A 72089-nucleotide genomic window follows, 5' to 3' on the forward strand; every position below is an offset into this window, starting at 1 on the left:
ACACTAGTTTATGCGTTGCTTCGTAAGGGGCTGATTTGGATCCATATGTTTCATGCTATGGTTAGGTTTACCTTAATACTTCTGTTGTAGTTGTGGATGCTTGTAATGGAGGTTAATCATAAGTGGGATGCTTGTCCAAGTAAGGGCAGTACCCAAGCACCGGTCCACCCACATATCAAATTATCAAAGTACCGAACGTGAATCATATGAACGTGATGAAACCTAGATTGACGATAATTCCCATGCGTCCTCGGGAGCGCTTTCCTTCATATAAGAGTTTGTCCAGGCTTGTCCTTTGCTACAAAAAGGATTGGGACATCTTGTTGCACCTTATTTACTTTTATTACTTGCTACTCGTTACCAATTACTTTATCACAAAACTATCTGTTACCGATAATTTTAGTGCTTGCAGAGAATACCTTGCTCAAAACCGCTTATCATTTCCTTCTACTCCTCGTTGGGTTCTACACTCTTACTTACCGAAAGGATTACGATAGATCCCCTATACTTGTGGGTCATCATGACTCTTTTCTGGCACCGTTTCCGGGGATTGAAGCGCCTTTGGTAGGTGGAATTTGGTAAGGAAAAATTTATATAGTGTGCTGAAATTTACTGTCACTTGTTACTATGGAACATAATCCTTTGAGGGGTTTGTTCAGGGTATCTTCACCTCGTCGGAACCACAATTAGTTACCCCTCAACCTACTGAACCTACTGAAAATGTTTACTTTGAAATTCCTGCGGGTATGATAGAGAAATTGCTAGCTAATCCTTTTGCAGGAGATGGAACATTGCATCCTAATTTGCACTTAATCTATGTGGATGAAGTTTGTGGATTATTTAAGCTTGCGGGTATGCTCGATGATGTTATCAAGAAGAAGGTCTTCCCGTTATCTTTGAAGGGAGATGCATTGACATGGTATAGGCTATGTGATGATATGGGATCATGGGACTATAAGCGATTGAAATTGGAATTTCACCAGAAGTTTTATCCTATGCATCTTATTCATCGTGATCGTAATTATATATATAATTTTTGGCCTCGCGAAGGAGAAAGCATCGCTCAAGCTTAGGGGAGGCTTAAGTCAATATTATATTCATGCCCCAATCATGAGCTCTCAAGAGAAATGATTGTTCAAAAAAATTATGCTCGGCTTTCTGACAACGATCGCTCCTTGCTCGATACTTCTTGTGTTGGTTCTTTTATGATGAAGACTATTGAATTCAGATGGGATTTATTGGAGAGGATTAAACACAACTCTGAAGATTGGGATCTCGGCGAAGGTAAGGAGTCAGGTATGATACCTAAGTTTGATTGTGTTAAATCTTTTATGGATACTGATGTTTTCCGTAAGTTTAGCACTAAATATGGACTTGACTCTGAGATAGTAGCTTCTTTCTATGAATCTTTTGCTACTCATGTTGATCTCCCTAAGGAGAAATGGTTTAAATATAATCCTCCCGTTGAAACAAAAGTAATTGCACCTATTAAAGTTGAAGAAAAAACTATCACTTATGATGATCCCGTTGTTCCCACTGCTTATGTTGAGAAACCACCTTTCCCTGTTAGAATTAAGGATCATGCTAAAGCTTCAACTGTAGTCAACAAGATTAATATTAGGACACACAAACCTAAGGATGGCAATTTTATCCATGGACATAGATATCCATGGATATCCAACCCGAATGGATAGGGTTTGGATATGCTTTTGTGTCCATGGGCGGCGCCCAAACCCGACCCGATTGTTCGTGGATAGGGCATGGATATAATCTTGTACCCATGGATATACCCAAACCTGACCCGATAGTATGACTTAATGGGGAAAATATGCTATCCCTGCCCCACGGTCATATGTCCCACAAAAATTTTACACTTTTTTTATCTAAAACATGCATAAGAAATTACACAACCCCCATCGTAACTTTTTTAGTTGACATTCAATCCCCTCTGTAACATAATCCAACACTCCTTCCCTTATTTTTACCTCCTCCTTAAATGACTCGTCATTCTCATCTGTTAGAAAAATACTAAATGATCTTAGGTTGTTAGTGGATGTTGATTTACCATAAGTGAAGCCTAGCCTACCACGAGGTGAAGAATGGAAGAGTTTATGTTAATATTGTGTTATGTCTTATTTATATGTCTCGAGAGGACCCAATGGATATCCAATGGGTATGGATATCCATCGGATTTGGACATGGACACAATTTTTCACCCATGGATTTTTTTCATGGACGGGCAAAGACTGTCTTCATGGACATGGATATGGATTTGAGATTGTTCAACCCGATCCAAACCCGACCCATTGCCATCCTTACACAAACCCCCTGAGTAAATTAAAGTTGAACCTAATATTGCTATGGTTAGAGATCTCTTGGCCGATAATATTGATGGGCATGTTATTTATTTATGTGAAGAAACTGCTAGAATTGCTAAGCCTGGTGCTAAGGATAAACATAGACCTGTTATAGGCATGCTGTTATTTCTGTTAAAATAGGAGATCATTGTTGTCATGTCTTATGTGATATGGGTGCTAGTGCTAGTGCAATACCTCATACCTTATACAAAGAAATTATGCACGATATTGCACCCGCTGAGATAAAAGATATCAATGTTACAATTAAGATTGCCAATAGAGATACTATTTCACCGATTGGGATTGTTAGAGATGTTGAAGTCTTGTGTGGGAAGGTTAAATATCCTACTGATTTTCTTGTTCTTGGTTCCCCACAAGATAGCTTTTGTCCCATTATATTTGGTAGACCCTTCTTAAATATTGTTAATGCTAGGATAGACTGCGAAAAGGATGTTGTTACTATTGGTTTGGGTGATATGTCTCATGAGTTTAACTTCTCTAAATTTCATAGACAACCCCGTGATGAGGAATTACCTAGTAAGGATCAAATTATTGGTCTTGCTTCTATTGATGTGCCTCCTAATGATCCTTTAGAACAATATTTGCTCGACCATGAAAACGATATGTTCATGAATGAAAGAAGGGAAATAGATGAAGTATTCTTTAAACAAGGACCTATTCTGAAACACAACTTGCCTGTTGAAATCCTATGGGATCCTCCTCCACCCAAGGGTGATCCTATGTTTGAGCTTAAACCGTTACCTGATACTCTTAAATATGCTTATCTGGATGAAAAGAAGATATATCATGTTATTATTAGTGCTAGCCTTTCAGAGAATGAAGAAAATAAATTATTGAAAACTCTGAAAAAGCACCGTGCTGCTATTGGATATACTCATGATGATCTTAAGGGCATTAGTCCCACTCTATGTCAACACAAAATAAATTTGGAGAAGGATGCCAAACTAGTTATTGATCACCAACGGCGGCTAAATCCTAAGATGAAGGAAGTGGTAAGAAAGGAAATATTAAAGATCCTTGAGGTAGGTATAATTTATCCCGTTGCTGATAGTCAGTGGGTAAGTCCTATCCATTGTGTCCCTAAGAAGGGAGGTATTACCATTGTTCCTAATGATAAAGATGAATTGATCCCACAAAGAATTATTACAGGTTATAGGATGGTAATTGATTTCCGCAAATTAAATAAAGCTACTAAAAAAGATCATTACCCTTTGCCTTTTATTGATCAAATGCTAGAAAGATTATCCAGACATACACATTTTTGCTTTCTAGACGGTTACTCTGGTTTCTCTCAAATACTTGTGTCAGCTGATGATCAAGCTAAGACCACTTTTACTTGCCCTTTCGGTGCCTTTGCTTATAGACGTATGCCTTTTGGTTTATGTAATGCACCTGCTACCTTTCAAAGATGCATGATGTCTATATTCTCTGACTTTTGTGAAAAGATTTGTGAGGTTTTCATGGACGATTTCTCCGTTTATGGATCCTCTTTTGATGATTGCTTGAGCAACCTTGATCGAGTTTTGTAGAGATGTGAAGAAACTAATCTTGTCTTTAATTGGGAGAAGTGTCACTTTATGGTTAATGAAGGTATTGTCTTGGGGAATAAAATTTCTGAAAGAGGTATTGAAGTTGATAAAGCTAAAGTTGATGTTGTTGAAAAGATGCCATGTCCCAAGGACATCAAAGGTACAAGAAGTTTTCTGGGTCATGCCGGTTTTTATAGAAGGTTCATTAAGGACTTCTCAAAAATTTCTCGGCCTCTGACTAACCTATTACAAAAATATATTCTTTTGTCTTTGATGATGATTGTGTAGAAGCATTTGAAATACTTTAGAAAGCTTTGATTTCTGCACCTATTGTTCAGCCACCTGATTGGAATTTACCCTTTGAAATTATGTGTGATGCTAGTGATTGTAATGTAGGGGCTGTTCTAGGACAAAGGGTTGATAAGAAATTAAATGTTATTCAATATGCTAGTAAAACTCTAGACAATGCCCAGAGAAATTATGCTACTACCGAAAAGGAATTCTTAGCAGTTGTATTTGCTTGTGATAAGTTCAGATCTTATATTGTTGATTCTAAAATAACTATTCACACTGATCATGCTGCTATTAAATATCTTATGGAAAAGAAAGATGCTAAACCTAGACTTATTAGATGGGTTCTCCTGCTACAAGAATTTGATTTGCATATCATTGATAGAAAGGGAGCTGAGAACCCCGTTGCAGACAACTTGTCTAGGATAGAGAATGTTCTTGATGACCCACTACCTATTGATGATAGCTTTCCTGATGAACAATTAAATGTCATAAATGCTTCTCGTACTGCTCCATGGTATGCTGATTATGCTAATTACATTGTTGCTAAATTTATACCACCTAGTTTCACATACCAGCAAAAGAAAAAGTTCTTCTATGATTTAAGGCATTACTTTTGGGATGACCCACATCTTTATAAAGAAGGAGTAGATGGTGTTATTAGACGTTGTGTACCTGAGTATGAACAGGAACAGATCCTACGCAAGTGTCACTCCGAAGCCTATGGAGGGCACCATGCTGGAGATAGAACTGCACACAAGGTATTGCAATCCGATTTTTATTGGCCTACTCTCTTCAAGGATTCCCGTAAGTTTGTCTTGTCTTGTGATGAATGTCAAAGAATTGGTAATATTAGTAGATGTCAAGAAATGCCTATGAATTATTCACTTGTTAATGAACCATTTGATGTTTGGGGCTTTGATTATATGGGACCTTTTCCTTCCTCTAATGGGTATACACATATTTTAGCTGCTGTTGATTACGTTACTAAGTGGGTAGAGGCTATTCCAACTAGTAGTGTTGATCATAACATCTCTATTAAGATGCTTAAAGAAGTTATTTTCCCGAGGTTTGGAGTCCCTGGATATTTAATGACTGATGGTGGTTCACATTTTATTCATGGTGCCTTTCATAAAATGCTTGCTAAGTATGATGTTAATCATAGAATTGCATCTCCATATCACCCACAGTCTAATGGTCAAGTAGATTTAAGTAATAGAGAGCTCATATTAATTTTGCAAAAGACTGTTAATAGATCTAGAAAGAATTGGTCCAAGAAACTTGATGATGCATTATGGGCTTATAGAACTGCATATAAAAATCCTATGGGTATGTCTCCGTATAAAATGGTTTATGGCAAAGCTTGTCACTTACCTCTTGAACTAGAACATAAGGCATATTGGGCTATTAAAGAGCTCAACTATGACTTCAAACTTGCCGGTGAGAAGAGGTTATTTGACATTAAATCACTTAATGAATGGAGAACCCAGGCCTATGAGAATGCCAAACTGTTCAAAGAAAAAGTTAAAAGATGGCATAACAAAAGGATACAAAAGCGTGAGTTTAATGTAGGTGATTATGTATTGCTATACAACTCTCGTTTAAGATTTTTTTTGCAGGCAAACTTCTCTCTAAATGGGAAGGTCCTTACGTTATTGAGGAGGTCTATCGTTTCGGTGCCATAAAAACCAACAACTTCGAAGGCACAAATTCGAGGGTGGTAAATGGTCAAAGAATCAAACATTATATCTCAGGTAATCCCATAAATGTTGAAACTAATGTTACTGAAACTGTAACCCCGGAGGGATACATAAGGGACACTTTCCGAAACGTTTCAGACTCCGAAAGGGAATAGGTACGTGGTACGATAAGTAAACCGACTCCAAAATAGTTCTAATGGCAATATTTCTCCGTTTTGGAATATATAAAAAATAGGAAAATAAAAAGCAGACCGGAAACGACACGGGGCTTCCACGAGGGTGGAGGGCACGCCCCCTGCCTAGTGGGCACCTCGTGCACTTTCCGGACTCCGTTTTCTTGCACGATACTTCTTTTGGTCGGTAAAAATTCATTATATAACCTCCCAAAGGTTTTGACCACTGTATCATGCAAATATCTCCTGTCTTTGTTTCGAGCTATTTTCCTGACAGATCTAGGTCGTCATGTCATCTTCGAGTGCCTCCAAGGACAAGTTCTTCGAGAAGTGATACGTCTCCAACGTATCTATAATTTTTGATTGCTCCATGCCATATTATCTACTATTTTGGAAATTATTGGGCTTTATTATCTACTTTTATATTATTTTTGGGACTAACCTATTAACCGGAGGCCCAACCCAGAATTGTTGTTTTTGCCTATTTTAGAGTTTCGAAGAAAAGGAATATCAAACGGAGTCCAAACGGAATGAAACCTTCGGGAACGTGATTTTCTCAATGAACAAGACCAAGGAGACTTGGACCCTACGTCAAGACACAAAAGAGGAGGCCACGAGGTAGGGGCGCGCCTACCCCCCCCCCCCAGGCACGCCCTCCACCCTCGTGGGCCTCCTATTGCTCCACCGACGTACTCCTTCCTCCTATATATACCTACGTACCCCCAAACGATCAGATACGGAGCCAAAACCCTAATTCCACCGCCGCAACTTTCTGTATCCACGAGATCCCATCTTGGGGCCTGTTCCGGAGCTCCACCGGAGGGGGCATCGATCACGGAGGGCTTCTACATCAACACCATAGCCCCTCCGATGAAGTGTGAGTAGTTTACCTCAAACCTATGGGTCCATAGTTAGTAGCTAGATAGCTTCTTCTCTCTTTTTGGATCTCAATACAATGTTCTCCCCCTCTCTTGTGGAGATCTATTCGATGTAATCTTCTTTTTGTGGTGTGTTTGTTGAGACCGATGAATTGTGGGTTTATGATCAAGTCTATCTATGAACAATATTTGAATCTTCTCTGAATTATTTTATGTATGATTGGTTATCTTTGCAAGTCTCTTCAAATTATCAGTTTGGTTTGGCCTACTAGATTGATCTTTCTTGCAGTGGAGAAGTGCTTAGTGTCGGTGTCAAAACCGGCGGATCTCGGGTAGGGGGTCCCGAACTGTGCGTCTAGGTCGGATGGTAACAGGAGGCAGGGGACACGATATTTTACCCAGGTTCGGGCCCTCTTGATGGAGGTAAAACCCTACGTCCTGCTTGATTAATATTGATGATATGGGTAGTACAAGAGTAGATCTACCACGAGATCAGAGAGGCTAAACCCTAGAAGCTAGCCTATGGTATGATTGTTGTTCATCCTACGGACTAAAACTCTTCGGTTTATATAGACACCGGAGAGGGCTAGGGTTACACAGAGTCGGTTACAATGGTAGGAGATCTACATATCCGTATCGCCAAGCTTGACTTCCACGCCAAGGAAAGTCCCTTCTGGACACGGGACGAAGTCTTCAATCTTGTATCTTCATAGTCCAGGAGTCCGGCCGAAGGTATAGTCCGGCCATCCGGACACCCCCTAATCCAGGACTCCCTCAGTAGCCCCTGAACCAGGCTTCAATGACGACGAGTCCGGCGCGCAGATTGTCTTCGGCATTGCAAGGCGGGTTCCTCCTCCAAGTACTTCATAGAAGATTTTGAACACAAAGGTAGTGTCCGGCTCTGCAAAATAAGTTTCCACATATTGCCATAGAGAGAATAATATTTACACAAATCTAATCTGCTGACGTATTCCGTAGCGTGACATCACACCACGGCCAAGTCTTTATTCGAATCGTTTTATTGTCCCACCTCAGCGCGTTTAGCGAGGCGGTTTCCTTGGCACGTCTTGTTAAAGCAGAGATCGTGTCCCCTTATTCCGGGATTCTCATCAATACGGGTGTGGGTAACCCAACCGCGCCATTGACTACGGCGCTTGGGAGATAAGCGAGTTTTACCAGGCTGGTGGGGGCGCATAGTCGCGTCCGCCCATATAAGGGGATAAGGATCCACCTTTTCATCCACGCCTTCTTCCTCCTTTGCCTATCCATTTCCGCGCACTCGAGCTCCAGCGCCCAAGTCCGCACACCCCACCTCAACCTTCTCCAGCCATGTCCGGAGCGGGAGGCAAGTGGATGGTCTCCTCCGTCACGGAGGGACACATCAAAAAACTGAGGAAGGCCGGATACTTGTCTAACGACATTGCGCACCGGCTTCCCGAAGAGGGGCAGCTCATCCCCACCCCTAGGCCCCATGAGAGGGTGGTGTTCCTCCCCCATTTCCTCCGCGGACTGGGCTTCCCTCTCCACCCATTTGTCCGGGGGCTCATGTTCTACTATGGCCTGGATTTCCACGATCTGGCCCCGAACTTTGTCCTCAATATCTCGGCGTTTATCGTCGTGTGCGAGGCTTTCTTCTGCATCCGCCCCCATTTCGGCCTATGGCTCAAGACTTTCAATGTCAAGCCGAAGGTGGTGCGCGGCACTCAGGCGGAGTGCGGAGGCGCCATGGTGGGCAAGATGCCCAACGTCCTATGGCCCGAGGGCTCCTTCGTGGAGTCCCTAAAGGGGTGGCAATCGGGGTGGTTTTACATCACCGAGCCGCGCGACCCTGAATGGGTCGCAGCCCCCGAGTTCCGATCCGGACCCCCTACGCGGCTCACCTCCTGGAAAGAGACGGGCCTGTCGTGGGGTAAAGAAGGAGAGCTGACCGGACTCCAAACATGCGTCCAAACCCTGGTGGACAAGAAGCTCAAACTTGTCAACGTAGTCCAGGTTATGCTCATCCGCCGGATCCTCCCGTGTCAACAACGGGCTTTCAACCTGTGGGAGTTCGACCCGGCGCAGCACCGAACTCTAAGCAGGCTCTTCGACACAACGTACGAAGATGCCTGGAAGGTGCTTTTCAAGGGCGCCGAGGCCCCCGCATCCGCTACCGAGGATCGCGGATTCAGCACGCAGCGTCGCGCTCGTGCGGTAAGCTGTTTTTACCTTTTACAGGGTATTAGTTTTTCATAGTTTGACTCCATGCGGGATCTTAAGCTCCCTTACCTTTGACAGGATTGGCAGGAGACGTCCGGACAGATCAACTGTCCGGCTCCTTTGCCCGAAGGCCCAGCGGACGCTCGCTTGGCGAAGCTGCTGGTTCTGGCACCCTATGTGGTGCCGGAGAAGAAGGCCAAGAAGAAGGCCACAGGGACTCGGAAGAGTGCCCGGCGCCTGGGGGTGTCGGATTCATCATCCGACGACTCCAAGACGCACTCCTCCCGTGAAGACGAGGAGGAGGAAGAAGAGACCTCTCCCCCTCCAGCGGGGGAGAGAAGAAAAGGAAGGCCGCCCCAACTGGGGAGGCCGAAGGGTCCAAGAAGGGGAAAACCCTTCCTCCAGACGGCTCCACCAACGCCGATGACGGCGAAGAGGAGTGGCCGCACAGGGCCAAGCCCCTGGCGAGATCGTAAGTGTCCGGATACCCGAGTGATTCATAGTATTCTTCCATTGCACAGCTTTTCCTTATGTCGAACATGTTTATGCAGTCCACCCAAAGACTGGCTCGACGTGTCGTCGAGTGGTTCCCTGGATTCGTCGGATGTGAATTCGCTTCTGACGGCTACCTCCCCCACCCTACGGACGACGCCGAGGTGTTGTCCCAACAGGTTCCAAGCCAGGAGGAGGTGATCCTGGAGGCGCCGCAAGGCGACCTCCCGGACTCCAGGCGCAAAGGGGATAAAACCCCCAAGGGCTCCGAGTCCGGCCTTGAGCCGGACACCGCGCCGGAACCTTCAATGGTTCCGGACTCCAGTAGGCGGCCTCCTTCCAAGAGGAGCGAGCCTACCGAGCCGGTGACCTCCGTCCAACCGGAGGCACCGGACAATTTGCTGGAGACGCTTAACGGCGCCTCCATCGACGAGGAGCACCGCACTATTATGAGTGTGGTGATCCAGAAGGTTCAGTCCGCCAAGAGCGGACTGACTGAAGCCTGTGCCAGCCTTCTAACAGGCTTTGAGGTAGGTAAAGAATATGTAAAAATATTACCGCATAGACAGTAGCCCCTGATGCTCTGTTCGGCGTTCGGAAAGAAAAGCCGAATAGAGGATCTAATAATCGCAGGAGTCTAACATAATCAAGTCAATATGCGTATGCAGGCTTCGCCGCTGGCCTCCGCCGCACTGACTGCGGAGGTGGATACGCTGAAGCAGAACCTCGCGCGGTCCGAGAACGAGCTCGGCCATGCCAAGAGGCAACTCGAGGAGAAGGAAGGTAAGTAATACCTTGCGCAATTATATAAAGAAGATGTGGTTGCGAAAAAATGACAGGATCAACGTGCTATTACAGGGGCCACGGCCGAGGTGGCAACCCTTAAGCAGGCGCTGTCCGAGGCCGAAAACAGGGCGGCCGCGGAGCGCACGGAGAGAGAGAAGCAGGAGGCGTGGGTGGAGGAGGTGCAGAAAGAGCTCCAGGCTCTCGTGAAAAAACACGAGAGTTTGGAGCTTGACTCAAAGACGCAAGCGTCCAAGCTTGCAGCAACCCTCGAAAGCGTGAAGTCTGCCAAGGCCGAAGCCCAGAAAGCCCTCAAAGAAATTGACTCGATGAAGAAGATAGCGGCGGGTAAGGCATTCATTATGCAATGCAAGAACGTGAAAGAGAATTATTTGTTACTTACCCGAGTCCGGAGCTCTCCAGGAGCATTCGCAGATTTGCCCCGCAGTGCGTCTGATGCCGCCGCCTACTACCGAGCCGAAGAGGGGAGCTCGATGGATAAGGTGTTCTGGTCTCAGTATGCTGAGGCCGGACACCTGGTGCCTTTGAGCAACTAGCTGAAGCAGATGGTCGAGCTCCACAAGGTTGCCGAACAGGCCGTAAAGGGCCTCATAGTTCGGCTGTGGCCTGGAGAGGCTCTGACTGGGAGCTACTTCGGGCTGGTGAGGCAGCTGGTGGATGCCTGTCCACGGCTTGAAGTAATCAAGCGCTCTGTGCTAAAGTGCACTGGGGCAAGATGCACGCGGAGAAGCTGGTGAAGGACGGGCCACCGTCGGGCAAGGAGCATCGCGTCCCGGAAGCGTATTATGAGGGCGTTCTGAAGGGTGCCCGCCTTATAGCGGATGAATGCTCCAAAGATGTAATTTTTGAGTAAACTCGCATTTGTGATCCTGTACGCTAAAAACTTGCTCATATGTGCTAAGCAACACTTTTGAATTTAAAATATTACCTTATGTGCGGCCGTTTATCAAATTTGAGAGATGGCGAGTCGTCGGCTTCTGCCCCCATGCCACGAGTGCTGGGGTGTTCGGGATAAACATGAGCGCTCTTTTTCCCATTCTTGGGTCCTTCGAGGGAGGCGCTCAACACAACGAACAAGGCAATCGGACTATAATGCTTGAACACTCTCACTTAGCCATAGAATTCTATAATTTTAAATTTCGGTGAAGCCCCTAGTGTTCGGAAGACCGAGTTCAGGGAGCTATCCATGCCTAGGCCGGACAAAGCCGACTCCTCGCTCTAAGCGGCATAAGTCTTTAGGGACTCGAAAACCTCTCGAACAACGACCAGATCTCGCCTCATCATGACGGTCAGTTTTAGCTTTCTCTACTGAGGTGCTTAGCCCAGCTCAACTGGGGCACAATCGCAGTAGTTCTCCTAGTGCTACCTTAGCCGATATAACGGAACGTAAGGTACCAAAACATAGGATCCGGTCAAACCCAACTATTGACCCAAGACATGATTCGGAGCCGATGCATATAATGCTATAAGTTTGGGGTGCCGCACTTGTGAAAGTGTTCGGACTTCTCACTCCATGTTGTGGGGTACTTAAGCCCCTGGCGTATTGGCCGTACCAAAGTGTACGGGTGCAACATGTCATTAATGAACATATATTCGTAAAAAAAGGTAATGCAATAATAGACGGAAGCTATGCATTGTTTATTTTAAAAAGGCTACGATTAAAGCAGAACGATACAAATAGTGCGATAAGCAAAAGATGGGACTATCAAATATGTCCTTTCCAGGGGCGAGCTGCAGAATGTTATGCGAAACAGGTATACTGCTTGTTATAGAGACCACCTTAGAGTTCCGTAGTGTGGCGTAGCTTTCTGCTTCCCTGGTTGTATCGTTTGTGCGGCAATTGTACTGCCGGACAAGCCTTCCGAAGAATGGAGTCCTGAAAATAAGAGAAAATTTAAGAAATCGGCAGCCCCTAGTGCGGTTTAAGCCGCGTTTCGGGTGTGCCATGATGGTGCCCCTCCCCCTATGCCCATGGTATTTCCAGAGAATAGTTATGTACGCGCGGCACTGGTTTCGCAAGTTCGTGAGGGCTGGGGTTGGGGCCGCATTGCTACGCTTGCTCGGAACGTGCCAGGCGGTCTTGTTGTAGGTTACTCCGGGCGCACTTGACGGTGTCCGAATGTTTAATGGCCGGACTAGAGAATTGCCTTGAGAGGCTGCTTTGTACTTCCACTGGATAGCCGCCGTATGCTCCTCCGTTCGGAGAGAGCGTTCGGTGTTTCCATTGACCGTGATGACGCCTCGAGGGCCTGGCATCTTGAGCTTGAGGTATGCGTAGTGCGACACTGCATTGAACTTGGCAAATGCGGTTAGCCTGAGCAGTGCGTGATAGCCACTGCGGAACGGGACTATGTCAAAGATTAACTCCTCGCTTCGGAAAGTATCTGGAGATTTGAAGACCACTTCAAGTGTAACTGAGCCTGTACAGTTGGCTTCTACACCTGGTATGACGCCTTTAAAGGTCGTTCTGGTGGGTTTAATCCTCGAGGGATTGATGCCCATTTTCCGCACTGTATCCTGATAAAGCGGGTTCAGGCTGCTGCCGCCGTCCATAAGGACTCTAGTGAGGTGAAATCCGTCAATAATTGGGTCTAGAACCAATGCGGCGAATCCTCCATGACGGATGCTAGTGGGGTGGTCCCTTTGATCAAAAGTGATCGGGCAGGAAGACCATGGGTTGAACTTTGGGGCGACTGGCTCCATCGCATATACGTCCCTTAGCACACGCTTCCGCTCCCTCTTGGGGACGTGGGTTGCGTATATCATGTTCACCGTCCGCACTTGTGGGGGAAAACCTTTCTGTCCACTGTTGTTCGGCGGCCGGGGCTCCTCCTCGTCATCGCTATGCAGCCCCTTGTCTCTGCTTTCGGCATTTAACTTGCCTGCCTGCTTGAACACCCAACAATCCCTGTTGGTGTGATTGGCTGGTTTTTCGGGGGTGCCATGTATCTGGCATGAGCGGTCGAGTATTCGGTCCAAACTGGACGGGCCCGGAGTATTTCTTTTGAATGGCTTTTTCCGCTGACCGGGTTTAGAGCCTTTGAATCCGGCATTAACTGTCGTATCCTCAGCATTGTCGCCGTTAATGCGGCGCTTTTGCTTGTTGCGACGCGACCTGCCACTGCTGTCCTTGGTATCCGAATTACAGGGCTCTTGGTCATGTTATTGCTGCGAGCTAGCCAGCTGTCTTCTCCCGCGCAAAAGCGGGTCATAAGTGTCGTGAGGGCTGCCATAGATTTCGGCTTTTCCTGTCCTAGGTGCCGTGCAAGCCACTCGTCGCGGATGTTATGCTTGAAGGCTGCTAGGGCCTCTGCGTCCGGACAGTCGACAATTTGATTTTTCTTGGTTAGGAACCGTGTCCAGAATTGTCTGGCCGATTCCTCTGGCTGCTGAATTATGTGGCTTAGGTCATCGGCGTCTGGTGGTCGCACATAAGTGCCCTGGAAATTGTCGAGGAATGCGGCTTCCAGGTCCTCCCAACAACCAATTGATTCTGCTGGAAAGCTGTTGAGCCAATGCCGAGTTGGTCCTTTAAGCTTGAGTGGGAGGTATTTGATGGCGTGTAGGTCATCACCGCGGGCCATGTGGATATGAAGGAGATAGTCCTCGATCCATACCGCAGGATCTGTTGTGCCATCGTATGATTCGATGTTCACGGGTTTGAAACCCTCGGGGATTTGATGATCCATTACTTCATCTGTGAAGCATAGTGGGTGTGCGGCGCCTCTGTATTGGGCTACATCACGACGCAGCTCAAACGAGCTTTGTCTACTGTGTTCGGCCCGGCCGGATTTACTGTATCCGGCGTGACGAGTACCGTCTCGTGCCGTGGGGCGCCCACGTGATCCGTAGATCGATCTTGTTTGCCTTGCCTTATCCTCCAATATATCTCGCAGGTCTGGCGCATTTTCCCATGCCTTGGTAGTTTTTGAGCGGCACCGGGGTGCGGCTTGAGTGGAGGGCCGAGAGGCCTCTCTGTCGCGGCCACGGGGTGGCCGGTCGGCCGCATCATGCGCTGGTGATTTAAGTGCTTCCTCCTCTAATTGGGGTAGCAACCTGCGCTTTGGGTAGCTCTTGGAGGGGCGTTCGAGTTCATACTCTTCGGCCGCAAGGACTTCAGTCCATCTGTCGGCTAGCAAATCTTGATCAGCTCTAAGTTGTTGCTGTTTTTTCTTGAGGCTACTCGCCGTGGCCATAAGCCTGCGTTTGAAACGCTCTTGTTCGACGGGATCCTCCAGCATGACAAATTCGTCGTCGTCGAGGCTTGCCTCGTCTTCGGAGGGAGGCATATAATTATCGTCCTCGACCTCTCTGTCTGCCGCTCCCTCATGAGGGCTGGCTTCTCTATCCTCCTGTGCTGAATCTTGCTGGAGGTGGTTGTCTTCGGCACTGTCCGGGGTGTTATTATCCCCCGTGCCGGAATCACCGTTTTTGTTTTGGCGGGATTTAGAGCGGCGCCGCTGACGCCGGCGCTTAGGCTGCTTCTTGGAGGGGTCATCCTCCGCTGTTCCATCGCCATTGCCTTCTTTTGGGGTGTCCACCATGTATATATCATACGACGAGGTGGCTTTCCAGTGCCCTATAGGCGCTGGTTCTTGATCGTCTCCTGCATCGGCGTCCATACCGTCGATGTCTTCGGAGTCGAAGTCGAGCATGTCGGTTAAATCATCGACAGTGGCTACGAAGTGGGTGGTGGGTGGGCTTTGAATTTCTTCATCATCCGCATCCCAACCTTGCCGACCATAGTCCGGCCAGGGCTCTCCTGACAAAGAGAGAGACTTTAGTGAATTCAGAATATCGCCGAAGGGCGAGTGCCGAAAGATGTCCGCGGCGGTGAACTCCATGATCGGCGCCCAATCGGGTTCGATCGGTCGGGGCGCAGAGGGCTCGGAGTCCGGAGAGGAGTCCGGCTCCTTGGAGTCACGGGCTTCGCAGAGAATAGGGCTGGTGTTCGGCTCGATCGCCGTAGAGATTGCAGCCCCCGAGGCGGTGTCTAACCACCCATCCTCGGTTGGTGTGATCGGCTCCGAGCTAGGGGTCGGAGCGGACACGGGTGCGGCCTCCAGGGCACTGTTCGGCGGCAGAGCTAAATCATGCCCATCGTGACAGTGCGGCGCGCTCGGCTGTGGCTCGAATCCGTCGAAGATCAAGTCTCCGCGGATGTCGGCCGTGTAGTTCAAACTTCCAAATCTGACCTGATGGCCAGGGGCGTAGCTTTCGATCTGCTCCAGATGACCAAGCGAATTGGCCCGCAGTGCAAAGCCGTCAAATACGAAGACCTGACTGGGGAGAAAAGTCTCACCCTGGATCGCATCGCTGTTGATGATCGGAGAAGCCATCGGGCCTAAAAGTGACGACACGGAGAAACTCTCAATGAAAGCACCAATGTCGGTGTCAAAACCGGCGGATCTCGGGTAGGGGGTCCCGAACTGTGCGTCTAGGTCGGATGGTAACAGGAGGCAGGGGACACGATGTTTTACCCAGGTTCGGGCCCTCTTGATGGAGGTAAAACCCTACATCCTGCTTGATTAATATTGATGATATGGGTAGTACAAGAGTAGATCTACCACGAGATCAGAGAGGCTAAACCCTAGAAGCTAGCCTATGGTATGAGTTGTTCGTCCTATGGACTAAAACTCTCCGGTTTATATAGACACCGGAGAGGGCTAGGGTTACACAGAGTCGGTTACAATGGTAGGAGATCTACATATCCGTATCGCCAAGCTTGCCTTCCACGCCAAGGAAAGTCCCTTCCGGACACGGGACGAAGTCTTCAATCTTGTATCTTCATAGTCCAGGAGTCCGGCCGAAGGTATAGTCCGGCCATCCGGACACCCCCTAATCCAGGACTCCCTCACTTAGCTTTGGGTTCAATCTTGCGGTGTCCTTTCCCAGTGACAGTAGGGGCAGCAAGGCATGTATTGTATTGTTGCCATCGAGGATAACAAGATGGGGTTTTCATCATATTGCATGAGTTTATCCCTCTACATAATGTCATCTTGCTTAAGGTGTTACTCCGTTTTCATTAACTTAATACTCTAGATGCATGCTGGATAGCGGTCGATGAGTAGAGTAATAGTAGTAGATGTAGGCAGGAGTCGGTCTAATTGTCTCGGACGTGATGCCTATATACATGATCATACCTAGATATTCTCATAACTATGCTCAATTCTGTCAATTGCTCAACAGTAATTTGTTCACCCACCGTAGAATACTTATGCTCTCGAGAGAAGCCACAAGTCAATCCTATGGCCCCGGGGTCTATCTTTATCATATTAATCTACCAATACTAAGTTATTTCCTTTTGCTTTTACTTTGCTTTTATTTTACTTTGCATCTTTATCATAAAAATACCAAAAATATTATCTTATCATATCTATCAGATCTCACTCTCGATATGGCCGTGTAGGGATTGACAACCCCTTAACGCGTTGGTTGCGAGGATTTATTTGTTTTGTGCAGGTATGAGGGACTTGCACGTAGCCTCCTACTGGATTGATACCATGGTTCTCAAAAACTGAGGGAAATACTTACGCTACTTTGCTGCATCATCCCTTCCTCTTCGGGGAAAACCAACGCAGTGCTCAAGAGGTAGCAAGAAGGATTTCTGGCGCCGTTGCCGGGGAGGTATACGCAAAAGTCAACATACCAAGTACCCATCACATACCCTTATCTCCCGCATTACATTATTTGATATTTGCCTCTCGTTTTCCTCTCCCCCACTTCACCCTCTCTCTATCCTCCTTCTCTTTCCCATTTGCCTCTTTTTGCCCACTTGCTTTTTGTTTGCTTGTGTGTTAGTTCGTTTGCTTGTCGTTATGACTAGTCCCTTACCTTCTACCACTATGTCTGAAATTGGGGAAATTATTGTCGACTTGGACAATAATAATATCATGAAAAATTCTGACGCTCCTACTAAAGAACCCACCATCTTACATACAAAAAAATTCCGTGTTGCTAGTGGTAATATTATTGGAAAAGGAGTTATTCAAGATTTCTTTACTTGTGCCGGTGCTTTACCTTCTATGGGTAGTTCTATCCTGCATAGAACTAGTAGTCTTGTGGACGCTATTGCCATGCTTGTAGTTGAACTTGAAAGACAATTCATGCACATGCATCCTTGCATACAAAGGATTTTCCTAGAATTTTCTAATATTGAGCATTCTTCTGTTAAGCGTGCCGCTACTATCTTTTTGGCTCATGAGTTTAGATTCATAATAAAAGAGGCCAAAGAAATCTTTGCACATTATAGGGTGGACACTTGCTGTCCTCCCATAGAGGCCATCCTCTTTGATCAAGAAGAAATAATGCGTTTTCAATCTCTAGACTATGTTGCTTTCAATGAAAGTCTTAGAAAAAGGGTTCCTACCAATGTTTTAGTTGATAGAATTTCTGAACTCAATGATGATTTGGCTATTCGAAATAATGAACTAGGATATTCTCTTGAATATAGGCTCAAAAAGTTTTGTCAAAAGAATGCTTATAATGATGAATTGGTTGTGCAATATGAAGGACCAAAGGAGGAACCTATACCTCCCAAGGTTGATCTTGGGGACTTTTGTCCCATTAAATTTAGCCCTTTTGATTACTTTTTCTTGCCTCAAAGAAAACTTGCTTCCGAACGTAGAGAATATGAAATGAGTTTTAATAATCTATCTTACTATTATGGCAATACCTAGATCTATCCTTGCTTGTTATGCCTAGCTAGGGGCGTTAAACGATAGCGCTTGTTGGGAGGCAACCCAATTTTATTTTTATTCCTTGCCTTTTGCTCCTCTTTAGTAATAAATAATGTATCTAGCCTCTGTTTTAGTTGTGTTTTTTGTGTTTAATTAGTGTTTGTGCCAAGTAGAACCGTTGGGAAGACTTGGGAAAAGTCTTGTTAAACTTGCTGTAAAAAATAGAAACTTTAGCGCTCACGAGAACTGCTGTCATTTTTATTTGGAAAGTGATATTTAGTTAAATATTTTTTAAGATGATTAATATATAAATACTCACGTCCAGCAATTTATTTTAGAATTTTTGGGGTTCCATATCTTGCGCTAGCTACAGATTACTACAGACTGTTCTGTTTTTGACAGATTCTGTTTTTCGTGTGTTGTTTGCTTATTTTGATGAATATATGGCTAGTAAAATAGTTTATAAACCATAAAGAAGTTGGAATACAGTAGGTTTAACAGCAATATAAATAAGTAATGAGTTCATTACAGTACCTTGAAGTGGTCTTTTGTTTTCTTTCGCTAACGGAGCTCATGAGATTTTCTACTTTGAGTTTTGTGTTGTGAAGTTTTCAAGTTTTGGGTAAAGATTTGACGGATTATGGAACAAGGAATGGCAAGAGCCTAAGCTTGGGGATGCCCATGGCACCCCCAATATAATCTAAGGACACCTAAAAGCCAAAGCTTGGGGATGCCCCAGAAGGCATCCCCTCTTTCGTCTACTTCTATCGGTAACTTTACTTGGAGCTATATTTTTATTCACCACATGATATGTGTTTTGCTTGGAGCGTCTTGTATTATTTGAGTCTTTGATTTTTACTTTACCACAATCATCCTTGCTGTACACACCTTTTGAGAGAGCCATACATGACTTGTAATTTGTTAGAATACTCTATGTGCTTCGCTTATATCATTTGAGTTATATAGTTTTGCTCTAGTACTTCACTTATATCTTTTAGAGCACGGTGGTGGATTTGTTTTATAGAAACTATTGATCTCTCATGCTTCACTTAGATTATTTTGAGAGTCTTAAATGCATGGTAATTTTCTTAAAATCCTAATATGCTAGGTATTCAAGATTAGTAAAATTTTCTTATGAGTGATTTGAAAAATAAGAGAAGTTTGATGCTTGATGATTGTTTTGAGATATGGAGGTAATAATATCAAAGTCGTGCTAGTTGAGTAGTTGTGAAATTGAGAAATACTTGTGTTGAAGTCTGAAAGTCCCGTAGCATGCACGTATGGTAAATGTTATGTAACAAATTTGAAGCATGAGGTGTTTTTGATTGTCTTCCTTATGAGTGGCGGTCGGGGACGAGCGATGGTCTTTTCCTACCAATCTATCCCCCTAGGAGCATGCGCGTAGTGCCAAGGTTTTTGATGACTTGTAGATTTTTGCAATAAATATGTGAGTTCTTTATGACTAATGTTGAGTCCATGGATTATACGCACTCTCACCATTTCATCCTTGCTAGCCTCTTCGGTACCGTGCATTGCCCTTTCTCACATTGAGAGTTGGCGCAAACTTCGCCAGTGCATCTAAACCCCGTGATATGATACGCTCTTTCACACATAAACCTCCTTATATCTTCCTCAAAACAGCCACCATACCTACCTATTATAGCATTTCCATAGCCATTCTGAGATATATTGCCATGCAACTTTCCACCATTCCATTTATCATGACACATTCATCATTGTTATATTGCTTAGCATGATCATGTAGTTGACATAGTATTTGTGGCAAAGCCACCGTTCATAATTCTTCCATACATGTCACTCTTGGTCCATTGCATATCGCGGTACACCGCCGGAGGCATTCGTATAGAGTCATCTTTTGTTCTAGTATCGAGTTGTAATCATTGAGTTGTAAATAAACAGAAGTGTGATGATCATCATTTTCTAGAGCATTGTCCCAAATGAGGAACTATAAAAAAAGAGAAAGGCCATATAAAAAAAGAGAAAGGCCAAATTAAAAAAATGAGAGAAAAAGAGAGAAGGGACAATGTTACTATCCTTTGCCACACTTGTGCTTCAAAGTAGCACTGTAATCTTCATGATAGAGAGTCTCTTGTTTTGTCACTTTCATATACTAGTGGGAATTTTTCATTATAGAACTTGGCTTGTATATTCCAACAATGGGCCTCCTCAAGTGCCCTAGGTCTTGTGAGCAAGCAAGTTGGATGCACACCCACTAACTTTCTTTTGTTGAGCTTTCATACATTAATAGCTCTAGTGCATCCGTTGCATGGCAATCCCTTCTCCTTGCATTAACATCAATCGATGGGCATCTCCATAGCCCATTGATTAGCCTCGTTGATGTGATACTTTCTCCTTTTTTGTCTTCTCCACATAACCCCCTGATACGACTCCAACGTATCTATAATTTTTGATTGCTCCATGCTATATTATCTACTGTTTTGAATGTTTATGGGCTTTATTATACACTTTTATATCATTTTTGGGACTAACCTATTAACCCAGAGCCCAGTGCCAGTTTCTGTTTTTACCTTGTTTTAGGGTTTCGAAGAAAAGGAAAATCAAACGGAGTCCAATTGACCTGAAACTTCACGGAACTCATTTTTGGAAGGAAAGAAGCCCAGAATACTTGAAGTGCACGTAAGGGAATCTTCGAGGAGGCCACGAGGTAGGGGGCGCGCCCACCCCCCTAGGGCGCATCCTCCACCCTCGTGGGCCCCTCGTGGCTCCCATGACGTACTTCTTCCGCCTATATATCTCCATATACCCTAAAAACATCGGGGAGCATAATAGATCGGGAGTTCCGCCGCCAGAAGCCTCCATAGCCATCGAAAGCCAATCTAGACCCGTTCCGGCACCCTGCCGGAGGGGGAATCCCTCTCCGGTGGCCATCTTCATCATCCCGGTGCTCTCCATGATGAGGAGGGAGTAGTTCTCCCTCGGTGCTGAGGGTATGTACCAGTAGCTATGTGTTTGATCTCTCTCTCTCTCTCTCTCTCCCTCTCGTGTTCTTGAGATGATACATGTTGATGTATCGCGAGCTTTACTATTATATTTGGATCCTATAAAGTTTTCTCCCCCCTCTACTCTCTTGTAATGGATTGAGTTTCCCCTTTGAAGTTATCTTATCGGATTGAGTCTTTAAAGATTTGAGAACACTTGATGTATGTCTTGCCGTGCGTATCTGTGGTGACAATGGGATATCACGCGATTCACTTGATGTATGTTTTGGTGATCAACTTGCGGGTTCCGCCCATGAACCTATGCATAGGGGTTGGCACACGTTTTCGCCGTGATTCTCTGGTAGAAACTTTGGGGCACTCTTTGAGGTTCTATGTGTTGGTTGAATAGATGAATCTGAGATTGTGTGATGCATATCGTATAATCATACCCACGGATACTTGAGGTGACATTAGGGTTTTGGTTGATTTGTGTCTTAAGGTGTTATTCTAGTACGAACTCTAGGGCTGTTTGTGACACTTATAGGAATAGCCCAATGGATTGATTGGAAAGAATAACTTTGAGGTGGTTTCTTACCCTACCATAATCTCTTTGTTTGTTATCCGCTATTAGTGACTTTGGAGTGACTCTTTGTTGCATATTGAGGGATACTTATATGATCTAATTATGTTATCAGTGTTGAGGGAACTTGCACTAACAAAAGTATGAACCCTAGGCCTTGTTTCAACACATTGCAATACCGTTTACGCTCACTTTTATCATTACCTTGCTGTTTTTATATTTTCAGATTACAAAAACTATTATCTACTATCCATATACCACTTGTATCACCATCTCTTCGCCGAACTAGTGCACCTATACAATTTACCATTGTATTGGGTGTGTTGGGGACACAAGAGACTCTTTGTTATTTGGTTGCAGGGTTGCTTGAGAGAGACCATCTTCATCCTATGCCTCCTACGGATTGATAAACCTTAGGTCATCCACTTGAGGGAAATTTGCTACTGTCCTACAAACCTCTGCACTTGGAGTCCCAACAACGTCTACAAGAAGAAGGTTGTGTAGTAGACATCAAGCTCTTTTCTGGCGCCGTTGCCGGGGAGGTTAGCGCTTGAAGGTATAAAATTTTGAAGTTATGCTTGTTTTGCTTTCCTATGCAAGTTGATTCTTGTTCCCACAAGTTGTTTGCTCACAAAATCCCTATGCATAGGAAGTGGGTTAGGCTTAAATGTGCTAGTCATATTCTTCATGATGCTCTCTTTATGTTTCAATCCTTATCTTTTATGTGAGCATCATTGAAATCATCATGTCTAGCTAGGGGCATTAAACGACAGTGCTTGTTGGGAGGCAACCCAACTTTATTTTAGTTCCTTGCTTTTTGCTCCTATTTAATAATAAATAATTCATATAGACTCTGTTTAGATGTGGTTTTAGTTGTTTAATTAGTGTTTGTGCCAAGTAGAACCTTTGGGAAGACTTGGGTGAAGTCTTTATGATCATGCTGTAAAAAACAGAAACTTTAGCACTCACAAGAATTTCTGCCATTTTTATTTGGAAAGTGCTATTTAGTTAATTCTTTTTGCATATGATTAATAGATAAATTCCGCAGGTCCAGAAATTTATTTTATAATTTTATGAGTTCCATAAGTATACGTTTGATCCAGATTACTACAGACTGTTCTGTTTTTGACAGATTCTTTTTCTCGTGTGTTGTTTGCTTATTTTAATGAATCTATAGCTAGTAAAAGAGTTTATAAACCATAGAGAAGTTAGAATACAGTAGGTTTAACACCAATATAAATAAATAATGAGTTAATTACAGTACCTTGAAGTGGTGTTTTGTTTTCTTTCGCTAACGGAGCTTACGAGTTCTCTGTTAAGTTTTGTGTTGTGAAGTTTTCAAGTTTTAGGTAAGGATTCTATGGAATATGGAATAAGGAGTGGCAAGAGGCTAAGCTTGGGGATGCCCAAGGCACCCCAAGGTAATATTCATGGACAACGAAAAGCCTAAGCTTGGGGATGCCCCGGAAGGCATCCCCTCTTTCGTCTTCGTTCATCAGTAACTTTACTTGGAGCTATATTTTTATTCGCCACATGATATGTGTTTTGCTTGGAACATCAATTTATTTTGTTAAGATTTTCTTGATGTTATTTAGAAAAATGTTTTTCATCTTTTATTTCAATAAAAGTGGCATTGATAGCCTTTACTATGCCTATTTTAGAAGTCCACATGTTGCTGTTTGAAAACAGAAAGTTTACCGCTGTTGCAATAATTCCCTAGAAAAGTCAGAATGTGATAAAATGTTGAAACCTTTTGCATATTAAGATATGATAAATTTACTACAGTGGGAATTTTCTTTCATAATTTTTGGAGTTATGGAAGTATGGATCTAGCTGCATTCTTTATAGACTATCCTGTTTAGACAGATTGCTGTTATGCTTGCATTGTTTGCATATGTTTGTTTCTTTAATAATTCTATTTGAGGATAGGACTATTAAATATGCAAAGGCATTTAGTATGCAATGTTGAATAATATTTTTTTGATTTGCTACAGTAGAGTATGATAAGGTTTTCCAAATGATTTATACTAACTTATCCCACGAGTTCTTGTTGAGTTTTGTGTGGATGAAGCTTTTGAGATTTAGGGAGACCGTGATATGAGAGGAATTAAGGAAACACAAAAGCTCAAGCTTGGGGATTTAGGGAGACTGTGATTTATAATATTTCAAGAAGTCTCAAGCGTCTAAGCTTGAGGATGCCCCGGTTGGCATCCCACCTTTCTTCTTCAACAACTATCGGTTAGTTTCGGTTGATCCTATGTTTTTGCTTCTTCACTTGATGTTTGCTATTCTTAGATGTTATTTTATTTAGTTTTGCTTGCTGTTTGAATAAAATACCAAGATCTGAAATTATTAAATGTTAGAGAGTCTTCACATAGTTGCATAATTATTCAACTACTCATTGATCTTCACTTATATCTTTCGGAGTAGTTTGTCATTTGCTCTAGTGCTTCACTTATATCCTTTTAGAGCACGGTGGTGGTTTTATTTTATAGAAATAGATGAACTCTTATGCTTCACTTATATCATTTTGAGAGCCTTTTAGAACAGCATGGTAATTTTCTTTGGTTATGAAACTAGTCCTAATATGATGGGCATCCAAGAAGGATATAATAAAAACTTTCATATAAAGTGCATTGAATATTATGAGAAGTTTGATACTTGATGATTGTTTTGAGATATGAGGATGGTAATATTAGAGTCATTCTAGTTGAGTAGTTGTGAATTTGAGAAATACTTATGTTAAAGTTTGTGATTCCCGTAGCATTCATGTATGGTGAACCGTTATGTGATGAAGTCGGAGCATGATTTATTTATCGATTGTCTTCCTTATGACTGGCGGTCGGGGACGAGAGATGGTCTTTTCCTACCAATCTATCCCCCTTGGAGCATGCGCATAGTACTTTGTTTCGATAACTAATAAATGTTTGCAATAAGTATGTGAGTTCTTTATGACTAATGTTGAGTCCATGGATTATACACACTCTCACCCTTCCACCATTGCTAGCCTCTCTAATACCGTGCAACTTTTGCCGGTACCATAAACCCACCATATATCTTCCTCAAAACAGCCACCATACCTACCTATTATGGCATTTCCATAGCCATTCCGAGATATATTTCCATGAAACTTTCCACCGTTCCGTTTATTATGACATGCTTCATCATTATCATATTGCTTTGCATGATCATGTAGTTGACATTGTATTTGTGGCAAAGCCACCGTTCATAATTCTTTCATACATGTCACCCATGCATCATTGCACATCCCGGTACACCGCCGGAGACATTCATATAGAGACATATTTTGTTCTAAGAATCGAGTTGTAATTCATGAGTTGCAAGTAAATAAAAGTGTGATGATCATCATTATTAGATCATTGTCCCAGTGAGGAAAGGATGATGGAGACTATGATTCCCCCACAAGTCGGGATGAGACTCCGGACGAAAAAAAAGAGGCCAAAGAAGCCCAAATAAAAAAAGAGAAAAGAGGCCATAAAAAAGAGAAAGGCCCAAATAAAAAAATAAAAAAATGAGAGAAAAAGAGAGAAGGGGCAATGCTACTATCCTTTTACCACAATTGTGCTTCAAAGTAGCACCATGATCTTCATGATAGAGAGTCTCCTATGTTGTCACTTTCATATACTAGTGGGAATCTTTCATTATAGAACTTGGCTTGTATATTCCAATGATGGGCTTCCTCAAAATGCCCTAGGTATTCGTGAGCAAGCAAGTTGGATGCACACCCACTAGTTTCTTTTGTTGAGCTATCATACACTTATAGCTCTAGTGCATCCGTTGCATGGCAATCCCTACTCACTCATATTGATATTTATTGATGGGCATCTCCATAGCCCGTTGATACGCCTAGTCAATGTGAGAATATCTTCTCCCTTTTTGTCTTCTCCACAACCACCATTCTATTCCACCTATAGTGATATGTCCATGGCTCACGCTCATGTATTGCGTGAAGATTGAAAAATTTTGAGAACATCAAAAGTATGAAACAATTTCTTGGCTTGTCATCAGGGTTGTGCATGATTTAAATATTTTGTGTGGTGAAGATAGAGCATAACCAGACTATATGATTTTGTAGGGATAGCTTTCTTTGGCCATGTTATTTTGAGAAGACATGATTGCTTAGTTAGTATGCTTGAAGTATTATTGTTTTTATGTCAATATAAAACTTTTGTCTTGAATCTTATGGATCTAAATATTCATGCTACAATTAAGAAGAATTACATTGAAATTATGCCAAGTAGCACTCCGCATCAAAAATTCTATTTTTATCACTTACCTACTCGAGGACGTGTAGGAATTAAGCTTGGGAATGCTGATACGTCTCCAACGTATCTATAATTTTTGATTGCTCCATGCTATATTATCTACTGTTTTGAATGTTTATGGGCTTTATTATACACTTTTATATCATTTTTGGGACTAACCTATTAACCCAGAGCCCAGTGCCAGTTTCTGTTTTTACCTTGTTTTAGGGTTTCGAAGAAAAGGAAAATCAAACGGAGTCCAATTCTACTGAAACTTCACGGAACTCATTTTTGGAAGGAAAGAAGCCCAGAAGACTTGAAGTGCACATAAGGGAAGCTTCAAGGAGGCCACGAGGTAGGGGGCACGCCCACCCCCTAGGGCGCGCCCTCCACCCTCGTGGGCCCCTCGTGGCTCCCCTGACGTACTTCTTCCGCCTATATATCTCCATATACCCTAAATACATCGGGGAGTGCAATAGATCGGGAGTTCCACCGCCAGAAGCCTCCGTAGCCACCGAAAGCCAATCTAGACCCGTTCCGGCACCCTGCCGGAGGGGGAATCCCTCTCCGGTGGCCATCTTCATCATCCCGGTGCTCTCCATGATGAGGAGGGAGTAGTTCTCCCTCGGTGCTGAGGGTATGTACCAGTAGCTATGTGTTTGATCTCTCTCTCTCTCTCTCTCTCCCTCTCGTGTTCTTGAGATGATACATGTTGATGTATCGCGAGCTTTACTATTATATTTGGATCCTATAAAGTTTTCTCCCCCCTCTACTCTCTTGTAATGGATTGAGTTTCCCCTTTGAAGTTATCTTATCGGATTGAGTCTTTAAAGATTTGAGAACACTTGATGTATGTCTTGCCGTGCGTATCTGTGGTGACAATGGGATATCACGTGATTCACTTGATGTATGTTTTGGTGATCAACTTGTGGGTTCCGCCCATGAACCTATGCATAGGGGTTGGCACACGTTTTCGTCGTGATTCTCTGGTAGAAACTTCGGGGCATTCTTTGAGGTTCTATGTGTTGGTTGAATAGACGAATCTGAGATTGTGTGATGCATATCATATAATCATACCCACGGATACTTGAGGTGACATTAGGGTTTTGGTTGATTTGTGTCTTAAGGTGTTATTCTAGTACGAACTCTAGGGCTGTTTGTGACACTTATAGGAATAGCCCAACGGATTGATTGGAAAGAATAACTTTTAGGTGGTTTCGTACCCTACCATAATCTCTTTGTTTGTTCTCCGCTATTAGTGACTTTGGAGTGACTCTTTGTTGCATGTTGAGGGATAGTTATATGATCCGATTATGTTATCATTGTTGAGGGAACTTGCACTAGCGAAAGTATGAACCCTAGGCCTTGTTTCAACACATTGCAATACCGTTTACGTTCACTTTTATCATTAGTTACCTTGCTGTTTTTATATTTTCAGATTACAAAAACTACTATCTACTATCCATATACCACTTGTATCACCATCTCTTCGCCGAACTAGTGCACCTATACAATTTACCATTGTATTGGGTGTGTTGGGGACACAAGAGACTCTTTGTTATTTGGTTGCAGGGTTGCTTGAGAGAGACCATCTTCATCCTACACCTCCTACGGATTGATAAACCTTAGGTCATCCACTTGAGGGAAATTTGCTATTGTCCTACAAACCTCTGCACTTGGAGGCCCAACAATGTCTACAAGAAGAAGGTTGTGTAGTAGACATCACCCTCTGTTGGGGAACGTAGCAGAAATTCAAAAAAAAATTCCTACGAATCACCAAGATCTATCTATGGAGAGACCAGCAACGAGTAGAAAGGGGAGTGCATCTACATACCCTTGTAGATCGCTAAGCGGAAGCGTTCAAGTGAACGGGGTTGATGGAGTCGTACTTGTCGTGATTCAAATCACCGATGATCAAGTGCCGAACGGACGGCACCTCCGCGTTCAACACACGTACAGCTCGATGATGTCTCCCACGCCTTGATCCAGCAAGGAGAGAGGGAGAGGTTGAGGAAGACTCCATCCAGCAGCAGCACAACGGCGTGGTGGTGATGGAGGAGCGTGGCAATCCTGCAGGGCTTCGCCAAGCACCTACGGAGAGGAGGAGGTGTCACGGGAGGGAGGGAGGCGCCAAGGGCTCAGGTGTGGATGCCCTCCTCCCCTCCACTATATATAGGGGCAAGGGAGAGGGGGGAGGCGCAGCCTTGCCCTTACTCCAAGAAAGGGGTGCGGCCAAGAGGGGGGGAGGAGTCCATCCTCCCAAGGCACCTCGGAGGTGCCTTCCCCCTTGAGGATCTTCCCTCTAGGGTTCCCTAGGCGCATGGGCCTCTTGGGGCTGGTGCCCTTGGCCCATGTAGGCCAAGGCGCACCCCCTACAGCCCATGTGGCCCCGGGGCAGGTGGCCCCACCCGGTGGGCCCCCGGGACCCTTCCGGTGGTCCCGTACAATACCGATGACCCGAAACTTGTCCCGATGGCCGAAACAGGACTTCCTATATATAAATCTTTACCTCCGGACCATTCCGGAACTCCTCGTGACGTCCGGATCTCATCCGGGACTCCGAACAACATTCGGTAACCACATACAAGCTTCCTTTATAACCCTAGCGTCATCGAACCTTAAGTGTGTAGACCCTACGGGTTCGGGAGACATGCAGACATGACCGAGACGTTCTCCGGTCAATAACCAACAGCGGGATCTGGATACCCATGTTGGCTCCCACATGTTCCACGATGATCTCATCGGATGAACCACGATGTCAAGGACTCAATCGATCCCGTATACAATTCCCTTTGTCTATCGGTATGTTACTTGCCCGAGATTCGATCGTCGGTATCCAATACCTTGTTCAATCTCGTTACCGGCAAGTCACTTTACTCGTTCCGTAACACATCATCCCGTGATCAACTCCTTGGTCACATTGCGCATATGATGATGTCCTACCGAGTGGGCCCAGAGATACCTCTCCGTTTACACGGAGTGACAAATCCCAGTCTCGATCCGCATAAAACAATAGATACTTTCGGAGATACCTGTAGTGCACCTTTATAGTCACCCAGTTACGTTGTGACGTTTGATACACCCAAAGCACTCCTACGGTATCCAGGAGTTACACGATCTCATGGTCAAAGGAAGAGATACTTGACATTGGCAAAGCTCTAGCAAATGAACTACACGATCTTTGTGCTAGTCTTAGGATTGGGTCTTGTCCATCACATCATTCTCCTAATGATGTGATCCCGTTATCAACGACATCCAATGTCCATAGCCAGGAAACCATGACTATCTGTTGATCACAACGAGCTAGTCAACTAGAGGCTCACTAGGGACATATTGTGGTCTATGTATTCACACGTGTATTACGATTTCCGGATAATACAGTTATAGCATGAATAAAAGACAATTATCATGAACAAGGAAATATAATAATAATACTTTTATTATTGCCTCTAGGGCATATTTCCAACAGTCTCCCACTTGCACTAGAGTCAATAATCTAGTTCACATCGCCATGTGATTAACACTCACAGGTCACATCGCCGTGTGACTAATACCCAAGAGTTTACTAGAGTCAGTAGTCTAGTTCACATCACTATGTGATTAACACTCAATGAGTTTTATGTTTGATCATGTTGCTTGTGAGAGAGGTTTTAGTCAACGGGTCTGAACCTTTCAGATCCGTGTGTGTTTTACAAATCTCTATGTCATCTCCTAGATGCAGCTAACACGCTCTATTTGGAGCTATTCCAAACAACTGTTCTACTTGGAGCTATTCTAAATTGTTGCCCCATAATACGTATCCGGTATCTCTTCTTAGAGCTATCCGGATAGGTGTTAAGCTTGCATCGACGTAACCTTTACGACGAACTCTTTTACCACCTCCATAATCGAGAAAATTCCTTAGTCCACTAGTTACCAAGGATAACTTTGACCGCTGTCTGTGATCCATTCATGGATCACTCTTGTACCCCTTGACTGACTCATGGCAAGGCACACTTCAGGTGCGGTACACAGCATGGCATACTGTAGAGCCTACGTCTTAAGCATAGGGGACGACCTTCGTCCTTTCTATTCTGCCATGGTCGAGCTTTAAGTCTTAACTTCGTACCTTACAACTCAGGCAAGAACTTCTTCTTTGACTGATCCATCTTGAACACCTTCAAGATCATGACAAGGCATGTGCTCATTTGAAAGTATTATTAAGCATTTTGATCTATCCTTATAGATCTTGATGCTCAATGTTCAAGTAGCTTAATCCATGCTTTCCATTGAAAAACACTTTCAAAATAACCCTATATGCTTTCCAGAAATTCTACGTCATTTCTGATCAACAATATGTCAACAACATATACTCATCAGAAATTCTATAGTGCTCCCACTCACTTCTTTGGAAATACAAGTTTCTCATAAACTTTGTATAGACCCAAAATCTTTGATCATCTTATCAAAGCATACATTCCAACTCCGAGATGCCTACTCCAGTCCTTAGAAGGATTGCTGGAGCTTTGCATACTTATTAGCATCTTTCGGGATTGACAAAACCTTCCGGTTGTATCACATACAACCTTTCCTCATAAAATCGTCGAGGAAACAATGTTTTGACATCCTATCTGCAAGATTTCATAAATAATGCAGTAATCACTAATATAATTCCAACAGACTCTTAGCATCGCTACGAGTGAGAAAATCTCATCGTAGTCAACTCCTTGAACTTGTCGGAAAACATCTTAACGACAAGTCGAGCTTTCTTAATGGTGACATTTACCATCATTGTCCGTCTTCCTTTTGAAATCCATCTGTACTCATTAGCCTTACGACCATCGAGCCGTTCTGCCAAAGTCTACACTTTGTTTTCATACATGGATCCTCTCTCGGATTTTATGGCCTCAAGCCATTTATCGGAATCCGGGCCCACCATCGCTTCTCCATAGCTCGTAGGTTCATTGTTGTCTAGCAACATGACCTTCAAGACAGGATCACTTTACCACTCCGAAGTAGTACGTGTCCTTGTCGTCCTACGAGGTTCGGTAGTGACTTGATCCGAAGTTTCATGATCAATATCATAAGCTTCCACTTCAATTGGTGTAGGTGCCACAGGAACAACTCCCTGTGCCCTGTCACACACTAGTTGAAGAGACGGTTCAATAACCTCATCAAGTCTCCACCATCCTCCCACTCAATTCTTTCGAGAGAAACTTTTCCTCGAGAAAGGACCCGATTCTAGAAACAATCCATATTGCTTTCGGATCTGAATTAGGAGGTATACCCAACTGTTTTGGGTTTCCTATGAAGATGCATTTTATCCGCTTTGGGTTCGAGCTTATCAACCTGAAACTTTTTCATATAAGCGTCGCAGCCCCAAACTTTTAAGAAACGACAACTTAGGTTTCTCTAAACCATAATTCATACGGTGTCATCTCATCGGAATTACGTGGTGCCCTATTTTAAAGTGAATGTGGTTGTCTCTAATGCCTAACCCATGAACGATAGTGGTAATTCGATAAGAGACATCATGGTACGCACCATATCCAATAGGGTGCAACTATGATGTTCGGACACACCATCACACTATGGTGTTCCAGGCGGTATTAATTGCGAAACAATTTCCACAATGTCTTAATTGTGTGCCAAAACTCGTAACTCAGATATTCATCTCTATGATCATATCATAGACATTTTATCCTCTTGTCACAATGATCTTCTACTTCACTCTGAAATTACTTGAACCATTCAATAATTCAGACTTGTGTTTCATCAAGTAAATATTCTCAACATCTACTCGAATCATCTGTGAAGTAAGATCATAACGATATTCACTGCATGCCTCAGCACTCATTGGACTGGACACATCAAAATGTGTTACTTCCAACAAGTTGCTATCTTGTTCCATCTTACTGAAAACGAGGCTTTTCAGTCATCTTGCCCATGTGGTATGATTTGCATATCTCAAGTGATTCAAAATCAAGTGAGTTCAAACGGTCCATTTGCATGGAGTTTCTTCATGCATATATACCAATAGACATGGTTCGCATGTCTCAAACTTTTCAAAAACGAGTGAGTCCAAAGATCCATCAACATGGAGCTTCTTCATGCGTTTTATACCATTATGACTTACATGGCAGTGCCACAAGTAAGTGGTACTATCATTACTATCTTATATCTTTTGGCATGAAAATGTGTATCACTACGACCGAGATTCAATAAACCATTCCTTTAGGTGCAAGACCATTGAAGGTATTATTCAAAAATAGAGTAACCATTATTCTCCTTAAATGAATAACCGTATTGCGATAGACATAATCCAATCATGTCTATGCTCAACGCAAACACCAATCTCGGTGGTAGAGGGAGCGTGCGATGCTTGATCATATCAACCTTGGAAACACTTCCAACATATATCGTCAGCTCACCTTTAGCTAGTCTCCGTTTATTCCGTAGCTTTTATTTCGAGTTACTAACACTTAGCAACCGAACCGGTATCCAATACCCTGGTGCTACTAGGAGTACTAGTAAAGTACACATTAACATAATGTATATCCAATATACTTCTATCGACCTTGCCAGCCTTCTCATCTACCAAGTATCTAGGGTAATGCTGCTCCAGTGGTTGTTCCCCTTATTACAGAAGCACTTAGTCTCGGGTTTGGGTTCAACCTTGGGTTTCTTCACTAGAGCAGCAGCTGATTTGCCGTTTCATGAAGTATCCCTTCTTGCCCTTGCCCTTCTTGAAACTAGTGGTTTCACCAACCATCAACAATTGATGCTCCTTCTTGATTTCTACTTTCGTGATGTCAAACAACGCGAATACCTCAAGGATCATCATCTCTATCCTTGATATGTTATAGTTCATCACGAAGCTCTAGCAGCTTGGTGGCAATGACTTTGGGGAAACATCACTATCTCATCTGGAAGATCAACTCCCACTCGATTCAAGTGATTGTTGTACTCAGACAATCTGAGCACAAGCTCAACGATTGAGCTTTTCTCCCTTAGTTTGCAGGCTAAGAAAATCGTCGGAGGTCTTATACCTCTTGACATGGGCACGAGCCTGAAATCCCAATTTCAGCCCTCGAAACATCTCATATGTTCCGTGACGTTTCGAAAACGTCTTTGGTGCCTCAACTCTAAACCGTTTAACTGAACTATCACGTAGTTATCAAAACGTGTATGTCCGATGTTCGCAACATCCACAAACGACGTTTGGGGTTCAGCACACTGAGCAGTGCATTAAGGACATAAGCTTTCTACTGTCCGCATAATCGCTACTATCAACTTTCAACTATATTTTCTCTAGGAACATATCTAAAACAGTAGAACTAAAGCGCGAGCTACGACATAATTTGCAAAAGGTCTTTTGACTATGTTCAGGATAATTAAGTTCATCTTATGAACTCCCACTCAGATAGACATCCCTCTAGTCATCTAAGTGATTACATGATCCGAGTCAACTAGGCCGTGTCCGATCATCACGTGAGACGGACTAGTTATCGTCGGTGAACATCTTCATGTTGATCGTATCTACTATACGACTCATGCTCGACCTTTCGGTCTCCGTGTTCCGAGGCCATGTCTGCACATGCTAGGCTCGTCAAGTTAACCCTAAGTGTTTTCGCTGTGTAAAACTGTCTTACACCCATTGTATGTGAACGTAAGAATCCATCACACCCGATCATCACGTGGTGCTTAGAAGCGACGAACTGTAGCAACGGTGCACAGTTAGGGGAGAACACTTCTTGAAATTTTGTAAGGGATCATCTTATTTACTACCGTCGTCCTAAGTAAACAAGATGCATAAACATAATAAACATCACATGCAATTAATATAGTAGTGACATGATATGGCCAATATCATATAGCTCCATTGATCTCCATCTTCGGGGCTCCATGATCATCATCGTCACCGGCATGACACCATGATCTCCATCATCATGATCTCCATCATCGTGTCTTCATGAAGTTGTCACGCCAACGACTACTTCTACTTCTATGACTAACGCGTTTAGCAATAAAGTAAAGTAAGTTACATGGCGTTCTTCAATGACACGCAGGTCATACAAAAATAAAGACAACTCCTATGGCTCCTGCCGGTTGTCATACTCATCGACATGCAAGTCGTGAATCCTATTACAAGAACATGATCAATCTCATACATCACATATTCATTCATCACATCCTTTGGCCATATCACATCACATAGCATACCCTGCAAAAACAAGTTAGACGTCCTCTAATTGTTGTTTGCATGTTTTACGTGGCTGCTATGGGTTTCTAGCAAGAACGTTTCTTACCTACGCAAGACCACAACGTGATATGCCAATTGCTATTTACCCTTCATAAGGACCCTTTTCATCGAATCCGTTCCGACTAAAGTGGGAGAGACTGGCACCCGCTAGCCACCTTATGCACCAAGTGCATGTCAATCGGTGGAACCTGTCTCACGTAAGAGTACGTGTAAGGTCGGTCCGGGCCGCTTCATCCCACAATACCGTCGAAACAAGATTGGACTAGTAACGGTAAGCATATTGAACAACATCAACGCCCACAACTACTTTGTGTTCTACTCGTGCAAAGAATCTACGCAATAGACCTGGCTCTGATACCACTGTTGGGGAACGTAGCAGAAATTCAAAAATTTCCTACGAATCACCAAGATCTATCTATGGAGAGACCAGCAACGAGTAGAAAGAGAGTGCATCTACATACCCTTGTAGATCGCTAAGCGGAAGCGTTCAAGTGAACGGGGTTGATGGAGTCGTACTCGTCGTGATTCAAATCACCGATGATCCTAGTGCCGAACGGACGGCACCTCCGCGTTCAACACACGTACAGCCCGGTGACGTCTCCCACGCCTTGATCCAGCAAGGAGAGAGGGAGAGGTTGAGGAAGACTCTATCCAACAGCAGCACAACGGCGTGGTGGTGGTGGAGGAGCGTGGCAATCCAGCAGGGCTTCGCCAAGCACCATGGGAGAGGAGGAGTAGGGAGAGAGGTAGGGCTGTGCCAGAACTTCGTGTATAGCTCCCATGCGCCTCCCCACTATATATAGGGGTGGAGGGGCTGGTTTCTTGCCCTCCAAGTCCATTGGGGCGTTGGCCAAGGTGGGAGGAAAGAAATCTCATTATTTCCTTCCCCACCGATTGTTATCCCCCCTTTTTAGGGATCTTGATCTTATCCCTTCGGGTTCCCTAGGCGCATGGGCCTCTTGGGGCTGGTGCCCTTGGCCCATGTAGGCCAAGGCGCACCCCCTACAGCCCATGTGGCCCCCCGGGGCAGGTGGCCCCACCCGGTGGGCCCCCGGGACCCTTCCGGTGGTCCCGGTACAATACCGATGACCCCGAAACTTGTCCCGATGGCCGAAACAGGACTTCCTATATATAAATCTTTACCTCCGGACCATTCCGGAACTCCTCGTGACGTCCGGGATCTCATCCGGGACTCCGAACAACATTCGGTAACCACATACAAGCTTCCTTTATAACCCTAGCGTCATCGAACCTTAAGTGTGTAGACCCTACGGGTTCAGGAGACATGCAGACATGACCGAGACGTTCTCCGGTCAATAACCAACAGCGGGATCTGGATACCCATGTTGGCTCCCACATGTTCCACGATGATCTCATCGGATGAACCACGATGTCAAGGACTCAATCGATCCCGTATACAATTCCCTTTGTCTATCGGTATGTTACTTGCCCGAGATTCGATCGTCCGTATACCGATACCTTGTTCAATCTCGTTACCGGCAAGTCACTTTACTCGTTTCGTAACACATCATCCCGTGATCAACTCCTTGGTCACATTGCGCATATGATGATGTCCTACCGAGTGGGCCCAGAGATACCTCTCCGTTTACACGGAGTGACAAATCCCAGTCTCGATCCGCATAAAACAATAGATACTTTCGGAGATACCTGTAGTGCACCTTTATAGTCACCCAGTTACGTTGTGACGTTTGATACACTCAAAGTACTCCTACGGTATCCAGGAGTTACACGATCTCATGGTCAAAGGAAGAGATACTTGACATTGGCAAAGCTCTAGCAAACGAACTACACGATCTTTGTGCTAGTCTTAGGATTGGGTCTTGTCCATCACATCATTCTCCTAATGATGTGATCCCGTTATCAACGACATCCAATGTCCATAGCCAGGAAACCATGACTATCTGTTGATCACAACGAGCTAGTCAACTAGAGGCTCACTAGGGACATATTGTGGTCTATGTATTCACACGTGTATTACGATTTCTGGATAATACAGTTATAGCATGAATAAAAGACAATTATCATGAACAAGGAAATATAATAATAATACTTTTATTATTGCCTCTAGGGCATATTTCCAACACCCTCCTCATTATATTCTATTCCACCCATAGTGCCATGTCCATGGCTCGCGCTCATATATTGCATGAAAGTTTATAGGTTTGAGATTACTAAAGTATGAAACAATTGCTTGGCTTATCATCGGGGTTGTCGGTGTACTAGAGTAGGGGTACCTTAGTATCCCGAACATGTGCACGGGCAGTCGCAGCATCCCGCGGCAAGGCTTGCCGGGTGACCGCCAAGGTCCTCCGTGGTTCCTTTGGAGCCATTCAAGAACAAAGTATCCGAGCTAAGGAGACAAGACCCCGGCAAGAGGAGCTTGCCGGGAAGGCCAACCAAGGCATCTCAAGGAACTTGCCGCGACGCGCCTCGCGCCCCGGCAAGGCCCGGTGAGCGACAAGCTCCCGGACGCGACAAGACAACGACCGCGACAAGGCGCTTGCCGCGGCAAGCCACCACTCTGTGCCCGCGCTCCAGCGTATCCACCAACGTGTCGCTCTGGGACCCTTCCAGGCGTACGTGGCGGGAGGCTGTGCAGCCAGGGGTGCGCGGTGGCAAGCGGCGCTGACAAGATCGCCATCGTGGCGAGCGGTGGCGTCCCTGACGGTCCCTTTTGCACTATTTAAGCGATGCAGACGGGCATTTAATGCCCTTGTCCCCTGCCGTCAGGGTTAGGTATGATACACTGTAGCAGGTAGCTGTACCTACCACAGCACCTTTCCATTTTTACCCTTGTCTACGTTGCCACCTGTCGGTGACCCCTTGAGCATATAAAAGGAGGCCCATGCGCAACGTAGGGGGGTGGTTAGTTGGCTGGTTAGGAGAAAGAGAACACTCACGCTCGGTCTCGTTAGCTGCTGGAGTGTACTGTAGCACTCCGCGCTTCCGAGCAAGAACTCAATACAAACCACGAAGCAGGAGTAGGGTTTTACACATCCGTGCGGCCCGAACCTGGGTAAACTGCTCGTGTGCTTCGCCTCGATCCGCTCTTCGTGCGACCTCCGCCCCCGCTGAACCGAAAGGGACTCGGTCCGCCGGTCCCATAGGTGCTCGTGGATCAGAACCCCGGCATCTTTGGCGCGCTAGGTAGGAGGCGTCGAAGTTGTGTGAACCAGATCCGGCGTTCACGCGAGCTAGATCTTCATCATCTTCATCGACATGCCGCCGAAGAAGAAGGCTTCGGAGGGGGCTACTCCGTCCGCGCCGAACCCACCACCGCCGGAGCAAACGGCTGATGGGGCAGACGCCGGCGGAAGAACGGGCGTCGACGAGCGAGCTCATGGTGCTGCCAGGTCCAAGGACAAGGCTGCGCTGCCCATCGGCGGCATAGCCGGCTCCCACAACGACCGGGCGCACTCCAAGACCTCGGCGTCCGTGCATGCACCGCGGCCATCTCAGGAGGCACGGGACCGGCAGCGTCATGGTGCTCACAGTACCATGTGTTTGCTGGACCAAGATCGAACTGGTGGATCTCGGAGTGCTCAAGACCAGCATGCACGCCAACATGCTGACATGAGCGAGGCACGGTCGCCTGGATGGGATACTGCTCCTTCTAACATAGTTAGAAGTCCGAGCATATCCCGCTCCTCGCACCGTTTGCCACCACCACCCACCACTGCAGCAGAAGCTTTGGCGCGAGCTCAACTGCTCCTGGAATACCCTCCAACGGCAGACAAGATCGACGACTGGAGGGCCACCATTCAGAGTCTCATCGGCTTCGCCAATGGCGACACTCAACAGCAGCCGAGCACGTCGCAGTCGCGGCAAGTCAGCCAGGCACGAGCCGGTGGCGACAAGACCGGTGGGGGTGCAACCACTGTGCACTCTCTGCCCCGAAGGCCAAGATCACCGACTCGCCGGATACACCTCGACAGCGACTCCACCGCGTCATCAGATCCATGAGCTCGTCGCGATCAGCGCCAAGTACTTCACGAACGACAGCAAGAAGACGCTCGTACTCGCATTGAGCGCTGAAGAGAAGCGCGACGTCAATCGGACCAGCGCGCTGGGCCCTCTGTCGACATGCATGCGCCAGGGGAACCAGGCGGCTTGCCGTACGCGGTAGGTTGTCCTGCGTTTACTCGTGAGCTGCGGCAAGTCCAGTGGCCCAGCATGAAGAATTTCAAGCCAGACGTACCAGAGAAGTACGACGGCAAGTCGCATCCGTCGGAGTTCCTTAGCATCTACACCATCACGGTGCAGGCTGCCGGGGGGCGGGACGACAAGATCCTTGCCAACTACTTCCCGCTGGTGCTCAAGCCCAACGTCAGGTCCTGGCTCATGCACTTGCCGGACGAATCCATATCCTCCTGGGCAGACTTATGCCATCAGTTTGTCGGCGCCTTTACAGGCGGCCACAAACCTCATGGCCAAGAGAGTGACCTTCATCTGCTCGCCCAGAAGGAAGGAGAGCCCCTGCGCAAGTACATTCAGAGATTCAGCCATGTACAGCACAACATCCCAGATGTCCACCCTGCCGCGGTCATCAGCGCGTTCCATCAGAACGTGCGTAATCGCAGGATGCGGGAGGAGATGGAGATGTGCAAGATCAGAGACGTCAGTGAGCTGTATGCCCTAGCCGACAAGTGTGCACGTGTTGAGGAAGGGAGGAAACTCCCCGGAGAGAATACAGGAGCAGGAGGATCTGACAGCGAGGATGCTGCCCCGGCAAGGAAAAACCGGCGGCGGAACAGGAAGAAGAAAGGCAAAGATGTGATAGTCGTTGAGCAGTCCGGCAACGAAGGTGGCGCCAAGAAAGCCAAAGTTGGTAGCTCCGACAAAGAGATTGCCGCATGCACCAACTGCCAGGCTGTGGTGGTCGCTGACAAGCAGGACGACACCGACAAGCAGTACTGCAAGATCCACCGCACCAAGGGCCATGACCTCCAGAACTGCAAGAAGGTCGAGCAGCTTGTCCAGCAACAAAAGGCTGAGTACGAGCGACACGACAAGGAGAGGGCCCAAGGAGGCGCTGGAGAATCCGGCAGGCCGGGGAGGACATCGCGGCAAGGCCAAGCAGCAGCAAGGAGACAGACCTCCCCGCGGCCGCGACAAGGATGAAGACGACGACGACGACGAAGACATGGATGATGTCGAGACCAGTGAGCAGGAGTTCCAGAAAGCCACAGAGGTCTTGTGCGTTGACGGCGGTGCTTTTCTGCATACTTCACACCGCCAACTCAAGTAGTGGGTGCGGGAAGTCAATGCGGCAGAACCGCCTGTCGAGTCACGCAAGCTTCTGAAATGGTCCAGCACGCCTATCATCTTTGATATTGAGGACCACCCTGATCGCACAACTGCGGTCGGGTGCTTGCCGATGTTGGTTTCACCAACTATCCGCAACCTCAAGGTCACTAAGATGCTAGTTGACGGCGGGGCCGGTTTGAACCTGATCTCCTCTGCTGTACTCCAGAAACTCCAGATCCCTGACAGCGAGCTTGAAGAGACCGGCACATTCCAAGGAATCAACCCGGGAAGGAGCAAGCCGAAGGGGAAGGTCACGTTGCCAGTAACATTTGGCAGCGAGGTGAACTTCAGGACTGAGAGGGTCACTTTTGACGTTGCCGATTTTCCATTGCCTTACAATGGGATACTCGGCCGTCCAGCACTCGCCAAGTTCATGGCAGCCTCTCACTACGCATACAACATGCTGAAGATGCCAGGCCCGATAAGCGTCATCTCTGTCCCTGGCGACAAGAAGGATGCTCTTATCTGCGCCGACAAGATCTACCGGGAAGCGGCAGCCGCAACAGATCGCAAGTCACTTGCCGTTGAAGCTCCCGGGGGGAAGAAGAAGACCAAGTCCGGCAAGAGTTCTGATGCCCACTCCGGCAAGCGCACCTCTTCGGAGTGCTGCGCTGCCGTCGAGGACGCACCATCGAGCTCCACCGGCAAGTGTAAGAAGACAATGGCAGCTCCGCCAGAGACCAAGAAGGTGTCCGCCAAGGAGGACGGCACTGGTGGTACCTTCACCATCAGTGCCACTCTCGACCCTAAATAGGAAAGCGCGCTCATTGCTTTCCTGCGGGCGAATGTCGACGTGTTTGCGTGGCAACCGTCTGACATCCCCGGTGTTCCCAGGAAAGTAATTGAGCACCATCTTGCCGTTTGTCCTCATGCGCGGCCCGTCAAGCAGAAGGTCAGGAAGCAAGCAGTGGAGCGCCAAGAATTCATCGCAGAAGAGATCAAGAAGTTGGAAGCAGCAGGCCTTGTCAGAGGAGTGCTCCATCCTACGTGGTTGGCCAATCCTGTAGTCGTGCGCAAGGCGAACGGGAAATGGAGACTTTGTATCGACTTTACCGATGTTAACAAAGCTTGTCCCAAAGACCCATTTCCTTTGCCGCGCATTGACCAGATTGTTGACTCCACGGCCGGATGTGATTTGCTTTCATTTCTTGACGCATACTCAGGATACCATCAGATCTTCATGGCAGAAGAGGATGAGGAGAAGACCGCATTCATCACTCCATGTGGCACGTACTGTTTCATACGGATGCCTTTCGGTTTGAAAAATGCTGGTTCAACATTTGCAAGAGTAGTCCATGTCGCTCTTGAGCCACAAATACACAGAAATGTGGAAGCCTACATGTATGACATAGTGGTCAAGAGCAAGGACAAGGCAACTCTGATTCAAGATTTAGACGAGACCTTTGCAAATCTGCGCAAGATCAACCTCAAGCTCAACCCCGAGAAGTGTGTGTTTGGAGTCCCCTCCGGCAAGCTTCTCGGGTTCTTCGTGTCTCAGCGGGGAATCGAAGCCAATCCTGACAAGATCAAGGCCATTGAGCAGATTGAAGCACCAAAGCGCGTCAAGGATGTACGAAGACTTGCCGGTTGCGTGGCTGCTCTCAGCAGGTTTATCTCTAGGTCTGCTGAGCGCGCCCTGCCGTTTTTCAAAATATTGAAAAAGGCAGGTCCAATGAAATGGACTCCGGAAGCGGAGGCTGCGCTGCAAGACTTGAAGAGATACCTGTCCTCCGCTCCAACACTTGTCGCACCTAAGCCACAAGAGAAGTTGCTGCTGTATATAGCGGCAACCAATCAAGTGGTTAGTGCTGCGTTAGTAGCGGAGAGGGAGGCAGATGACGAGCCAGCAACCACGGCAGGCGCATCCAGCGACAAGCAGGGGGCTTCCCCGGCAAGCTCTGGTCCCGACAAGGATGGATCTGCGCAGACGCGCGAGGAGATACAGAAGAGAATGGTGCAGCGCCCAGTTTACTTTGTCAGTTCCCTTCTGCAGGGGGCTAGGTCAAGGTACTCTGGTGTGCAGAAATTGCTTTTCGGCCTTCTCATGGCCTCGAGAAAGCTGCGCCATTACTTCCAAGCACATGAAATCATAGTTGTCACTCGCTTTCCGCTGAAGAGGATACTACAGAATCCAGAAGCGACAGGCAGGATTGTTGAGTGGGCACTGGAACTGTCAAGCTTTGGCCTCAAGTTTGAGAGTACTTCAACTATCCAAAGCAGAGCATTGGCAGAATTCATAGCAGAATGGACGCCAACACCAGACGAAGAAATTCCAGAAATGAGCATCCCCGTCAAAGAAGCAAGAAAAGAGTGGCTGATGTACTTTGATGGTGCCTTTTCGCTGCAAGGCGCCGACGCTGGCGTGCTGCTTGTCGCACCCACCGGAGAGCACCTCAAATACGTAGTCCAGATGCACTTTCCCAAGGAGCAAGCAACAAACGATACTGCAGAGTATGAAGGCTTGCTTGCCGGCCTCAGGGTCGCAGCAGACCTTGGGATCAAGAAACTCATTATCAGGGGTGACTCGAGGCTTGTCGTCCGCCAAGTGAACAAGAGCTATCAGAGTCCGTTGATGGAAGCCTACGTCGACGAAGTGAGAAAGCTAGAAGAGCACTTTGACGGCCTACAGATGGAGCATGTTCCAAGAGCTCAGAACGCCATTGCCGATGGCCTATCAAAGTGCGCCGCACTTAAGTTACCTGTGGAACCAGGGATCTTTGTGCTCAAGCTGACTCAACCGTCTGTAGCGCCATCAACTGGACAGAGCAAGAAGAGGAAGTTGATTTCTGGTGACTATTTGCCGGCAGAGCTTCCCGAAGCCGCCGCCAAGAAGGTCCCCAAGATCAACGCCAAGAGCGCTGAGGAGCAGTCTGCTCCGGCAAGCCCTAGGGTTTGTTCCGTTGAAGCAGAAGCTCCCGACAAGTTTTGCTCCGGCAAGCTTGCCGGGGAACGTCAAGCTCCGGCAGAGCCGCAGGTTCTCGCCGTAGAAGCGGACGTTCCCGCAGCAACAGATTTGCCTTGCGCTGAGGAGCAGTCTGCTCCGGCAAGCCCTAGGGTTTGTTCCGTTGAAGCAGAAGCTCCCGACAAGTTTTGCTCCGGCAAGCTTGCCGGGGAACGTCAAGCTCCGGCAGAGCCACAGATTCTCGCCGTAGAAGCGGATGTTCCCGCAGCCGCAGATTTGCCTTTAGTCCTTGTTGTCGAGCCACAAGCTCCAGCATGGGCACAGCGGATTGTCCGTTTCCTTCAGACAGGAGAACTTCCCGAAGAGCAAGAAGAAGCGGAAAGAGTAGCCCGGCAGTCAAGTATGTACCAGTTTGTCGACAAGACACTGTACAGAAGAAGACTCAACGGTGTGAAATTGAAGTGTATTCACCGGGAAGACGGACAAAAGCTGTTGGCAGAGATACATGGAGGCATATGTGGTCACCACATTGGCGCAAGAGCACTTGCCGGCAAAGCATTCCGGCAAGGTTTCTTTTGGCCGACAGCCCTCCAGGATGCAACTGCACAAGTAACCAAGTGTGAAGCGTGCCAGTTCCATTCCAAGCAGATACACCAACCAGCTCAAGCTCTCCAGACGATCCCTTTATCCTGGCCATTTTCGGTCTGGGGGCTCGACATCCTCGGCCCCTTTCCCCGAGCAGTCGGGGGCTTTGAGTACTTGTACGTTGCAATCGACAAGTTCACAAAGTGGCCGGAAGTGGAACCAGTGAGGAAGGTGACAGCACAGTCAGCAGTCAAGTTCTTCAGGTCGATTGTTTGCCGCTTCGGGATCCCTAACAGGATAATCACCGACAACGGTACGCAATTCACGAGCCGCACCTTCATGCAGTACGTCCAAGATCTTGGCGCCAAGGTCTGCTTCGCTTCTGTTGCTCACCCGAGAAGCAACGGTCAAGCGGAGAGGGCAAATGCTGAAGTGCTGCGCGGGCTCAAGACCAGAACTTTCGACAGGCTGCACAAGTGCGGAAGAAACTGGATCGAGGAGCTGCCGGTGGTTCTTTGGTCGATCAGGACGACGCCAAATCGAGCCACTGGCCAGACACCTTTCGCTCTAGTCTATGGAGCAGAGGCAGTTCTCCCCACGGAACTCGTATACGGGTCACCTCGAGTGCTCGCTTATGATGAGCTTGAGCAAGAGCAGCTGCGACAAGATGACGCGCTGCTCCTTGAGGAAGACCGTCTTCAGGCTGCTGTACGAGCTGCTCGCTACCAGCAAGCTTTGCGCCGCTACCATAGCCGCAAAGTTAATGCCAGAAGTCTCGAGGAAGGCGACCTTGTTCTTCGGCGTGTTCAGTCCGCCAAGAATTCCAACAAGTTGACGCCGAAGTGGGAAGGCCCTTACCGGGTGAAACGAGTCACTAGGCCTGGCGCTGTCCGCCTTGAGACCGAAGATGCCATTCCGGTGAGCAACTCCTGGAACATTGAGCATCTTCGTAAGTTTTACCCGTAAGGCGCGGTTGCCGGAACCTGTTCCGGCAACCACCTTTTGTACAAGTCTTGCCGCTGTTGCATGTAATCCTTTGTACAAAGCCGGGCGCAGACCCCGTGCATAAGTAAAGCTCATGTGCTCCGCACATCTTGTCAATTTCATGCTTTCTATTTTTTGCATATGTGATCTGACACTTTGTGCAGCACCTACTCCCCGGTAAGCAATAACGAGCCGTAAGGCTCCATATCTTTATTTTCTCTTCTTTCTTTTTCTCAAGGAAAGGAAGGTTCCCTCGCCCACAAGTTTGCCGGGGGGAAAGGAGAAGATAATGGTATGGACCAGGCGTCGTTCAAGAAAGTTTCGCCTTACCGGGAAGCAACAACAGAAAAGCTAAGTTGCCAAAGTTTGAGCAATCAGATTTTTTTAAATTTTTAAGTTATCTCCCTTGAACGACCGCACTTTGTATGGAAAACCTGTGCGCAGAGGAACCAACTCGTAGCTAGTTGCGCCCTTACTTTGTTTCGAGTCCGCTCAACAACTTAAGTGAGCTGCAACTAGTTGCGACAAGGTTTCTTGTCGGTAGCGGCACCGCCAGCAGGCTGCTGACGTCCCGCACTCAGCGCTCGCGGCTCAGGTGCCTGCACCGGCAAGTTCCCTAAAAGCGTAGGGCAAAAACATACAAAGGGAGGAATCAAGTAAAGGGAATAACATTGCAATCATTACCCGAAATAGAGTTATATTACAAAGATAGCTTGTCGCGGCTCTAACAGATTGTTTTCATAACATGACAGACAGCGACAAGAAAAGAAGAAGTGGGCGGCCTAGTCTACGCGAGCGCCCTCGATCCTCTTGATCCCGCTCACCTTGTCCACAATGGGTGCGACAAGGGTCTTGAGCGCCTCCAGATCAGCATCCGGCGGCAGGGTCTTGAGGACGTTGGTGAGGTTAAGGCCCGGATTGCGGAAGGCCACCTTCACCAACACTTTCTGAAGAGCTCCCGCGCAGATCTTGCGCGACTTGTCGGCCAGCTGCTTTGGGATTCTCTCCTGGAGTCGCTGGAGGGCCGTCGCCACGCCTTTGAAGAACAAGACAAGCTTGGCGCTGGGTTGGAGGTTCTCGTCGGAGGGATACCCGAGATCCTCCATCCCCAGCTGCGCCAGCTCCCTGTCAATGTCTGCGGCAACACTCACAAGACTCTCCGTCCAGTGCTCCACAATCTCCCTGAAAGCATTCTGGGTGGCGGCAGCACTCTCCAGCAGCGCCTTGTCGGCCCTGATCTCCTCCTTCAAGGCCGCTTCTTGCTCCTTGGCGCCGTCCAGCGTCTTGGTCAAAGTGGTCAGCTTCAACTCAAGATCCACATTGGAGACCTTGGCGGCGCTGAGCTCTTTGCCCTTCTCGGCGAGATCGGCCTCCAGCTGCGCCACCTTCGTCTCCAGCTCCTTCTTGGCGGCCTCGGCGGCTGTGGCAGCATCTTCTGCTTGCTTGAGGGCTCCGCCAAATTTTTCCTCGCGCGCGGCAAGCTCCTCCTCGTGGGCGTCAAGATTGACCTTCCGCTGCGCCAGCTCGCCTTCCTGCGTAGATAGCTTCTCAGCAGCAAGCCGCTGTTGCTCTCTGATTTCAGCCTTCTCGAGGAGGAAGGCCTTCTGCGCTTCGGCAAGTTGCTCCCGCTCCTCTGCCATGGACCGGAGAGCTTCCTGGTGGAGACCCCAGAGCTCCTCCGCGCGCTTCTCGATGTCCGCTCCCGCCTTCGTGACAAGTGCCTCGTGGGATTCCAGCTTGGCTTGCCGCGCGCGGTAGAGTGACAACAACTTCTGCAGCAGCCGCTCCTCCTCAGGCTCGTTGCTGCTGCTGCTTGGCGCGTCAACCAGCGTCAGCCCAGTGGAGGCGAGCACCTCCCCGTCGAAGATCTCTCCCTCGACCGGCGCCCTGGAGCTTGACGCCCAGGGGAGGTTGATGAAGATGTCATCGCCGGCCTTCAAGTAGACGCCGGGCTAGGGCTCCTCGGAGCTTGGCGCTGCGGCAGCGGCAGACGGGTCGGCGGTCGGTGCAGCGCCTGGCGCTCCTGCAGCCTCAGGGCCGTCAGTGCAATCGCCGGACCCCTCGCCAGTTGCTGCGGCGGCAGCCTTGGCGGCCTCTACGCCGGCGGGATCGTCAGCACCGGCTGCTTCGTCGGCGGCAACCTCGGTCTCCATCGACTCCGTAGCAGATGGGTCTGACAGCCGGAAAAGGGAGATGAGTCAAGCAAAATCCAATAAAAACCCAAGAAGAAGATCAAAAGAAGAAGAACCCAAGGGAAATCTTGCAGCGAAAGGATTACCTGTCCCGGGTTCTGCAGTCATAGTCTCCGCCGTCGGGGGCCGCTAGTGTTGTCCCTTGCCGGAGACTTCTCCCTTACCAGAAAGCTCTCCTTTGCCGGAGGACTCTCCCTTGGCTCCTGGTGGGGCTGCTCTGCTTCTACACAAACCAACAAACAGATATCAGCAAAGACAGAGTATCCATGCGCACCTCACAGCGGAAAGCAAATCATATACTTACGCTGGGGGCTGCTCTGGAGGAAAGTTGCCGGGTCCGGCAAGGTTGTCTCGGGCGCACCCCCTGCTGTCGCAGTGGGCTCGTCCTCGATGACGATCACCGGGACCTTGGCTCTCTTTGCTGCTCTCTGGGCCAGAGTCCTAAAAAGGAACAAGTTCAGAGTAAAGAAAATGAGATACAAGACAAGACAGCAAGGATTGAAGAACTACAAGTACAACAAGAGAATCTTACTCTTCTTCTTCCGCCGCATTCTTGAACTCCCAGGCGGGTCTCCCTCGTTCCTGCAGGGGGGCGATGCGGCGGCGAAGAAAATCTGCGCCAACAGCACCCACAGTGAGCCCGACAAGCCTGAGGCGTAGGATCCGGGTGACAGCAATCTTCAGCCTGTCGTCTTCCTGGGCCACGTCACTCCAGTCGCTGCCGCGTGCTACTGGGGCTTGGCGCCGGGTGGTGAATGGCTGCGGGTTCTCCTCGTCAATCCAGCACCAGTCTGCTCTCCACTCCTCCCACTTGTCGCGGAATTCTCCCTACAAATAAGTTTCCTTCTTGCCGGCCCTCGAGATCCAGGCGATTCCGCCGGATAAAGGCTCTCCCCTCTCTACTCGGGGTATAAAGAAGTGGCGGAAAAGGGCTACATTAGGATGGACTCCGACAAAGTTTTCGCAGAGATGTGCGAAAACTGCCATGGTCAGAACGGTGTTGGGGGTGAAATCAAGGAGGTGGAACCCGTAGGTGTTCATGATATCGTAGAAGAATTCAGAGAAGGGCGGGCAGAGCCCGCAGTAGAAGAACAAGGCGAAGAAAGGGTATCCGTTTGGAGCTGTCTTCCAAGCGGCAGTGGGGAGTACCTTCGTGCGCGGATGCGCGCGCGTCTCCGTCGACCAGAAGAGGTAGTAGTTCTCCCCCAGCTCCCTCGCGGCGAGCTTGGGGGGGAAGATTGCCCGCTCCTTTCGCAGCACCGCAACCTGCTGCGCCCCGGTCGACTTCACAACCTTCCCCTTGTCGGCTTTCGGAGCCATGGCGGAAGTGGTGGAGGAGGTCGACAGCGTCGGTGGTGCTGGTGGCGATGGGGCGCGGGGCGCTGCTCTCTTTGAGATTCGGGAAGACGAGGGAGCGGCGGAGATTCCTGAGATTGAAGCAGCAACCGGCGAATGAGCGAACTACCCCTGTTTCCCCTGCTTATAAAGAGGGAGAGGGCAGACGTTCCGCATTTCCGAATAAAGAAACCACCCACGATCTCTCCCGCGACGCCGCATTCAACGCGTGCCGTTCGGGGAGGGCGCGGTGGATACGGGGAGAGATACGGCGTAACCTAGGCCGCGCGTGCCCGTGCCCTGTTTTGGGCCTGGCCCAACAGCGATCGGCACCATGTATGGCCCAAGCCCGGGGGCTCCTGTCGGTGTACTAGAGTAGGGGTACCTTAGTATCCCGAACTTGTGCACGGGCAGTCGCAGCATCCCGCGGCAAGGCTTGCCGGGTGTCCGCCAAGGTCCTCCGTGGTTCCTTTGGAGCCATTCAAGAACAAAGTATCCGAGCTAAGGAGACAAGACCCCGGCAAGAGGAGCTTGCCGGGAAGGCCAACCAAGGCATCTCAAGGAACTTGACGCGACGCGCCTCGCGCCCCGGCAAGGCCCCGTGAGCGACAAGCTCCCGAACGCGACAAGACAACGACTGCGGCAAGGCACTTGCCGCGGCAAGCCACCACTCTGTGCCCGCGCTCCAGCGCATCCACCAACGTGTCGCTCTGGGACCCTTCCAGGCGTACGTGCCGGGAGGCTGTGCAGCCAGGGGTGCGCGGTGGCAAGCGGCGCTGACAAGATCGCCATCATGGCGAGCGGTGGCGTCCCTGACGTTCCCTTTTGCACTGTTTAAGCGATGCAGATGGGCATTTAATGCCCTTGTCCCCTGCCGTCAGGGTTAGGTATGATACACTGTAGCAGGTAGCTGTACCTACCGTAGCACCTTTCCATTTTTACCCTTGTCTACGTTGCCACCTGTCGGTGACCCCTTGAGCATATAAAAGGAGGCCCATGCGCAACGTAGGGGGGAGGGGTTAGTTGGCTGGTTAGGAGAAAGAGAACACTCACGCTCGGTCTCGTTAGCTGCTGGAGTGTACTGTAGCACTCCGCGCTCCCGAGCAAGAACTCAATACAAACCACGAAGCAGGAGTAGGGTTTTACGCATCCGTGCGGCCTGAACCTGGGTAAACTGCTCGTGTGCTTCGCCTCGATCCGCTCTTCGTGCGACCTCCGCCCCCGCCGAACCGAAAGGGACTCGGTCCGCTGGTCCCATAGGTGCTCGTGGATCAGAACCCCGGCAGGGGTTGTGCATGATGAGAGCATTCTTATGTGACGAAAATGAAGCATGACTAAACTATATGATTTTGTAGGGATGAACTTTCTTTGACCATGTTATTTTGAGAAGACATAATTGCTTAGTTAGTATGCTTGAAGTATTATTATTTTTATGTCAATATGAACTTTTTTCTTGAATCTTTCGGATCTGAGTATTCATACCACAATTAAGAAGAATTACATCAAAATTATGCCAAGTAGCACTTCGCATCAAAAATCCTGTTTTTATCATTTACCTACTCGAGGACTGAAAGTGCTAGTGATCAACTAGAGGGGGGTGAATAGGCGATTTTTATGACGTCTTCAAAACATGGAAGTTTCGAAGACAAACGATAGAAATAAACCTATTACCATGCAGCGAAAGGTAGACTACACTAGGCAAACCATAGTCAAGTATTCAATGAAGTGAAAGCGCAATGACTAATAGCAGCTAGGCAGTAAGGATCAAGTAGGAAGATATTGTGAAGCCAATCAGAACAAGTAATCACTCAGTGAAGCCAAATGGTGATGCAATCGTACAATGACTTCACAAGGACCAACAGTAAGTAAAGGGAAGGGAAGGATGAAACCAGTGACTCGTTGAAGACAATGATTTGTTGGACCAGTTCCAGTTGTTGTGACAACTGTACATCTGGTTAGGGAGGCTGAGACTCAACTCAGAAGACCCCGTCTTCACCTTATTCCCCTTGAGCTAAGGACACCCAGTCCTCGCCCAATCTGTGACGCCCCAATACCGGAGCTTCAGTTGTCTTCCTGGGTTTCCGGGTTTTGTCGTGTGTTTTGTTTGGTTCTTTGCATTCATCTTTGCTTCGTGTGCATTGCATCATGTCATCATGCCATCATGTCATTTTTTTTAATTCAACTAAATAAATTGCATAGATCTGTTGATCTATTTAAATTGAGGGAACTCACATGGTGACTTCTCTATATAACATATCCTCCCAATATTTTAGGGAGCTATATTAAATATTCCATTAATTTGGAATCATCATAACACATGTGCAAAATAATTCCCATGTCTATTCCTCTTCGAGTTTGCCCTTCAAACCTTGCCAATATCTCTCATCTCTTTTATCGAGGCCCCTCTAAAAGCTCAGCCCATTTTAGAGTCCTTTGGAATGGGTTTCAAAATTCAAACATGTTGAATTAAACTCAATATGTGCGAATTCTTTTTTTTCTCCAAAAATCCTCTTGGCATTTTATTTAAATTCCTCACATTTTTGTGAGTCCAGAAATATTATCCCCATGCCTAGATTCCACCCCTACCTTCTCTTTCTTTTCTTTATCTTTTTTGTCTTGTTTTAAAATGGAAAGAGTATGTGGTGAAAGGAGGGAGAGAGAGCCCAACACCCGCAAGCCAGTGGGCCAGGCCGGCCTACCAAACTCCTTGAATCCCAACCCCTTCTTTCCTCTCCCGTTTTCTCTCTTTGTTTTTTTCCTGTTAGGAGAGGAGGTCAGCAACAGAAGCCCATCTCGCGAGCCATTCGCACCTCCCGGCCCAAGACCTCACGCAGCCTCCTAGGCCTACATGCCCAGTTCCCCCACTAACCCTAGCCGCAGCCTCTGCTCGATCTCCATGTCCCTCTCGTTTTCCCCCCGCGCCGCCACTCTCACACACGCACGCATCGCTAGGGAGAGGAGACCCCCTTGCTCGTCCTCCTCCAGATCCCGTCGCCCTCCCCTCCTGCCTGTGCTCTGTCTCCCGGCCACCAGGAGCTCGAGACGCCGCCGCCCCTCACCGGATCCTGCAGACCCCGCGTTGTCCTCTCCTCCGCATCCTTCTTCGTCCTCCCGTGCGAGCTGCTGTGAAGCCGCATCCCCACAAGCGCAGCTGCGCCTCTCCTCTGCGCCAACGCCACGGCCTCGTCGGCCGGCCATCGGAGTTGCCGCCCCGGCCACCTCCGTGATCTCCGGCCTCCCCTTCCTCTGCTCCTCTTGACTCCCTCACGCCCGAGCTGCGCATGGAGACGAGCACCCCGCAACAGCACCCGACCCCGCGCTCGTCTCAGCGACCGGACGGCCACCTCGTCGGCGACCAGGCGCCACTCCACCTTAGGCATTCCCCTGCTCCCTTCTCCTCCTCACTACTGCTCTGCTCCGCACCGGCCAAGTTGCGTTGCCTACTCACCGCCATCGCCCTAGCAGGAGCTTCGCCTCTCCTGCGTCATGCCAAGGCCAACGCCGGCCATTTCTTCCAGCTATTGCTCGGCCATGCCCCGACGACCAGTAGCTCGAGCTACCTCCACGCACCTCCAGTGACCTTCTGAGGCAGGACCTTTGCTAGTCCCTCGACGCCCTTCAGTTCAGCAAGACCGGCAAATTCGACTACAGCACTGAAATGTCAAGTACACCTTGAACCTCGAAGATTTTGGTCGTGCCAAGTCCATCTTCTAATATGAACGACTACATCCGAGGTGGGTTTCGTGAAGTACCCCAGAGCTCACTTGGACGCCAAGTACAGGTTTCGTGAAGTACCCCAGAGCTCACTTGGACGCCAAGTACCTCGATGCCCGATGCCTAGAACGACTACCGTCGCTGAGACCTTTGAACCAAAAACTTCAAGTTCAACTATGTCACAAGAACGAGACCGGCAGGTCCGAAGACACCAAGTACCACGACAACCCCAAAGGGTTTCGAATTCGTCAAGTTCACCTTCGAAACGTGTACCCCTACACCGCAACGGAACACCGAGTTCCTCTCCGAACGTGTGTGCCCTACCGTCAACCCCGTGAATGTCAACTTCCTCGCCGCGACCCCGATCCTCTACGGAGTGTGTACGACTACGGCCTGTGTACCACTACTTCCACTACCGTCGTGAAAACGTCTACTTCCACTACTTCCTCTACGAACTTGAACCGCTCTGAAAATGCTCCTTTGGGAAGGTATAACCCCGAGACGATCGTTCGAGAATTATTGCTTGTGTTGTATGAAATGCTCACGTTTGCACCGTGCCCGACATGTGTCTTGCATGTTCCCCGTTGCCATACCATCATCTCATGGGACACCCGGTAACCGGGATCACCCCACCATCCTTTGCACGCTCCCGCCACACTTTCTTTTGCACCGACGTCTCAATGAGTTGTCGGAACCGGAATGTTGCCGTGGCACCGTTTTCGTTATCGTTGCCGTGGCACCCCTTTTCTTTCCACCACGGTGACAAATGCTTCATAATGCTCTTGTCAACTTTTAATAAAAATTGCATAAACTTGTTCATGTCATCCGCATCATGATAACAACAATTAAAATGTTTAAATTGTTGTTTGCTTTAATTTGCTAAATGCATGTGAGGTTTTACCGGATGCGTTGTTTATTATATCTGGCCCCATTTAAATTGCTTAGACCGTGTATTTTACTCATGTTTCACCTCTTGCCATGTTCAACAACATTTAATATTGTTGGGTACATAAACGAGAGAGAACTAAATAATTGATGTGGTGTTCCGTCAATATGCAACTCGTTGCATATTGAGCTCCACTTAACTTGTAGTTTTGTTCGTGCCCTTTGCCATGCCATGCATATTTAAACCGGACATGCATCATACTTGGTTGTGCACCATGCCATGTTGATGTGGTGGTTGTTTACTATGTTGTTTGCTTTCTTTCCGGTGTTGCTTCTTCGGGTTAGTTCCGATAACGTCGCGTTTGTGAGGATCCGTTCGTCTACGTCCGTTTGTCTTCTTCATGGACTCGTTCTTCTTCCTTGCGGGATTTCAGGCAAGATGACCATACCCTCGAAATCACTTCTATCTTTGCTTGCTAGTTGCTCGCTCTTTTGCTATGCCTATGCTGCGATACCTACCACTTGCTTATCATGCCTCCTATATTGTTGAACCAAGCCTCTAACCCACCTTGTCCTAGAAAACCGTTGATTGGCTATGTTACCGCTTTGCTCAGCCCCTCTTATAGCGTTGTTAGTTGCAAGTGAAGATTGAAGTTTGTTCCTTGTTGGGACATGGAGATGTTGTTCCTTGTTGGAACATGTTTACTTGTTGGGATATCACAATATCTCTTATTTAATTAATGCATCTATATACTTGGTAAAGGGTGGAAGGCTCGGCCTTATGCCTGGTGTTTTGTTCCACTCTTGCCGCCCTAGTTTCCGTCATATCGGTGTTATGTTCCCGGATTTTGTGTTCCTTACGCGGTTGGGTAATAATGGGAACCCCTTGACAGTTCGCCTTGAATAAAACTCCTCCAGCAATGCCCAACCTTGGTTTTACCATTTGCACTAACAACCTACCACCTTCCCTTGGGTTCTGTAGACTCAAGGGTCATCTTTATTCTAACCCCCCGGGCCAGTGCTCCTCTGAGTGTTGGTCCAAACTAGAGTCCTGTGCAGCGCCCCCTCAGGGAAACTTGAGGTTTGGTTTTAGTTGTACGGAGCGCTCATCTGAGTGTGCCCTGAGAACGAGATATGTGCAGCTCCTATCGGGATTTGTCGGCACATTCGGGCGGTGTTGCTGGTTTTGTTTTACCATTGTCGAAATGTCTTGTAACCGGGATTTCGAGTCTGATCGGGTCTTCCCGCTAGAAGGAATATCCTTCATTGACCGTGAGAGCTTGTGATGGGCTAAGTTGGGACACCCCTGCAGGGATTTGAACTTTCGAAAGCCGTGCCCGCGGTTATGGGCAGATGGGAATTTGTTAATGTCCGGTTGTAGAAAACCTGAAGCTGACCTTAAATAAAATACATCAACCGCGTGTGTAACCGTGATGGTCTCTTTCCGGCGGTGTCCGGGAAGTGAACACGATGTTGGAGTTATGCTTGATGTAAGTAGATTTGGATCACTTCTTGGTCATAGTTTTATCGACCGTGCATTGCCTTCTCTTCCCGCTCTCATTTGCGTATGTTAGCCACCATATATGCTAGTCGCTTGCTGCAGCTCCACCTCATACCTTTACCTTACCCATAAGCTTAAATAGTCTTGATTGCGAGGGTGCGAGATTGCTGAGTCCCCGCGGCTCACAGATACTTCCAAAACCATCTTGCAGGTGCCGATGAGACCGTGCAGCTGACGCAACCAAGCTCAGGAGGAGCTCGATGAAGATCTTGTCCTTTATGTTGTTTCGTTCTAGTCGATCAGTAGTGGAGCCCAGTTGGGGTCGATCGGGGACCTTTGTCGCATTTGGGGTTCTTCTTTTATTTTGGTTCCGTAGCCAGACCTTGATTGTATTTGGATGATGTAATGCTTTATTCTTGTATTGTGTGAAGTGGCGATTGTAAGCCAACTATGTATCTCTTTCCCTTATGTATTACATGGGTTGTGTGAAGATTACCTCACTTACGACATTGCTTTCAATGCGGTTATGCCTCTAAGTCGTGCTTCGACACGTGGGAGATATAGCCGCATCGAGGGCGTTACACAATCACTCTGGTAAGTCTTCAAGGTAGACTTCCAAACCTTCACAGACTTTGTTCACCGGCGATCCACAATGGCTCTTGGATGCTCAGAACGTGACGCCTAACCGGCTAGAGGATTCACAGTCCTCAAGTGTAATAAGTCTTCAGATCACACAGACAGGAAGACTTAAGTGATGCCTAACACTCTTTGGCTCTGGGTGGTTTGGGCTTTATCCTCGCAAGGAATTCTCTCTCAAAGGCTTCGAGGTGGGTTGCTCTCAAACGACAAAAGCCGTACTCTAACTCTGAGCAGCCAACTGTTTATGGTTGCAGGGGGTGGGCTATTTATAGCCACTAGGCAACCCGACCTGATTTGTCCGAAATGACCCTCGGTCACTAAGGAACTGACACGTGTTCCAATGGTCAGATTTCAAACACACATGACAACTTTACTTGGGCTACAAGCAAAGCTGACTTATCCAACTCTGGACAAGATTTGCTCTCATAGTCTTCACTTGAAGACATAGGATTTTGGTTAAGCATCACTTCAGTCATTCTGACTGGTTCTCTTGGACCCCACTTAACAGTACGCTGGTTCCTATGACTCAACAAAGAAGAAAAGGAACAATGAAAGAACTAAGTCTTCACGCTCCATAGTCTTCATGCGATGTCTTCTCTTGTCATAGTCTTCAATGTGAATGTCTTCACATACCACCTTTGACTTCAATGTCTTCATTCATTTTTAGGGGTCATCTCTGGTAGAAAAACCGAATCAATGAGGGACTTCTACCTGTGTTATCCTGCAATTCTCACAAACACATTAGTCCCTCAACTAGGTTTGTCGTCAATTCTCCAAAACCAACTAGTGGTGGCACTAGATGCACTTACAATCTCCCCCTTTTTGGTGATTGATGACAAACTAGTTGAAGTTTTCAACGGGGAATATAATATGTGAAATTGTAAAGGATAGGGAATTGTCTTCATAAGTTGCAAGGGCTCCCCCTGAAGATGTGCATATAAGTAATTTGCTTTTGGAATGCAAATGCACATGGCAGGTTGTACTTGTGGAGATCCTCTTCAACTTATGATGACAATTCATCATGCATGAAAAGTATGTGAAGATAATGACATGCATAATGAAAAATGGACGTCTGTAAAATGATCTAATTGCGGAATTTATCGTCGCACATGTGGAATTTATCATCGCATCACATAATAGCAAATAAGTAGCAGACGACCATCGAGTTTAAGTGTTACAACTCAAAGAACCAAATGTATCAAAACGAGAGTTGTAAACACTGGGCAAAATATAAAGCAACCGCCCATATGGACCCGCTTGAAGACTATCAAACTCATATGCTTCTCCCCCTTTTGTTAGTAAGGACCAAAAAGGTTTGAAGACATAGAGCATCTACTCGTTCCCATGAGGATTAGGTGAAGCAGCAAGGTCGTCGGTGTTGTTAGGCGATGCAGATGAACTCGGGGCAGTGTCGATGCGTGCAGAAGTAGGGGGCGGTGAAGTAGCATCGTCTTCGTCATCGATCACTCTGGTATTCATAGTTGCCGCGGAGGAAGAGAACTCAGAGTCTTCAAGAGACGGAGTTCGTCGCAGCACAGTCCTTCTTGGAGGTGTTGAGTCAAACTTGAAGCGTTCAGAGAAGCCATCCTCTTGATGATCATCTTCAGAACACATAAGCGTCAGCCCTTTCCATGTACGCCGACAGGTTTCATGGGCAACAAAGGCATTCTTGGTGGCAAGATTGCGAATCCTGTTTACGTCCACCAAGAGGCTTTGCATTTGGCGCTTCAGCCAGTCATGATGCCTATCCTGTTTCTGATGAAGGGTAACCAGAAGCTCTCGGTCATTGAGAACACGGGATCGCTTCTTGGGCCATTGGGCAATGGTGCTGTCAGTGGCTTTAGTGAGGGCACGGTGAGGTGCACGTGTAGTGCCATCCAGAGGATAAACACGAGAGACTGCTTGAACTCCTTCAATGTTTTGAGAGAAGCTTTGATTCTCAGCATTCTGAAGACTAAGAGGCTCCTTGGCAGGCTCTGGATAGATGGCTTCAACTAACATATCAACGTCAGGCAGAAAGATCCGATGATTGCGAGCAGTGGGCTGATAGGTGACAACTGAGTGTAGTTTGATCAGCCGCATAATCCATGGAGCATAAAACTTCAAGCCAAAGAGATCAGATCCTGATGCAGTAAGTTGGCGAATAAAGAAGTCTTGTGCATTAAAGCTTTTGCCATGAAGAATATGAAAGACCAACGTCTTCATTGGGCCTTCTAGCTTGGCATGTGGAGAATGTCCTTTGATGGGCCAGAGAGTTCGCCTTATGATGTGATAGATAGTACGTGGCAGATACTCAAGGTCTTCAACATAGAACTCCTTAGGATATTCAGCATCTGGAGGCAAAGGCTTCATCATGCTAAGCATCTGACTCATATTGGGCTCAGGCTTGTGGAAGATGCTTTCCATAGCAGCACTGTGAAGCTGACAACCAGGTTCATAGAGATCGCCTGGAGTGGGCAGGCCAGTAAGCTCAATGATATCAAAGGCTTTGGCTTCATGATGAACATTGCCTGTCATCCACTCAAGGACCCAAGTCTTCGGATCCCTATTCTAGCCACGGATATGAAGAGTGGCATAGAATTGGAGCAGCAATTCTTCATTCTAGTGCTCTTTGTCGGTGACGAACGGCAATAATCCAGACTCTTTGAAGCAATCCAGAGCTTCTTCCAAGCAAGGCAGACCAGTTATGGCTTCAATGTCAAGACGCATATGTGGGAAAATGCGACCTTGATTGTACAGAATGCATGAGTAATAATTGCGCTGCTGATAGCTCCAGAACCGATCAGAAGATATTCTTTCCCTTGAGTAGGGGTTCTTGGCGCTATTGAAGAAGGTGTTCTGTGCCTTGAAGCCGTTGATATTGAACGATCCGGGTGCAGATGCAGTGCCTAGAAACCTGGGAAACCTTGGTATTGGCTTCTGAACCTGAGGCCTGTGCTCAACGTGATAGTCAAATTGAGGACCAGAAGCAGGCGGAGGAGTCAGAAAAGGCCATTTGACAGTGACAAGTTGGCCATAGTTGAATGCTTGCTCGGTAGTGTGTGGCCTTGGTGGCGGAACAGGAGCAGTAGCATCAACAGAGGTGTCAGGCTGCACATCTGTTGCAGTTGCATCATTGGCTTCATTGGCCTCTGGCACATTGGTTGGTGCAGGCTCCACATTTTCTTCAGCCATGACTACGTCATTGGCTTCATTTGTGTTGGTGGTGGCAGCCTCAAGATTCTCAACCTCCACTTGATGAGCTGGAGGGTCGGGCACAGACACATTCACTTCAGGAACAACTTCTTCAGAGTTTGGGGGTGTAGGGACACGATCTTCTTCTTGTTTGTCATCGGCTGGTGCAGCCGGATTGTCTTCAGCACCTTTGGCTTCAGACTCAGAGACAGTCACAGTAGGAGTGGCATCTGGAAACACTTGACGTGCAATAGATTGGTGGTGCACTTCTCCTTCTGGAACGCTCGAAAGAGGGACTTGAGACCTTGGTCCTTTGCGAAGCCTGCGTAGAGCTGGCGACGCCTGTGGAGATGGAGTTGGCTGGGCCTCAAAATCATCCTCTTCTTGCACAGATGGGGTTGCTTGGGGAAAGCTTGGAGTGTCTTGTCTCTGTGGGTGATCAGCCCACGATGCATCCTAAGCAGTTGGCGTCAAAGGACGACCAATGCTGATGAGTTCGTTGTGCGTAAGCACAGGCGATGATACCAGTTGGTGCTCGATCTGAGGAAGGACTTCATCATATTCAACATTGTCATGGTGACCAATGTCTTCAGCAGCGGTGGGGTCAACTGCTGGAATGTCTTCAGCATCAGGAGCCTCTGTGGAAGCAGGCTCACGAACAATCAGTTGGCGCTTGTGGTGTTCAGATATAGGGCGAACCATTGAGATAGGTTCAACTACTAAGGTCTCTGTGGGAGCAGCCCGATCCTTCTTGGTTTTGCGCTTCTTCTTAGAGGGAGCGACATCAGAAGCTTCAGGATTTTTCCTTTTTCTGGCTTCAGCCTCGGCAGTCCTCGTCTTCTTCAGTTCTGAAGCGGTTGACCTGACCTTTGGCTTCGAGCCAGTCATGCTGCTTGGGAAGACTATGCGAGGTTCTTCCTGCCTTGAAGGTGCAGATTGGTTAGTTGAGGGCTTCTTCTTCTTTGCAGCCATTCTTGGGTCGATGCCAGGACGACCAAGAGCCTTGCGCTTCTCAGCCTCATTGTAGGCTTGCACACACTTGTCAGCCAGGCTCTTCATGCGTTCACGAGAACCTTGAGCTTCTTCACGCTTTTTGAGAAAGGCTTCCTTGAGCTCGTGCAACATAATCTTGAAGTTTTTCACATCTTGCACGCTGATCTTGGCCATGTGCTTCTTGAACTGAGCTTTCCCATAGTCGATCTTTTGCTTCAGTTTTCAACGATGCGCTGAGCTAGAGATAGCTCAGAAGCAATGGCGCCATGGAAGGCAACACTGAGGCCAATTGGAAGTTGCAGATCTTCAAAGCTGAGGTTGGGCGTGTCAAACCACTCATCAATGAAGTTATGGAGGATTGCCACATCAAAGAGAGGCAAATCATTGAAGATCTCTGCTTCTTCCTTGCTCTTGATCAGTTGCTCAAGAGCGTCATTTGCAAGCTCTTCATCGCTGGGCAGATCAATGGCGTCATTGCACAGAATAGCAGTAGCAGTCAGTGCCTGATCAGTATTCTTTCTCATCTCAGTCTTCTTGGAGATACGTGAGAGATCTTCAGACTGCACACTGTCTTCAGGAGGTGCAGTAGCCAGTGGCTTCGCCCATAAGATTTTTGGTGCTGAGGCAGACTTTGAAGCTTTAGCCTTCTTTTGCTTCTGCGGCTTCGGTGGTGCAGGTGCTTTGTCAGATTCAGCATCATCTGCAGGTTGAGCCACGACTGCCCCTTGAACCATAATATGAGTGATGAGACCTTATAGGTTGTAGAAGGGCCCAACCAGATTGGGTTCAGCTTCTCGTGTGCCATCAGCACGTGGCGCAGAGGGGCCTGGGTTGAAGTCTAATCCCAATGACTTCTTGTTTTCCTTGGCAGAGTTCTGTGCAAACTGATAGTTGCGCTTGAAGAGATTGTCTTCGCGACACCATAACAGAGAGGATGGGTCAGCATTAGCAGGCTGAGGTCCACGAAGCATGCATGGGTAAAAGCCTTGAGCAATAGCTTCGGACTGTGATTTGGGCTGAAGACCTTTGTATGTGATATCTCCCCATGGTCCCTTGATGGCACTCTTCTCAGCATATTCGTCGGTGACGAATCTGTACTTGAACCATTCCTCTGCCCAATGTCTTCGAATCCATTGGATTCGGTTCTTGCGTTCTCCATAGGTTTCTTCTGGATCTAACTTGTATTGCTCATATAGATCTGGTGGCAGGTCCTGAGCAGTGTTTCCACGGTGCTGTCTGCCACCCTTCCTTGTAGATTTCTCTGTAGCCATGAACTTTAAACTGAATGGCTTCAACATGTTCAAAGGTTTCAAAGGCTTCCGGCTGCAGGTTAAACAGGAACTGGCTTCGGGAGAATTTATATGATGCTGTAAGAATTCTGCAAATGAATGCAGACTATGAGAACCAAGGGATTCTCCCACGGACATGTACATGTGACAGCATTAAGGTGCGAGGGAAGGGGAAGAGGTCATATGCATTCTCAGAAGATTTTGAAGATAAATCAGTTTAGAAGACATTGACCTCATCGTGCGAAGACATTCACTCATAGATAAAGAGTTGGTTCCAGATTTGTATGAATCCATGGATCAGTACAAGTGAGGAATCTAACTACTTTGTGAAGCATAAGTGAACATACTAGGCATATTATGAGATGCAGTATGAAATAGATCCAACTTGTGTGAATAGAAACTTCTTGTGGCAGAAAGTGATGAATCTATAGGATCAAAGGGGCCATAAAAAGGAAGTTTTATTTACCACACGAAGAACTGCTAGACGGAGTGGAAGAGGAGGCCGAGCAGTTCGATCGTCCGTGCCCTAACTTGGCGACGGAGGACACCTACGGCGACGGCGGAGAAGACGATGTTCGCGGCCGGCATGAAGACGGCGTCGGAGAGGTCGCGACAGCTAAGCGCTTCGTCACCGGCGTCGTCGAGGGCTAGCGGTGGCGCTAGGGTTTGTGCGAGAGTGGAAGAAAGGATAATGACTGTGGTGAGGCGTGTATTTATAGAGACAGGGACGGCACAGTGTTATTACACAGGTGCCCCTGGCGATTCACATCTGAAGGACACATGGCCATCATGCAACATATCGGAGGTTGTTCCACGTTCCCACGCACGCCTAGATTGTCGGGTGGTCGTTCCCACTTCTCCGGGTTTCAGGTGAAGGAATTAGCATTGAAAACAGACTTAATGTTTGTCTTTGTATCTTCTACTGACAAGAACGCAGAGAAGACATTCGACAGTTTCAAGAGAATGCATATGATTTGGACATATAGAGTTTGAGATAGAAAGCATAGAGAGGTTAGGGTCCGATCACATTCACTTAGTTCAAAAGATTCAACAAGAAGACATAGCTATAAGTGAATGTTGTAGAGGACAGAACACTAGTATATATATATATGAGAAAGACAATCAAATCAACATAGTGATGATAATCATGAAGACAAGTTGAAAATGAAGACAAACAAAATGTGAAGACATAGCAAATGTAACGCCTTAGGTAACACACTTCAAACAGAAGAATTTGGTGTTGGCGTTACCCACCGTATAGGAAGTATTAGACCCAGACACGGCACACAATTATTGTGGTGCTCCGAAGTCAAATTCCACATTAATGTATTCACACTTAGAATGTAAGTCTTCATTGATTGAAGATATATTTTACTTCGTGTGTTGCACATCTAAGTCATCAATATGCATAAGTGTTAGGATGTGTGCCTGATCACAGGACATTTGAGGATTCCAAGATATTTAGCTCACACCGTAACTTGCAAAATCTCTTCTCATCCAAGGGCTTGGTGAAGATATCTGCCAATTGCTCTTCAGTGTTGACGTGTATGATATCAATATCTTCCTTCACAACATGATCTCTGAGAAAGTGATGACGAATTTCAATGTGCTTTGTCTTCGAGTGCTGAACTGGGTTGTTGGCAATCTTGATGGCGCTTTCGTTGTCGCAGTAGAGTGGCACTTGCTTTAGATGAATGCCATAGTATTTGAGTGTTTGCTTCATCCACAGAAGCTGAGCGCAGCAAGATCCAGCAGCAATGTATTCAGATTCAGCAGTGGAGAGAGATACACAGTTTTGCTTCTTTGAAGACCAACATACAAGTGATCGTCCCAGAAAATGACATGTGCCTGATGTAGACTTGCAATCCACCTTGTCACCAGCATAATCAGCATCCGAGAATCCAACCATATCAAACTCTGAGCCCTTTGGATACCATAATCCTAGTGTTGGGGTGTAAGCCAAATATCGAAGAATTCGCTTCACAGCTAAGTGATGCGATTCCTTTGGTGCCGCTTGGAATCAAGCACATATGCAAACACTAAGCATAATATCTGGCCTAGATGCACATAGATAAAGTAAAGAACCAATCATGGAGCGGTATACCTTTTGATCGAACTCTTTACCATTATCGTCGGGACCCAGATGATGTTTGCTGGCATTGGCATCGTGAAGCCTTTGTAGTCTTGCATCCCAAATTTCTTCAGGCAATCTTTGAGGTACTTCTCTTGAGATATGAAGATGCCGTTGCGTTGCTGACGTATTTGAAGACCGAGGAAGAACTTCAGCTCACCCATCATGGACATCTGATATTGCTCTTGCATCATATATCCAAACTCTTCACTGTATTTCTGATTGGTGCAGCCGAAGATAATGTCATCCACATATATTTGGCACACAAACAGTTCACCATCATATGTCTTCGTGGAGAGAGTGGGGTCGAGGGAACCAGGTTTGAAGCCTTTGCTCTTCAGGAAGTCTTTGAGTGTGTCATACCAAGCCCGAGGGGCTTGTTTGAGGCCATACAGTGCCTTGTTGAGCTTGTACACCATGTCAGGATGTTTTGGATCTTCAAAGCCAGGCGGTTGTGCAACATACACTTCTTCTTCAATCTTGCCATTGAGAAAAGCGCTCTTCACATCCATTTGATATAGAAGAATGTTATGATGATTTGCATAGGCCAGCAGTATGCGTATGGCTTCAAGTCTAGCCACAGGAGCAAATGTTTCATCGAAGTCAATCCCTTCAACTTGAGTGTATCCTTGAGCAACGAGATGAGGTTTGTTTTTGACAACTTGACCATGCTCATCTTGCTTGTTGCGATATATCCATTTGGTGCCTATTATATTGTGCTTGCGAGGATCGAGACGCTTAACCAGTTCCCATACATTATTCAGCTCAAACTGTTGAAGCTCTTCTTGCATAGCTTGAATCCATGAAGGCTTCTTCAACTTTCTTGGGTTCAGATATTGAGACGAATGCGAAGTGCCCATAGAAATTTGCTAGATGTGTTGCCCTTGAACGAGTGAGTGGACCTGGTGCATTGATGCTATCAATTATTCTCTCAATCTGTACTTCATTTGCAACACGAGGATGTACAGGACGAAGATTTTGCTCTTGCTGATCGTTGTCATCATTAGAAGGAATGTCTTCAGGCTGAGCATTGTCTTCAGGTTGATCATTGTCTTCAGGTTGATCAGGTGCGGGGATGATAAGTTCCTCTTCAGGCTGAGCTTCAGAAGGTATGATTTCTCCAGTTCCCATAAGTTTGATTGATTCACTGGATGGAACTTCATCTAGCACATTTGGTAGGTGCTCTCTTTGCGAGCCGTTAGTCTCATCGAACCGCACATCCACTGTTTCAACCACTTTATAGTGAAAAAGGTTGAAGACTCTGTAGGAGTGCGAATCCTTTCCATATCCAAGCATAAAGCCTTCATGTGCTTTTGGTGCAAATTTTGAAGTGTGATGTGGATCCTTGATCCAGCACCTGGCACCAAAGACTCTGAAGTAACTGACATTTGGCTTCTTGCCAGTGAGGATCTCATAGGATGTCTTGTTCAGAAGCTTGTGAAGATAAACACGGTTGATGATATGGCATGCAGTATCAATGGCTTCAGGCCAGTATCAATGGATTCATCAAGCATCATCCGAGCCATCTCAATAAGTGTTCTGTTCTTGCGTTCGACAATGCCATTCTGCTGTGGCGTGTATGGAGCTGAGAATTCATGTGTGATGCCTAAAGTATCAAGATATGTATCCAGGCCAGTGTTCTTGAATTCAGTGCCATTGTCACTTCTGATGTGCTTTATCTTGACGCCATAGTTGTTCATCGCTTGATTGGCGAAGCGTCTGAAGACATCCTGCACTTTAGTCTTGTAGAGGATTATATGCACCCAAATATATCTAGAATAATCATCAACAATGACAAAGCCATAGAGACAAGCAGTAGTAGTAAGAGTTGAGTAATGAGTGGGACCGAAAAGATCCATGTGGAGCAGTTCGAAGGGTCGAGTCGTTGTCATGATTGTCTTTGAGGGATGCTTGGCCCTCGTCATCTTTCCTGCTTCACGGGCACCGCATAAGTGATCTTTCTTGAACTTGACGCCCTCGATGCCTATGACATGCTTCTTCTTTGCAAGGGTGTGGAGGTTCCTCATGCCAGCATGCCCTAGCCTCCGATGCCAGAGCCAGCATTCTGAAGCTTTTGCTAGAATACATACGGCAAGCTGTGGTCCTGCTGAGAAATCTACCACGTACAAATCATCTTTCCGATACCCTTCAAACACTAGAGACTTGTTAGATTCCATTAGAACAAGGCAACGATATTTTCCAAACATCACGATCATGTTTAAATCACAAAGCATTGAGACAGACATTAAGTTGAAACCAAGGGATTCAACAAGCATGACTTTATCCATGTGTTGATCCTTTGAGATTGCAACTCTACCTAGACCCAATACCTTACTTTTACCAGTGTCAGCAAATGTGATGTGACTCTTGTCGGATGGACGTAAGGTTGAGTCCATAAGAAGGCTTCTCTTGCCAGTCATGTGATTGGTACACCCACTATCAATAATCCATTCTGAAGCTGCTGGTGTCATACCCTACAGTGCAGTTAGGGGGATAGGCTTCACGAAGAGAATTGTGAAGGAAAAACATTTGACGAACCAGTGGGTTATGAAAGCTTAGATCGAGATTTGGACTGATAGGGCGAGTAGCAAGCGATTCAGGAACAAAGTACATAATAAGACCATTTGGGCATTTGATCTTGCGCCCTACAAGATGTTTAAGGTCCCCAGCAATAGCGTCAGATGATTTTGGTTTTCGGCTGGAGACCTTTCCCTGCAAAAGAGAGTTAAGCTTTCTTAGCCACCCACATCTTCAAGGGTGGCTTCGAAGCAATGTAAGTGCAGCATCTGAGACCTTTGGCTTTGGAGCCCTAGCAAGAAGTCTTGCAGGTGGACAATAGTACTCATAAGAATAAGTATAATAGTTCTTGGTCTTATGAACATGGCGGTTTGATGAACCGCGCTCATATTCATAGGCCTGAGTATGGATTCCCTACAAAACATTTGCATTAGTGCGACTCAGGTGAGTCCTCTGTCTATATGAAGCCTTTGGGCCGTATGAAGCCTGTGGTCTGGGTTTTGTCTTCTTCACTTGTGGTGTCATGACGACATTCACAGGAAGATTCTCCAAACACCTTTTCGGCACCCAGACCTTCTTCATAGGCGGCCCATTCCTGCAGTTAGTACCAATATACCTGGCAAACACTTCACCATTCTGATTCTTAAACAGTTTATAGTTTGCATCAAAGGATTCATCAAGAACAATGGGATTAGCACAAGTGAAGCCAGATAGAGTGGATGGATCCACTAAAGGTCCCTTTGCAGCAACCCATGTGGTTTTGGGGTACTGCTCAGGTTTCCAGTAAGAGCCATCAACATTCATTTTCCTTTCGAACCCTACACCGTCTTTCCTAGGGTTTCGGTTCAGGATCTGCCTTTTGAGGACATCACATAGTGTCTGATGCCCTTTGAGACTTTTGTACATCCCTATTTCAAGCAGTGTCTTCAACCTAGCATTCTCATCAGCAATAGCAGTGGTATCCTCAGAAGAGGGGTTAGTTACCACATCAACAGTTGAAGATATTGCAATAGTAGCAGCAGTAGAACATTCAGCAACAGAAGTAGAGTTATCACGCTCAATGCATTTAAGATATGGTGGTTCAAATCCTTCCTGAGCTGAACTGATCTGTTTGGCGCGAAGTGACTCATTTTCCTTTTGAAGATCTTCATGAGCCGCTCTCAATTTCTCAATATCTTGCTTCCTTTGAAGATAATCATAGGAAGCTTTTCATGAGTTGTTGAGAGCGTTTCATGACGACTTTCAAGTTCCTCATACTTAACGTGAAGATTTTTTATGTCTTCAATTAAGGACTGAGATCGAGTCATTTCAGCGTCTAATAGATCATCGCTTTTGTCTAACAGCTTTTGAATATGTTCCATAGCTTTCTGTTGTTTAGTTTCAATTTTAGCAAGTGTTTTGTAGCTGGGTTTGGAACCACAATCAGAGTCATCGTCACTAGATGTTTGATAGTGAGTAGTGCATGTGTTTACCTTGGCACTGCGTGCCATGAAGCAGTAGGAAGGAGCGGAGTAGTCCTTGTCATTTGCATCGGTGTCGGTGATGAAGTCATTGTCTTCAGTGTTGAAGATGGACTTGGCAACATATGCTGTAGCCAGACTCGCAACGCCAGAATCGGACTCCTCCTCCGAATCCATTTCCTTGCCAACAAACGCACGAGCCTTGCCAGATGAGCTCTTCTTGTGTGATGAAGACTTTGAGGAAGACTTGGAAGAAGACTTTGAGTATTTCTTCTTCTTCTTGTCGTCAGAGTCATACTCCTTGCTCTTCTTCTTCTTCTTGTTCTCATTGTCCCACTGCGGACACTCAGAGATGTAGTGGCCAGGTTTCTTGCACTTGTGGCATGTTCTCTTCTTGTAGTCATAAGCAGAAGCTTCATCATTCCTTGAGCTTGACCGTGAAGACTTTCTGAAGCCTTTCTTCTTGGTGAATTTTTGGAACTTCTTCACAAGCATAGCAAGCTCCTTTCCAATGTCTTCAGGGTCATCAGAACTGCTGTCAGATTCTTCTTCAGATGAGGAGACAGCTTTTGCCTTCAAGGCACGAGTTCGCCCATAGTTGGGACTGTAGATGTCTCTTTTCTCAGAAAGCTAAAACTCATGTGTGTTGAGCCTCTCAAGTATGTCAGGCGGATCGAGTGTCTTGAAATCAGGACGTTCTTGAATCATCAAGGCTAGGGTGTCAAATGAGCTGTCAAGTGATCTCAGGAGTGTCTTGACGACTTCATGCTTGGTGATCTCAGTAGTGCCGAGGGCTTGGAGCTCATTTGTGATGTCAGTGAGTCGATCAAATGTGAGCTGGACATTCTCATTGTCATTTCTCTTGAAGCGGTTGAAGAGGTTGCAAAGGACACTGATTTTGTGATCTCTCTGGGTTGAGACGCCTTCGTTGACCTTTCAGAGCCAGTCCCAAACTAGCTTAGATGTTTCCAAAGCACTCACGCGGCCATACTGTCCTTTGGTCAGATGACCACAGATGATGTTCTTGGCAGTAGAGTCCAGTTGAACAAACTTCTTGACATCAGCAGCGGTGACACCTTCTCCAGCCTTGGGAACGCTATTCTTGACGACATACCATAGGTCGACATCAATGGCTTCAAGATGCATGCGCATCTTATTCTTCCAGTAGGGATATTCAGTTCCATCAAAGACGGGGCACGCAACGGAGACTTTAATTATCCCTGCAGTCGACATAGCTAAAACTCCAGGTGGTTAAACTGAATCACACAGAACAAGGGAGTACCTTGCTCTGATACCAATTGAGAGTGCTAGTGATCGACTAGAGGGGGGTGAATAGGCGATTTTTATGAACGTCTTCAAAACATGGAAGTTTTGAAGACAAACGATAGAAATAAACCTATTACCATGCAGCGAAAGGTAGACTACACTAGGCAAACCATAGTCAAGTATTCAATGAAGTGAAAGCGCAATGACTAATAGCAGCTAGGCAGTAAGGATCAGGTAGGAAGATATTGTGAAGCCAATCAGAACAAGTAATCACTCAGTGAAGCCAAATGGTGATGCAATCGTACAATGACTTCACAAGGACCAACAGTAAGTAAAGGGAAGGGAAGGATGAAACCAGTGACTCGTTGAAGACAATGATTTGTTGGACCAGTTCCAGTTGCTGTGACAACTGTACGTCTGGTTAGGGAGGCTGAGATTCAACTCAGAAGACCTTGTCTTCACCTTATTCCCCTTGAGCTAAGGACACCCAGTCCTCGCCAATCACTCTGGTAAGTCTTCAAGGTAGACTTCCAAACCTTCACAGACTTCATTCACCGACGATCCACAATGACTCTTGGATGCTCAGAACGCGACTTCTAACCGACTGGAGGATTCACAGTACTCAAGTGTAATAAGTCTTCAGATCACACAGACAGGAAGACTTAAGTTATGCCTAACACTCTTTGGCTCTGGGTGGTTAGGGCTTTATCCTCGCAAGGAATTCTCTCTCAAAGGCTTCGAGGTGGGTTGCTCTCGAACGACAAAAGCCGTACTCTAACTCTGAGCAGCTAACTGTTTATGGTTGTAGGGGGTGGGCTATTTATAGCCACTAGGCAACCCGACCTGATTTGTCCGAAATGACCCTCGGTCACTAAGGAACTAACACGTGTTCCAACGGTCAGATTTCAAACACACACGACAACTTTACTTGGGCTACAAGCAAAGCTGACTTATCCAACTCTGGACAAGATTTGCTCTCATAGTCTTCACTCGAAGACATAGGATTTTGGTTAAGCATCACTTCAGTCATTCTGACTGGTTCTCTTGGACCCCACTTAACAGTACGGTGGTTCCTACGACTCAACAAATAATAAAAAGAATGATGAAAGAACTAAGTCTTCACGCTCCATAGTCTTCATGCGATGTCTTCTCTTGTCATAGTCTTCAATGTGAATGTCTTCACATACCACCTTTGACTTCAATGTCTTCATTCATTTTTAGGGGTCATCTCTGGTAGAAAAACTGAATCAATGAGGGACTTCTACCTGTGTTATCCTGCAATTCTCACAAACACATTAGTCCCTCAACTAGGTTTGTCGTCAATTCTCCAAAACCAACTAGGGGTGGCACTAGATGCACTTACAAGGACGAGCAGGAATTAAGCTTGGGGATGCTTGATACGTCTCCAACGTATCTATAATTTTTTATTGCTCCATGCTATATTATCTACTATTTTGGACATTACTGGGCTTTATTATCCACTTTTATATTGTTTTTGGACTAACCTATTAACCGGAGGCCCAGCCCAGAATTGTTGTTTTTGCCTGTTTTAGGGTTTCGAAGAAAAGGAATATCGAACGGAGTCCAAACGGAATGAAACTTTCGGGAACGTGGTTTTCTCAACGAACAAGACCCAGGAGACTTGGACCCTACGTCAAGACACAAAAGAGGAGGCCACGAGGTAGTGGGGCGCGCCTACCCCCCCCTCCCCAGGCACGCCCTCCACCCTCGTGGGCCCCCTGTTGCTCCACCGACGTACTCCTTCCTCCTATATATACCTACGTACCCCCAAACGATCAGATACAGAGCCAAAACCCTAATTCCACCGCCGCAACTTTCTGTATCCACGAGATCCCATCTTGGGGCCTGTTCCGGAGCTTCGCCGAAGGGGGCATCCATCACGGAGGGCTTCTACATCAACACCATAGCCCCTCCGATGAAGTGTGAGTAGTTTACCTCAGACCTACGGGTCCATAGTTAGTAGCTAGATGGCTTCTTCTCTCTTTTTGGATCTCAATACAATGGTCTCCCCTTCTCTTGTGGAGATCTATTCGATGTAATCTTCTTTTTGCGGTGTGTTTGTTGAGACCAATGAAATGTGGGTTTATGATCAAGTCTATCTATGAACAATTTTTGAATCTTCTCTGAATTCTTTTATGTATGATTGGTTATCTTTGCAAGTCTCTTTGAATTATCAGTCTGGTTTGGCCTACTAGATTGATCTTTCTTGCAATGGGAGAAGTGCTTAGCTTTGGGTTCAATCTTGCGGTGTCCTTTCCCAGTGCCAGTAGGGGCAGCAAGGCACGTATTGTATTGTTGCCATCGAGGATAACAAGATGGGATTTTCATCATATTGCATGAGTTTATCCCTCTACATCATGTCATATTGCTTAAGGCGTTACTCTATTTTCATTAACTTAATACTCTAGATGCATGCTGGATAGCGGTCGATGAGTGGAGTAATAGTAGTAGATGCAGGCGGGACTCGGTCTACTTGTCTCGAATGTGATGCCTATATACATGATCATACCTAGATATTCTCATAACTATGCTCAATTCTGTCAATTGCTCAACAGTAATTTGTTCACCCACCGTAGAATACTTATGCTCTCGAGAGAAGCCACTAGTGAAACCTATGGCCCCGGGTCTATCTTTATCATATTAATCTACCAATACTTAGTTATTTCCTTTTGCTTTTACTTTCCTTTTATTTTACTTTGCATCTTTATCATAACAATACCAAAAATATTATCTTATCATATCTACCAGATCTCACTCTCGTAAGTGGTCGTGTAGGGATTGACAACCCCTTAACACATTGGTTGCGAAGATTTATTTGTTTTGTGCAGGTACGAGGGACTCACGCGTAGCCTCCTACTGGATTGATACCTTGGTTCTCAAAAACTGAGGGAAATACTTACGCTATTTTGCTGCATCATCCCTTCCTCTTCGGGGAAAACCAATGCAGTGCTCAAGAGGTAGCAAGAAGGTCATCAACCCCTTCCTCGCGGAGGTGCTACAACACCCTCAAACCATTGAGATGCATGAGGGGTTGTTGCACATCCACGATGCTGGGGGACCAAGGAGGACCGAAAGCACGGAGGCAAGGCTCGTGGCATTGGAGCAACAAGTTTTCAAGTGTCAGGAGATGGTGGAGCGTGGACTCGACTCCAATCACATTATGATCATGGAGTTCACCAAGAACCACAAGCTGGACGTCAAGGACATTGGGGAGGCCATCTTCAAGCTTCATGAGAAAATCGAGCACCTCCAAGCCCAGATCTATGACCTGCAAAATCAAAACTGTGAGTATGAATATAAATCCAAGAGGATGAGTTTGGCTGCAGATTTGAGGATTCAGGAGACTCGATCATCCTTCTATGATGGTGAGTGATACGTCTCCGTCGTATCTACTTTTCCAAACACTTTTGCCCTTGTTTTGGACTCTAACTTGCATGATTTGAATGGAACTAACCCAGACTAACGCTGTTTTCAGTAGAATTACCATGGTGTTATTTATGTGCAGAAACAAAAGTTCTCGGAATGACCTGAAACTTCACGGAACATATTTTCGGAAATAATAAAAAATCCTTGCAAAAGATGATGGCCAGGGGGCCCACCACATATCCACGAGGGTGGGGGGCGCGCCTGCCCCCCTAGGGCGCGCCCCCCTACCTCGTGGGCCCCCTGGAGCTCCTCCGACCTCAACTCCAACTCTATATATTTGGTTTCGGGGAGAAAAAAATTAGAGAGAAGGATTCATCGCGTTTTACGATACGGAGCCGCCGCCAAGCCCTAAAACCTCTCGGGAGGGCTGATCTAGAGTCTGTTCGGGGCTCCGGAGAGGGGAATCCGTCACCATCGTCGTCATCAACCATCCTCCATCACCAATTTCATGATGCTCACTGCCGTGCGTGAGTAATTCCATGGTAGGCTTGCTGGACGGTGATGGGTTGGATGAGATTTATCATGTAATCGAGTTAGTTTTGTTAGGGTTTGATCCCTGGTATCCACTATGTTCTGAGATTGATGTTTCTGTGACTTTGCTATGCTTAATGCTTGTCACTAGGGCCCGAGTGCCATGATTTCAGATCCGAACCTATTATGTTTTCATCAATATATGAGAGTTCTTGATCCTATCTTGCAAGTCTATAGTCACCTATTATGTGTTATGATCCGTTAACCCCGAAGTGACAATAATCGGGATACTTACCGGTGATGACCATAGTTTGAGGAGTTCATGTATTCACACTACAAAAAAATACACTTCCGTGATGATACGTGTTTGTATAGTAGGTCGCGTTTTTTGTCATGCATGTACATCCATGACGATTTTATGACAGAATCAAGATAGTCATACCTGTGCTGTCGTAGAAGTGTTCCATGACATTACCAAAATTATCATCACAGAAGTGTCCACTTCCATGGCGATAAATCGCGCGTCACAGAAGTGCTTTCGTCAAGGGTGACCAAACGTCGCATCCACTGTAACGGAACACCGTTAAGCTATCGGGTCGGGTTTTGGATCCGATAACCCATTAACAGCCCCGACCAATGGGGATTTTCCACGTGTAAAATCATCATTGGCTGGAGGAAACACGTGTCGGCTCATCGTTGGACAGATGTCATCCACTCATTGGACGGAAGGCGCCTATGATACGTCGACATGTGGCACGGCCCAATAGAGGCCCATTCCTGTGAAAAGGCCGGCCCGTTTGACTTGGTCAAAAGGTGGCGGGCCGGCCCATGGAAAGCCTGTTAACGGCATGTTCGCATATAGCCCATTTACAGCCTGCTAACCCAAGGCCCATTACGCCCTATCCGAATTAGGCCCAGTAGCGTCATCTGGGCCATCCAATATGATTCCAGCCCGTTTTGGCCCATGACGTCTTTTGGCCCATATGAGGCCCTATGTAACTCTTGGCCTATTAACGGCCCGTGGTGAAACTGTCCGTAATGAACAGTGTATCACTTTACACCCATTAACGGCCCGTGGTGAAACTGGCCCGTAATGAACAGTGTAT

This window comes from Triticum aestivum, chromosome 6A, assembly GCF_018294505.1.
Source record: "Triticum aestivum cultivar Chinese Spring chromosome 6A, IWGSC CS RefSeq v2.1, whole genome shotgun sequence".
NCBI classification, from domain to species: domain Eukaryota; kingdom Viridiplantae; phylum Streptophyta; class Magnoliopsida; order Poales; family Poaceae; genus Triticum; species Triticum aestivum.